General features: G+C 39.9%; 2 protein-coding genes across 6 annotated transcripts; one reads left to right on the top strand and one right to left on the bottom strand.

Moving 5' to 3' along the window:
- The first annotated feature begins 19,068 nt into the window (after positions 1-19,068).
- LOC307136054 (D-beta-hydroxybutyrate dehydrogenase, mitochondrial) lies at positions 19,069-58,591 on the top strand. The gene is made up of 5 exons (XM_079832798.1): positions 19,069-19,187; positions 45,133-45,563; positions 48,004-48,156; positions 55,278-55,411; positions 58,058-58,591. Exons 2-5 carry the CDS (start codon positions 45,176-45,178, stop codon positions 58,418-58,420), a joined length of 1,038 nt encoding a protein of 345 aa, XP_079688924.1. The 5' UTR covers positions 19,069-19,187; positions 45,133-45,175; the 3' UTR covers positions 58,421-58,591.
- Positions 58,592-60,380: 1,789 nt separating this feature from the next.
- Positions 60,381-66,365, bottom strand: ccr6b (chemokine (C-C motif) receptor 6b). Of its 5 annotated transcripts, XM_079832514.1 has the most exons (5): positions 66,273-66,365; positions 62,332-63,533; positions 61,465-61,700; positions 61,135-61,252; positions 60,398-61,072 (listed from the first exon to the last, which is right to left on the bottom strand). In XM_079832514.1, exon 2 carries the CDS (start codon positions 63,516-63,518, stop codon positions 62,454-62,456), a length of 1,065 nt encoding a protein of 354 aa, XP_079688640.1. In that variant the 5' UTR covers positions 63,519-63,533; positions 66,273-66,365; the 3' UTR covers positions 60,398-61,072; positions 61,135-61,252; positions 61,465-61,700; positions 62,332-62,453. The 5 variants fall into 5 exon arrangements, with proteins under 5 accessions (XP_079688642.1, XP_079688639.1, XP_079688641.1 ...); XM_079832516.1 differs by having other exon boundaries at positions 60,381-61,072; positions 61,135-61,770; positions 62,622-63,533; XM_079832513.1 differs by having other exon boundaries at positions 60,397-61,072; positions 61,135-61,700.
- Between the last annotated feature and the right edge of the window lie 5,724 nt (positions 66,366-72,089).

The following is a 72,089-nucleotide window of genomic DNA, read 5'->3' as shown; positions in this document are numbered from 1 at the left end:
TTGTTAATAACTGAATGACTATTCAAATAGGTGAGCATTATGCTATTGTATGTTGACACAAAAATACTTCTGAGGTAACATCAACTGAATTACATGATGACACACTCTGAAACACATCCACAATGACAATAACTATTATTACTTACGGAGTTATTAACGCACAGAAATACCACACAAGGAAAAACAGACTTTTGAGGAATAAACAAGCCAGGAAAACTCCGTATAACTCTGTTACTGGAGCTGCTGAGATGAAAACTCTCTGTGCATGCACCAGACAAGTCTGAACAAGTTGACGCGCACAGTGTTAAAACCGGTTAAAACGCGAAAGGCGAAGCTTGAATTTACGGGTATGTCCCTCTTTGGCTAATGTACTTTCAAGATGGAGGGGCAACATGGCGACCACCGTTAGATCCCATTACCTTATGTATTTTCAATGGCATATTATAAACTTACGAGAATACTTTATTACTTGAAAGAAGTAAATATACATTAATGAGCACATATATTTTTGAAAGAACTAAGTGTTTTTAGCTAAGAATAGACTAAAAAAGTTACACAGTGTAGCTTTAACTAAGCACAAGAAAGAAAATTAGTTCAACATATATTTTTTTGCTCTTCCAACATTTTATTAATTGGCGTTTTTAGAGTGTATATATATATATATATATATATATATATATATATATATATATATATATATATATATATATATATATATATACACATATATATACATGTATATGTGTATATATAAATATATATATATATATATATATATATATATATATATATATATATATATATATATATATATATATATATATGTATATGTATATGTATATATATCCTTACGCTCATCAAGCCTGCATTTATTTAATCAAAAATACAGAAAAAACAGTAGCCTAATATTGTGAAATATTATTACATTGTGTTCTTTTTAACTTTTTATTAATCAAAGAATCTTTAAAAGAGTATCACAGTTTCCATCATTGACATTAAATCCTCATATTAGAATGATTTCTGAATGATCATGTGACACTGAAGAGTGGATGATGCTGAAAATCCAGCTGTGATCACAGGAATAAATTATATTTTAAATTATTTTAAAATAGAAAACGTCTCGGTTACGTATGGTAACCCTCGTTCCCTGAAGGAGGGAACGGAGACGTACGTCGGTAATAACCGACGAATTGGGATCACTTCAGAGAGCCCCTATCAGCTTCGAGAACTTAAGAACAGGCCAATGAACAATTGGCGTGCGAGATTTGCATCTCGCGCTCCGCCCCGCGCCGCGCCGCGGGTATAAACAGGAAGCGAGAGCACCGCACTGACGTTTTTCACTGAGGAGCCGAACCAGTGACTCGGCCAAGCAGTGATGGAAGGAACTGTGGCGACGGGACGTACGTCTCCGTTCCCTCCTTCAGGGAACTAGGGTTACCATACGTAACCGAGACGTTCCCTTTCAGTCGGTCACTACGACGTACGTCGGTAATAACCGACGAATTGGGATCCCTATGGAAAACGCCACAGTTACTACCACTTCCAGCGCCCAGCGAGAGCCCCTCAGACCCCGTTCTGAAGCGGGCGGGAAGATTCACGCTAGAAGAGTCATACTGCTGTTCCGCAAGACCCATTCAGCAGACTTGATTGGATAACGCTGGGAAAGCGTGCCCGAAGGACGCTGCGGGAGCCACATCATGCCCGGCGGGAGTTACCATGTGGAGAACACGTATGGGCTGGCCGTGGGCAGCACAACATACAGAAGTCCCAGAGGTGGCCCCGGCCTATACAGGCGGGGGACGACACCGAACTGAGACGGCAGAGAACTCTGCCAAGGGAAAGACACGAGCTCGCCGTAGGGAGCTGTACCGTGGAAATACACGTATGGGACCGCCGTAGGGGTCACGACATACGGAACCCAGCCTGACACAAGTTCCACCAATGCATACGAGTGCCAGACCTGGCGTCGGACGCTCCGCAACATCCGACTGCCGAGGGGTGCGGAGGACTCAACAGGGTTCGCCTAACTGGGGAACTCGACTGGAGAAAATAAGCGCACGTATCCGTTCCAGGGGAAGGGAATGGCGCAGCAAGCCGACACTAGAACGGGCACTTCAGTGAAGCTGACTATGGGAAGCGAGCACACGAGAAGCCACCGGCTCTACACGCAGGCTATAAAATCTAGCGAACGTGTTGGGTGTCGCCCAGCCCGCAGCTCTACAAATGTCTGTCAGCGAGGCGCCACGAGCCAGCGCCCAGGAAGAAGCAACACCCCTGGTGGAGTGCGCTCTAACCCCGAGCGGGCAGGGCACGTCTTGGGATTCATACGCCAAGACGATGGCATCCACTATCCAGTGGGCCATCCTCTGCTTGGAGACAGCCTTTCCCTTCTGCTGTCCTCCGTAACAGACGAAGAGCTGCTCTGAGGTCCTGAAGCTTTGCGTTCTGTCCACGTAAGTCCGGAGAGCACGGACGGGACAGAGCAAAGCTAGGGCTGGGTCTGCCTCCTCCGAAGGCAGCGCTTGCAGGCTCACCACTTGGTCCCGGAAGGGAGTAGTGGGAACCTTGGGCACATATCCAGGCCGGGGTCTCAGGATCACCTGAGAATCACCCGGCCCGAATTCCAGGCACGATTCGTCGACCGAAAATGCCTGCAGGTCCCCTACCCTCTTAACTGAGGCCAATGCAATCAGGAGTATTGTCTTTAGAGACAAGATCTTAAGCTCTACTGACTGTAAAGGCTCGAAGGGCGCCCTCTGAAGTGCGGTCAGCACCAGAGTCAAGTCCCAAGAGGGTATAGAAGAAGGGCGAGGAGGATTTAGTCTCCTCGCTCCCCTTAGGAACCTGACGATCAGATCATGCTTGCCTAAGGACTCACCATTAATGAGGTCATGGCTTGCGGCGATGGCGGCAACATATACCTTGAGGGTGGAGGGAGACAGCCTTCGCTCCAACCCGTCTTGAAGAAAAGATAGCACAGATCCGATCGAACACTTCCGGGGGTCTTCTCGGCGAGAAGAGCACCAGTCGACGAACAGGTTCCACTTCAACGCATATAGCCGTCTCGTAGAGGGGGCTCTGGCGGAAGCGATGGTGTCGACTACCGCTTGCGGTAGGTCACCTAGAACCTCCGCGTCCCGTCCAGGGACCAGACATGGAGTTTCCAGAGGTCTGGACGCGGGTGCCATAGGGTGCCCCGTCTCTGAGACAGAAGGTCCTGCCTCAGAGGAATGGGCCAAGGAGGTGCTGTCGCGAGGAGCACTAGTTCCGGGAACCACGTCCTGTTGGGCCAGTACGGAGCTACCAAGAGGAGTTGCTCCTCGTCCTCCCTGACCTTGCACAGAGTCTGTGCAAGAAGGCTCACTGGGGGAAACGCATATTTGCGCAGAGCCCGGGGCCAGCTGTGTGCCAGTACATCCGTGCCGAGGGTCCCCTCGGACAGGGAATAGAACAACTGGCAGTGGGTCGTGTCGTGGGCGGCAAACAGATCGATCTGTGCGGCCCCAAAGCGACTCCAAATCAGCTGGACCACCTGGGGGTGGAGTCTCCACTCTCCGGGGAGCACTGGCAACCGCGACAGCTCGTCGGCCGCACGGTTGAGCAGGCCCGGAATGTGAATAGCACGAAGGGACCTCAGATGCTTCTGACTCCACAGGAGGAGATGGCGGGCGAGTTGGGACAAACGGCGGGAGCGTAGACCACCTTGTTTGTTGATGTACGCAACGGCCGTCGTGCTGTCCGTCCGGACCAGAACGTGCTTGTCTTTGAGCGACCCTTTGAGGCGGCTGAGAGCAAGACGAACTGCCAGCAACTCTAGGCAATTGATATGCCATTGCAGTTGGGGCCCCGTCCACAGACCCGAAACTGCAAGCCCGTTGTACGTGGCACCCCAACCCGTGGGTGAGGCATCCGTGGAGACAACATGATGCCTGGACACTTGTTCTAGAGGCACTCCTGCCCGTAGAAATGAAGGGTCCGACCACGGGGTGAGGGTTTGGCGGCATCTCTGCGTCACTTGGACACGGAGGGACCCGCTGTGCCACGCCCATCTCGGGACTCGGTCGTGTAGCCAGTGCTGAAGCGGTCTCATATGGAGCAGCCCTAGCGGCGTTACTGCGGCTGCTGCTGCCATATGCCCCAGGAGCCTCTGAAAATGTTTCAGTGGAACCGCTGTACTGCGTTTGAGCGTACTCAAGCAGCTCAGCACCGACTGGACGCGCTCCTCTGTGAGGCGCGCAGTCATGGCGACCGAGTCGATCTCCATCCCGAGAAAAGAGATCCTCTGTACGGGACAGAGTTTGCTCTTCTCCCAGTTGACCCGAAGACCCAACTGGCTGAGGTGCCGGAGCACCATGTCCCTGTGTTCGCACAACTGCTCCTGCGACTGGGCAAGAATCAGCCAGTCGTCGAGATAGTTGAGGATGCGAACACCACGCTCTCTCATGGGAGCAATGGCCGCCTCCGCGACTTTCGTGAAGACACGGGGCGACAGGGACAGCCCGAAGGGCAGGACTTTGTACTGGTATGCCCGTCCGTCGAAAGCAAAGCGTAGAAACGGTCTGTGACGAGGGAGAATCGAGACATGAAAGTACGCGTCCTTCAGGTCGATCGCTGCAAACCAATCCTGGGGACGGATGCATCTGAAGATGCGTTTCTGGGTTAACATTCGGAACGGCATCCTGTGGAGGGAGCGGTTCAGGTAACGCAGGTCCAGGATCGGTCGTAACCCGCCACCTTTCTTGGGTACAATGAAGTACGGGCTGTAAAACCCGGACTTCATATCGGCTGGAGGGACCGGCTCTATCGCGTCCTTCGCCAATAGGACAGCGATCTCCGCCTGAAGCACGGGGGCGCCCTCCTTCGGTATAGAAGTGAAGTGGACACCCCTGAACTTCGGGGGACGCCGGGCGAACTGAATCGCATAGCCGAGTCTGATGGTGCGGATGATCCAGCGAGACGGGCTGGGGAGCGCTAGCCAGGCCCCCAGAGACCGAGCAAGCGGGATCATCGGCACCACGGACGTACCCGGAGCGGGGCAGCGCAGCGGAACGCAGGGGCCCCAGGACGACATGGGAGTGGTCCGTGCAGGGTTCTGGGTCTGACACACGACCTGCATCCGCTGAGGGGACGGGCGAGCGTGGGGAGGCACTTTGTGTGCGTCCGCACAACCGACGCCCCCTGTTGGCGAGGAGAGAGGTGTCTGAGGGGTACGAGGCATGGTAGCGTCGCATACCGCCAGACGCGCTCTCTTGGCACCCAGAGATGTTAGAAACTGCTCTTTTATTGAGAATTTGGGTGCCACAGAAAAATGGGGTTCCTCCGGCCCTCCACCGGGGGAAGGAGTGGTGCTGCAGCCATCTCCTGAAGAGCAGTTTCCTCCATCTCTGGGCGGCCCGTCTCAGGGTCTCTTCCGACGGCGCTTGCCACCTGGCTTGGCAGCGGCCTGAGCGGGCTGGACGTTCTTCCCGCGACCGGCTCCACGCCCACGGCCGGTGGAAGGCTGCTGCTGGGCTGGGGCGGGAGCGGGGGCGGCCGCAGGAGGACGTCCTCGGCGACGGGCAGGCGGAGGTGCTGCAGCCGGCAGCTGGGTGGAGGCAGCAGCGGGCCGCCGGTGCAGGATGTGTTTGATGGCCTCCGTCTGCTTCTGGGCGGCCGAGAATTGCTGGGCGAAATTCTCGACCGCGTCGCCGAACAACCCGGCCGACGATATGGGGGAGTCCAGGAACCGGTTCTTGTCAGTCTCCCTCATGTCGGCCAGGTTGAGCCAGAGATGCCGTTCCTGGACCACTAAGGTGGACATCGCCTGACCCACGGAACGGGCGGTAACTTTCGTCGCCCGGAGGGCGAGGTCCGTCGCCGCCCGGAGCTCCCGGAGGAGCTCTGGGTCAGACCTACCCTCGTGCATGTCCATGAGTGCCTGGGCTTGGTGCACCTGAAGCAACGCCATGGCATGCAAGGCAGACGCGGCCTGTCCGCAGGACCTGTAGGCCTTCGCAGTTAGACTGGACGAAAACCTACAGGCTTTGGACGGGAGACGAGGATCACCACGCCACTCGGAGGCGGTCGCCGGACGCAGCTGCATCGCGACGGCGCGTTCGACCGGCGGGATCCTCTCGTAACCCTTGGCCTGTCCACCGTCAAGGGTAGTGAGGAGGGAGGAGCCTCCAGGTCTGTTTCTGGCACTGAAGGGTGTCGTCCACGACCTGGAAAGCTCCTCATGCACCTCCGGGAAGAATGGTACTGGGGCGGGACGCTGAGAACCAGCGCGACCCCCCCCCAGAAACCAATCATCCAACCTAGAAGGTTTGGGACGTGGTGGAGGGTTCCACACAAGCCCGACCTTTTCGGCGGCCCGGGAAAGCATAGCCGTCAACTCAGGGTCCGACTCAGCCGTTGCCAGTCTCCCAGAGGGAGGCAGTACAGCTGAATCCTCATCCTCCAAGGACTGGAACTCCCCCTCCGATGCTGCGATAGACATCTGCTCGTCCGCGGGCGCTCCGAAAGAGATGACTGGGCGCCCGTGGGCGGGACCAGCGATCTCTTCCGGTGGCGCCACCGGCAGCGGTGCTTGAGAGGGTTCAGGGACCTGCGTAGGGACACTAGGCGGATTTGGCCTGAACGTAATCCTCAGATCACCCCGGCCATCCGTCGAAGTAGGTCTATCCTGGTTAGGGATAGCTCTAGATCGAGGTATGGGGAGGGGGACTCCGCCTTCCCGGAGGTAGGTGAGTCTCGACCTAAGCACATTCTCTTGAATCGCTGAATGAATCAGGAAACAGTCTGCTTACTTCAAACGCCGTTCGGCTCCGAAGTGAATGACGTCAGTGCGGTGCTCTCGCTTCCTGTTTCGCTTCCCAATTCGTCGGTTATTACCGACGTACGTCGTAGTGACCGACTGAAAGGGAACCATTATTTTAATATATTTTGCAATATTGCTGTTTTTTATCAAATAAATGCAGGCTTGATGAACATAAGAAATGGTAATATAATAAAGTCCTTTCATGTAACCATTTCGCCACACTTCACATAATAGGTCTGTAGGTGCCGGTGGCACTTGGGTTTTGTTAACTTTGATAGTTTCATGAAATAGTAAACGGTGTATCAATATAGGCTACATAAACACAAGTGAATTTAACACTACTTACCATTAATGCGACTTTTGCTGCTGTGGTTTTGTGCAGGGACTTGTTTGTTGTCTGTTAAAATCCATTTTGTCAGTGATGCAATTTATAAAATGAGCCAAACCGCAGGAAATTGTTCCACAAACGTTAGTTCGTCTGTCCATGTAATTTTCAACCGATTTATGAATAAGAACAGAAAATTACCGCTTCACATGATCATCGCCCAATGGAATTTGAACTTGCTTTGCCAGATCACGATTGGTTGGTTTATAGCCTATACATGACAAACGGGCATTGGTGAATTGTGTAATACTTTAAAATATATAGCTAATATATAGCTTTGTAATTAAATCAACACATTAGCTCTGATTATGGATGAAAAAAAAAATATTGGTTTACTTTTTTCCTGTGAGGCCACACACTCTCTGAAAGGACCATATTTGTCTCGAGAGCCGTTTCCGAACAGTGGAAAATCATCAGTCAATCAAAACGCACGCAACCCATAGCAACGCGTTATGACAACGCCTCAACAGAAATCGTCCGACTTTTGAGCCGTTCGTTACTATTGTATGCATTGTCATGTTATAATAATCACATTTATTTAGTTTTATTGACCACAATATTATCATTGATATTTGCGCTCTCTCTTTCCCTCAAAATGCTCAAATGGCTTCACAATCACATCAGCTCATCGCATGTGCACTAAAATCGAGCTGCACAGTTGAAACAGGATTTGCCACTGTTGACAGGATTTGCCACTTTGCACAATTGAGGCAGTCGCATCGTCACTAAAGTTTATCATTTGCATTTATTTTTAAGTCTTGCCAGTGTTCAAACCGCTCGTAAACCCCGTTGTGACTCGCGAGTGAACGTTTGTGCAACTGTAACCGTATCCGTGTTCGCTCTTAAAGTGACAGCTGTCGAATAAACTGCTGCTGTCTCTGAGTTTCTCTTTGTCTTGTGTTGTTTGATGAACCTTTATGACACTCACTGCTCTTGAATGACTTTTGCAACCTTAAGTGTAAGGATTAATCTAATTTAATTTATTCAGGGAAGACCAATATTAATTTACATTTGATTTCTTATTAAATGTCTTTAGTATTTATTACCTCAATACTAATGTTAGACCTACCTGAAAAAATGTTTTTAAAAACAAAAATGCACTGCATGATCAAATATTTAGGTGAGATAATTATATACATTTATTTGGGAAAGATGGCCTACAGTAGCCTTAAGTTATCTCATTTTCTAAAATAAACACTTGGTGGTTCTTCTAGATCTTGACTCAGTTAATTTAGAGTAAGTTTCATTTCTACAAATGGTGCAAACTCTGCAAGATTATAGATAAAAGATTGCCATTCCCCTGCCATTCTGTGATCGGCGATCGGCAGATCATGATCTTGGTGATCGGTAATCGGCCCCAAAAATGCTGATCGGAGCATCTCTACTTTTGACCGTGTCAACACGCACTCAACAAGTGTCAACAAGTAAATGCTCAATATTATACAATTATTATAATTTATCTATATGGGTTATTGTTTGTTTTTTAAAGTTAGGCTATATATAATTTCTAAAAGTATATATAGGCTAATTTACACAGCACATATTTATAACTGAAAACACACACACACACACACACACACACACATACACACATAACTTTACTCACTTTCACATAATAATGTTTTTGTAATTTTGTGTTTAGTTTGTTGTATAGTTTGTTTATACTGTTCTGTCTCTGTTTTGTTTCCAGGAACATCTGATGAGTGCTATAATAAAATGACTTCATTATATTTAAAATATGTTTTGATATTCATTTTATTTATATCATTAATATTTTATTTACCCATAAACGTGTCTTTAGGAAGCCATAAGTTATAGAGACAAGAATAACTTTTGCCATTTAAATGCCACATTCATACTGAGGACCTATACAGCCAATGATCATGTGTGAAAACACTTATACATAAATTGATCACTTAGAAATCAAAACTCAGGTTTGAGAAAGAAAGAATATGCATACAACAAAATATATTGTTTCATAGCAGCTTCAGTAACAAGTTCAAAACAAATTCTGCTGTAGATTGTATCGTTTAAATATAAAGAAATCTCCAGCGTTCGTTTCAACCAGTGACGTTTAGACCTCATAATATTTGCACGCATACTATTGCACTATTTACATCCGCAAAAGACATACCCAACTGTGTTTATGTAACTACTCACTAAAGATTGACATTTTTGACATAATTTTGTGTGTATTTGACTGAGGGAAAACAACTTAATTTGGAATGCGCAAGCTCTTTAGGCTAGTGTGTGTGCGTGTGTGTGTGTGTGTGTGTTTGTTGTTGGCTTGAGCGCAAAGAAAACTCTCTCTCAAAAAGCTTTCATCCCATATGTATTACGAAATGCTATAAAATTGCTTGCATGTATAAATTGGCGAGATTTAAAAAGTCGTGGGCAGTGATTTCCATCAGCTGTCCCGCAACGGAAGCGAAAGTGTTGAATCTGAGCGCGCAGATTGCTTTTATAGTGCAGGTGCGATGTCTTTTGAAGCCAGAAGCAATTTGCTAATTTTGAGAGAATAGAGACGCGCAGTAATGCTGAAATTACTTACAAAAAAGTTTCCAAATGACTGATTGATGTGATAATCTTTGTTGATTAATTTAATAATAAACATTTGCGGTAATTTCCCGCTTCATAAACCCAAAACTAGCTAGATCGTCTTGTCTTGTCATTAATGTAGTGCATATTTACATATACGAGTAATCATTTGAATCATTTTGTATGTTTTATACACCGCGAAAATAGCCTGCATTTGACCGAAATTATAGAATCGGCAGAAAGCAGATAGCATCGTAAATGTTTATATGGTTGTCAGTACATGTGCCACTATATATAATGCTGGTTTTAATAAGATTTTCCCAATAAATATGCAAGAAAAAACCTGGTGTCCTCCATGATTCCTGTTCATTCCGACAACAAAGCACTTGAATGCAACAAGCTTGAAATCACTCTGAGACTGCTGGCCTGGCGCTGTTGTTCTCAGACTGCTGTGACGTATGGCTCTGCGGTTGGTTATTATTAGTGAATTTGGACGCTGGATGTCGCTTTTGCACAGTTTGTGCTTACCGTTTAATAATCTTTGAAACTTAGCAAACCAGCAGCTTCAGTGTGAACATTTATCTTGAACTCTATCATGGAAACTATGTTCAACCCTTAAAGGTCCCGTTTTTCTTGTTTTTTTGAAGCTTTGATTGTGTTAACAGTGTGCAATATAACGTGTGTTCATGTTTCATGTGTAAAAAAACACAGTATTTTTCACACAATTTACTTATCACATACCGCTGTTTTCACTGTCCTCAAAACGGCCTGAGAATTTCCTCATTCTATGAAGTCCCTCCTTCAGAAACACGTAAAGAGTTCTGATTGTGCCAGTTTGAAAAATGGGATCACGAAGAACAGGACCTTTAAATGTAGAGTAGGCAATTTTGGAGAGGCTAGCAATAGCAAGCTAGCTCTGAAAGCAAGAGATCCCTCCCTCCCTTCAGAACATCGCCAAAGCCATGCCTCCTTAAAAAAATACTTTAAAGCACTTAGCCAGAGCAGAATCTGTATAACATCACGAGGCTGGAGTTAAATGACTTATGTCTCAAAGCACATAACATTACAATAATAATGAACATAACTTGCAGAGCTCTTATTTGTACCTCCTGACTGCTGCAGATTAATTTCGGCGTTGGTAGTGTTTACAAAGAAATGCATAAATCCGAGTCTGACGACGTAAACAGCTCTGGGCAGAATGTCACAGGTTGCCGTCTCGTAATTATGATTACGACATGGCGTGAACTCAGCATAAGCTCATTGTTTTGGTTCAGGAGGAACTGTAAATGGTGGCTGCTGTTTGTTTGTGGTACTCAGGTACTGTCGGTCTACAACTCTGCATAGCCTCATGGAACGCACTGATGACGTGTGATGTCTGCAGCAGGAAGGTTGCGCAGAGGTATGGAAATACATATGTTGAAATGCTGCTTTTTGCAGATGATGTTGTCGTGTTGGCCTCCTCAGACCAGGACCTTCAACGTGTACTGGGGCGGTTTGCAGACGAGTGTGAATCGGCTGGGATGAGAATCAGCACCTCCAAGTCCGAGGCCATGGTTCTCAGTCGGAAAAGGGTGGCTTGCCCACTTCAGGTTGGTGGAGAGTTCATGTCTCAAGTGGAGGAGTTCAGGTATCTTGGGGTCTTGTTCACGAGTGAGGGAAGGATGGAACGGGAGATTGACAGACGGATCGGTGCAGCTTCTGCAGTAATGCGGTCGCTGTACCGGTCTGTCGTGGTGAAGAAGGAGCTGAGCTGTAAGGTGAAGCTCCCGATTTACCGGTAAATCTACGTTCCTACTCTCACCTATAGTCATGAGCTGTGGGTCATGACCGAAAGGACAAGATCCCGGATACAGGCGGCCGAAATGAGCTTTCTCCGTAGGGTGGCTGGGCACTCCCTTAGAGATAGGGTGAGAAGCTCGGTCACCCGGGAGGAGCTCAGAGTAGAGCCGTTGCTCCTCCACATCGAGAGGGGTCAGCTGAGGTGGCTCGGGCATCTATATCGGATGGCTCCTGGACGCCTTCCCAGGGAGGTGTTCCGGGCACGTCCCACCGGGAGGAGGCCCTGGGGAAGACCTAGGACACGCTGAAGGGATTACTTCTCCCGGCTGGCCTGGGAACGCCTCGGGTTCCCCCGGAAGAGGTGGAGGAAGTGGCTAGGGAGAGGGAAGTCTGGGTGTCTCTGCTTAGACTGTTGCCCCCGTGACCCGGCTCCGGATAAGCGGAAGATGATGGATGGATGTTGACAGGCGTCCACTATGGTTTCAGACACCACTACAAATGGCTGTCACTTCAAATAGTGCCCTATTTAAGGGTATGGGGCGATTTCAGACACAGCCCTTGTACGTGTATCACGAACGTGCCAGATTCCCTTGGCTACTCCCCTTTGTTCACAATACCCGGAATACTCATTATCCACACCTGTTACCGTATTGCCATAATACAGGACACTATGGGCCAGATTTACTAACAGCTTGCGCCAATGCAACCCTCTTTTGGCATTAAAAAAACTTCTTAAAAAAAATCTTATTGCATATGCATTTGTAGGAGTTTCCCTTTCAGACGCAGTATTTATGGGAGGAGAGTCAAGTCAACTTTATTTATATAGCGCTTTTAACAATGTAGATTGTTTCAAAGCAGCTTTACAGTGTTAAACAGGAAAATAATGCAGCATAATTTTATTCAGCTGTATAGCCATTCTGGAAAAATTTCAAGTATCATACAGTGACAGTGTGGGCTTTAGATCAATAATTTGATCAGTAATTTAGTTTAAATGGTTAATTTAGTTTATTATTTAGATGTATTTCGATGTTTAGTTGAAAAATTTAGTGTCCCCAACTGAGCACGCCAAGCCAGAGGCAACAGTGGCAAGGAAACCAAAACCCCATTAGGTGACCTAATGGAGAAAAATAAACCTTGGGAGAAACCAGGCTCAGTCGGGGTGCCAGTTCTCCTCTGGTCAATTAACAAACAGCGTATTATTATTATTATTCAGGCAGTTTTACAGCTCGGAGGTCATAATAGATCAGAATATTCGAGGGACCGGGGGCAACATGCTGGAGACGGGTTTATTGAGGATGATGTTGATTAAATAATTATTAAAGTGCAATATTCGAATGATCGGAGGCAACACGCAGGAGACGGGTTTATTGAGATGCCGTGTCGATGAGGCAGTTTCAGGGGGAGTCTAATCACGGTCTCCCAGACACTTCGGGGTCCTGTGTTGGTCTTCTCTGGGCGCAGGTCCACCATCTGATCTGGATACGGCCCGGATCCGGCTGACTGCAGTAAACCTCGGGATAAAACAGAGAGACTAACATTAGCGTAGATGCCATTCTTCTGATGATGTAACGAGTACATCAGGTGTTATGGGAAGTGTTCCCGGTTCCGGCTGACCTAGTTAATGCAGCCTAACAATCATTTCATTGAAAAAGTGTTTTATGTGTATGCCACAGTAAAGAGATGTGTTTTTAGTCTAGATTTAAACTGACAGAGTGTGTCTGCTTTCCGAACAATGTTAGGAAGACTGTTCCAGAGTTTAGGTGCTAAATAGGAAAACGATCGACCGCCTGCAGTTGATTTGGATATTCTCGGTATGATCAACTGGCCAGAATTTTGAGACCGCAGTAGACGTGATGGAGTATAATATGTTAAGAGCTCGCTCAAGTATTGGGGAGCTAAACCATTTAGTGCTTTGTAAGTAATAAGTAAGATTTTAAAATTTATGCGATATTTAATAGGCAGCCAGTGCAGTGTTGACAGAACTGGGCTAATATGGTCATACTTCCTGGTTCTAGTAAGAACTCGAGCTGCTGCGTTTTGGACCAGCTGGAGTTTATTTATTAAGCGAGCAGGGCAACCACCCAGTAGAGCATTACAATAATCTAACCTTGAGGTCATGAACGCATGAACTAACTGTTCAGCATTTTGCATTGAGAGCATGTGCCGTAATTTAGATATATTTTTAAGATGGTAGAAAGCAGTTTTACAGATGCTAGAAACGTGGCTTTCAAACGAAAGATTGGTATCAAAGAGCACACCCAGGTTCCTCACTGACGACGAGGACTTGACAGAACAGCCATCAAGTGTTAGACAGTATTCTAGGTTACTACTTGTGGAGCTTTTTTGTCCAATAATTAAAAATTCAGTTTTTTCTGAATTGAGTTGCAGGAAATTACCAGTCATCCAATGTTTTATATCAGCTATGCATTCCGTTAATCTTGTGAATTGGTAAGTTTCTTTAGGGCGTGAAGAAATATAGAGCTGAGTATCGTCAGCATAACAATGAAAACTAACGCCATGCTTCCTAATGATATCTCCCAGTGGTAGCATGTACAGGGTGAAGAGTAGCGGTCCTAGCACTGAGCCTTGCGGTACTCCATACTGAACTTGCGATCGGTGTGACATATCTTCATTTACTACTACAAACTGATAACGGTCGCATAGGTATGATTTAAACCATGATAATGCAATTCCACTAATACCTACATAATTTTCGAGTCTATTCAAAAGAATGTTGTGGTCGATAGTATCAAATGCAGCGCTAAGATCGAGTAACACTAATAGAGAGATACAGCCACGATCGGATGATAAGAGCAAATCATTTGTAACTCTGACGAGAGCAGTCTCAGTGCTATGATACGGTCTAAATCCTGACTGGAAATCCTCACAGATACCATTTCTTTCTAAAAAGGAACATAATTGTGAAGACACTGCCTTTTCAAGTATTTTTGACAGAAAGGGTAGATTTGAGATTGGTCTATAATTGACTAAATCTGTAGGATCAAGTTGCGGTTTTTTAATAAGTGGTTTAATAATTGCCAACTTAAAAGTTTTCGGTACATATCCTAATGACAAAGATGAATTAATGATATTAAGAAGAGGATCTATGACCTCTGGTAGCATCTCTTTTAATAGCCTAGTTGGTATAGGGTCGAGCAGACATGTTGTCGATTTTGATGATTTAACGAGTTTAGCCAATTCTTCTTCTCCTATAGCAGTGAATGAGTGTAATTTTTCCTCAGTGACACTACAATGCTCTGTCTGATGTGATGCTGTATTAGACGGCTGCATGGTTAAAAAAATTTTCCTAATATTATCAATCTTACATGTGAAGAAGTTCATAAAGTCATTACTGCTGTGCTGTTTACAATCATCAGAAGTTGAAGCTTTATTTTTGGTTAATTTAGCCACTGTATCGAATAAATACCTTGGGTTGTGTTTGTTTTCTTCCAAGAGAGTTGAGAAATAAGCAGATCTAGCAGTTTTTACAGCCTTTCTGTATGTGATCATGTGCTCTTTCCACGAATTACGAAATACCTCTAATTTTGTTTTCTTCCAGCTGCGCTCCATTTTTCTGGCTGCTGTTTTAAGGGCCCGGGTGTGCTCGTTGTACCACGGCGTTGGACTATTTTCTTTAATCTTCTTTAAGCGCAGAGGAGCAACTGTGTCTAAAGTACTGCAAAAGAGAGAGTCAATAGTTTCTGTTGCAACATCGAGTTCTTCTATACTATCTGGGATACTGAGCAGATGATACTGATGAGGGAGATTATTTAAAAAGCAATCTTTAGTAGCGGCAGTGATTGTCCTGCCATTTTTAAAGCGAGGGGGCGGCTTTGCAACCTTAGCTAAATTAAGTATACATGATACTAAGTAATGATCTGAGATGTCATCGCTCTGCTGCAGAATTTCAACGGTATCAACATTTATTCCATGTGACAATATTAGGTCTAAAGTATGATTATGGCGATGAGTGGCTCCTGACACGTGTTGCCTAACTCCAATAGAGTTTAGTGTGTCTTTAAATGCTAATCCCAATACGTCTTTTCCGTTGTCAACATGGATATTAAAATCACCAACAATTAGTACTTTATCTACGGCCAGTACTAACTCTGATAGAAAATCAGCAAATTCTTTGATAAAGTCTGTATTATGCCCAGGTGGCCTGTATACAGTAGCTAACACAAATGTTGAACGGGTTTTATCATGTACACTACATAGCGTTACATAAAGCACCAAAACTTCGAAGGAATTATATTTGAAACTAGACTTCTGAGTAATACTGAAGATATTATTATAAATTACAGCAACCCCTCCCCCTTTACCTTTCAGATGCGGCTCATGTTTATAACAATAATCTTGGGGGGTGGACTCATTTAAGGTAATGTAGTCGTCAGGTTTTAGCCAGGTTTCTGTCAAACAGAGCACATCTAGATTATTATCTGTAATAATATCATTAACAATAAGCGCTTTTGGGGAAAGGGATCTAATATTCAGCAACCCAAGCTTTATCAATTGTTCATCTGTATTATATGTTTTGTTTATTTGTTGGACGTCAATTAAATTTTTACTGTTGAATGGTTTTGATGTTTTTTTGTATTTACTAATTCGGGGAACAGACACAGTCTCTATATGAGAGTATTTAAATGAATCACGCAAGCCCATCCTCTGTGTTTGTCCCTTCCTCCAGTGTGACAGAAAACCAGACCAATTATGAATTCAACCAGAGCCACACCATCTTCATCTCCAGATCCCATCACCCTGCTTCCACACTCCAACCCATCGGCACTGTACGCTTGTCCCACAGTCAATCCAATGCCCTACTCTGGCTCAGCGAAGGATTCCTCCAGCAGTGTTCGCTGATACGCAACCGCAGTGGTTCCAAACAGATTGAGCTAAGATAACATACATTATTTATGGGATAAGGGATATGAAATCAACCAGGTCCTGTCACTAATTTGTTGATTCTTTCACCACCCACTTCAAAGAAGTTTTTGCAAGTAAATGAAGCATCAATCAACAAACAACGCAGGGCCGTGCAGAGAGTTCTTCAGAGGCAGGGGCTCAAATGTAAAAAAGGGGAAATATGTAAATATATATATATATATTTGGGGTGTAACGGTACACAAAACTGACGGTTCGGTACGTACCTTGGTTTTGAAGTCACGGTTCGGTACGGATTCGGTACAGCAGTTTTACAAAATTGCTTTTTATTAATTTTTATTCAACAGTGGTTTAATGAAAAACAATTGTGTCTGTCCTTAAATTAATTCAGTTATAACTAAAATTTTCTTAAAGATAATGCTGTAAACTATATAGGGAGCCCTTACATATTGCTATTAAAGATTAACAACAGAGCCCAAACTATTAGCATAAATTAATTTGCTATTTATTTTTAGATATAATAATCAACACTCATAAGCTTCACATAAGGCAGTTTTTGCATTAATATCTAAATCTAATTATTATTATTTTTTCTCCAATTCGTTGTTGAAATATAATAATTTAGTGGCTGTAATTTTCATGACAGGTTTATTTAAACATACATTAAATAAACAAGACATCACTAACAGGCTAAGTGGTATATAATGAATATATATAGGCTAATATAACCAATATATAGGCTAATATAGTGCATGTATTCAGTGAAAGAGTTAATCTCTCAAGTGAACTCACAGCTGTGGACACTGAATGACTTCTGAGGTAAATGTGATTCTACATGACATTGTTTGTTTACAAGCTGTTTTATTGTCTTTCCGCGGTTTAAACACCGATGGAGCGATTACACAACATATGATACGTTTCAGTAAGTTGTAATGTATCCTCAACATACCTTTAGATATTAATTTCTTTAGGAAGAGATGATCGCGTTCACTCGCGCTGCCGCTTGAAGTTGAACAGATACGTCAATCTGTCACGTCACATAATAGAGCGTTAAAACGGCATTTATCGTTTGAATTTCATGATAAAATGGACTGAATATTTAATATGTTCGTGTGGGAACTCGGATTGAAGTGTGTTCCGCGCTTTAAACAAGCCAACTGTTAACTGTTATAGATTGCATTCATAACCGTTCGGTACACGCGCGCACCGTACCGAAAGCCCGAAACTTTAGTTCGTCTATCCATGTAATTTTCAACCGATTTATGAATAAGAACAGAAAATTACCGCTCCACTTCACATGCCCAATGGAATTTGAACTTGCTTTGCCAGATCACGATTGGTTGGTGTATATACATGACAAACGGGCATTGGTGAATTGTGTAATACTTTCAAATATATAATATATAGATTTGTAATTCAACACATTAGCTCTGATTATGGATGAAAAAAAATATTGGTTTACTTTTTTTCCCGTAAGGCCACACACTCTCTGAAAGGACCATTTTTGGCTCGAAAGCCGCTTCCGAACAGAGGAAAATCAGCAATCGATCAAAACGCACGCAACCCATAGCAACGCGTTATGGCAACGCCTCAACAGAAATTGTCTGACTTTTGAGCCGTTCGTTACTATTGTATACATTGTCATCAATGTCATGTTATAATTATCACATTTATTTAGTTTTATTGACCATGATATTATCATTGATATTTGTCTGAGAGGGGCACTTTTGATTCATTGTGAAAAAGGGCAGGGGCTCGAGCACCCAAAGCCCCCCCCCTCTGCACGTGCCTGAAACAACGACAAGGTAAATCATCCATTTAGTTTTCAATTCCGCATGTTAGCAGCAGCATTCTCCGTATGTGTCCCTTCCTCCAGTGTGACAGTGGCATTAAAGCTCATTCTGATTCTGAAGATGAACTTTTACTGGACTGACGCAACTAGATTTACTTGATTATCTACACATAATTATGAGGGGGGAAAATCAAGAAGTCTAGAAGTCAGTGTCCATAAACAAAGATTTCAGCAGGGCCATGGGACAGCCAAGCAAGTCACAGTGATTGTGATCCTTTATGGATAGCTTTCTCCACATATTACCTAAATGTTTAAGTGATCTGTCTTCTTCTACTGGCAGTTCTTAGAATATGTCCATTAACAGTAAGTTATATATCATGTGACTATAAGACAGCTTTCCCATGACAGTCAGCTCATAGCACACGCTGTCAGTGAATCAGCTTCCATTTACACCCTAGTATGTTGTGCTATTACTAATTCTACATATAATTTATAGATTTGTTAAATAACATATTAAATAGAAAAGACTGAAACATATTCCACCAATAATGCTTGATTCAGAGCAGTCACTGAATTTGAATTTATAGATTAATTATTCTATACAATTGTATAAATTAACTGTAAAATCATTTTTGTGTTATTATTGAGTGGCTACTTTGCATTTCAATGTTAAGTTTTCTCATAGCACACAGCTACAGTTGCTCTTGTATTGATTCATTGTCATTGAGACATGAAATCAGGTTTTCAGTTTCGTACTCCTTTGTCAGATACTTATGATGTAGATCTTTATCCTTTCCATCCAAATTATTGCGTGGCATTTCTGACTGCAATCACGAGTGTCATGATGTCACTGTATTTGGTTAGGTTGGGTTAGATAAATGTTTTCCCACCAGCATACAGCTGAAGAAACCTCTTTTGAGACTGACGCCAACCTCTTCAGCCCATGAAAAAATAAAGGGCAAATAAAGGTACTTTTTCTTCATATTCCAGGATATTCATCACAAGAAGCTAAAGTAAGTTTGGGGAGGGATGCATTGCATTGTGGACAAAAATACTATTAACATTTTAGGTTAAAAATTGTGGGGAAAGTGTATATTTTAGATGTCAATGCTGGATACTAACTCTGTTGATTTTTAAATGAATAAATAATCTGTTTTGTCTCTCAATTAATATGTGGTGATTAAAAACAGCTTGTATAATAATTATAATTCTATTTATAAAACTGTAAAAGTGCTTTTTAAAGTAATGCTGCAGGACATGCTGTCACACTAAACAACATTTCAAGCTCTTTTAACATGGTGTTTCTAGAATACAGACTCCCATATACTGAATCAACACAAATAGGTTAAGCTTTAACTTATTTTATGCTTACCACCAATCTTAAAAATCTTTCTGTTATATGAAAATATAGGTCTGTGCAGTCTTTTTTTTCTTTTTCTGATCCTGGTTCTATTCTAGGTAAAATTCACTCTGTGTTCACCCGCTATCTGATTAGAATGATTTTCTTCCTAACTTAACCGATCCCACTAAATTAAAAATAAAATACCGGGAAACCAGAGGGTGTCGCCCAATGGAAAAACCTCCCAAAAGGCACATGCTCCACTCTAATAGCTGCTATGTAAACTTGGAGAGTAGATGCCCACACCGAAAAACGACTCTGTTGAAACTCCAACACTAAACTCACAGGGCATTGAATTGGGTCCAAGTCATGTTGCCTACAGGAAATTAAAAGCTTCCACTTAAGGTCATCCAACTGCCTCGTAGAAGGGGCTTTAGAGCTCAACATGGTGTCTGCAATCTCAGCCTAGAGGCTGGAACACATCAAAGTGCTCCATTCAGAGTCCACACCACAAATCCGGACGAGGGTGCCAAATCATGCCTTGAGCCTGAGACAGCAGGTCCAACCAGAGGGGAATTTCCCACGGAATGCCCTCTAAAAGAATGATCAAATCCGACAAGCATACCTGTGAGGGCTACTAACAATGGTCGTTCCCCCCTGTCTGTTCGCACTCTGAGCATAACTGTGGAATGAAAATCGATCGGCGGAAAGACATACAGACTGGTCCCGGGCCATTCCTGGGTCAGCATGTCCACTCCCAAAGGCAAAGGGGTGACAGGGAAAACCAGAGCGGACAAGGAGTGGTCTCACTCATGGCAAACAATTCCACCTCCGCCCAGTCAAACGTCTGCCATATCCAGCAATTGAAATCCTCTAAGAAGAGGTACTAACCGCTTGAGCGCTAGGAACACTGCCAGTATCTACAAACAATTTATGTTCCAGCCACAGTGAGCATCTGTCTAAACTCTAAAAGCCAGACGGCCTGGATACACCTCCCCGTGATTGTCTGTCATGATCGTCTGTCGTGATCGTCTTGGAGTGACAACGCACCCCTCAGAATACGGATGCCCTGGAGCCGCTATGGGGCCAGAGCCACATCCATACACTTTGAAAAAGTTTGAGGTGCCAGTGGCTGAATGGAAGAACCCGACATTGCTCCGATTTGCCACAAAATTGAACATGACAAACTTCCTGTGCCTCTTCATGATCTGAATGTGAAAATAAGCATCCTTCAGATCAATAGTCACAAAGCAATCTCCGGCTCAGAAGACAAAATAGACTTCAACATCGGCATCTTGAATTTGCTCACTCTGAGTGAGATTCAGACAACACAAATAATTCAAATAATCTTAAATAATCTTCGTTAACCGGTCTTCGCCTGGACAAAACCCGGTTTGGAAGGCAACAGGGGCCAGAACTGAAGTCAGCGTCAACTGAAGTCAAGATGGGTCGCAAGACACTCTTCCAAAATGGTCATCCAGTTTTGACTTGGCCTGATTTTGTGCCGGTTCGCTCTCCCATTCCAATCCCAGTTTATCCACAACGGCGTTACCACATCCAACAACTTGTGGGAAAGTGTGTTTCTCCTGTTCGCAAGGAGGAGTCCTCTCAGTCTAATCAAGGTAACGGTCACCACAACGGAAGGCCCGCCTCTCCATTCATTCGATTGGACAATAGAAAAAAAACTGCAATGCTGTCAGGTGTTTTTCTGCTCAGAGCTTATTTTTTTCCAACTTCAGAGCCCTCCTATAATAAAGCGAGCCATCCGGGGTGCATAAACAGTGCGCAAAGCGCTCACTGCCAACAGAAAACTATTCTAAAAAGGCGCCTCTTACTGCAAAAACGCGTTCTGTCTGATCGGGGCCTTAGAATGAAAGCGAGCCTTGATCACAACACTTTCAAACGCAAATTCTTTATAGAGAATTTATAAAACACAGAACCATAGAGACTGAAAATAGATATAAGAAATATAAGAATAAGTTAACCAATATTATGAGAACTTGTAAGAAAGAATATTATGCAAAACTATTAGATAACAACAAAAATAATGTTAAAGGTATGTGGAACATCTTAAATAAAATGATTACAAATAATACCAGACAGGCTAATTATCCACATTACTTTACGGATAATGATGAAAATATCAATAATATGGAGGATGTGGTGAATGAGTTTAACCAATTTTTGTAAATGTGGGTCCAAACTTAGCAGAGCAAATTCCAGTTCCACAAACATTAGAAAGTAGATATAATAATCTAGTTGAAAGAAATCCCAGCTCAATATTTTTGACAGCAGTTGATGAAAAAGAAATAAAAGATATTGTTAAAGAATGCAAAAGCAAACCATCCACTGATCATGATGGAATAGACATAAAAATCATACAAAAAGTAATAGAGGAGATTGCCAAACCATTAACGAACATTTGCAATTTATCCTTTTTAACAGGCAAATTTCCAACAAAAATGAAAATAGCAAAAGTTACTCCTATATACAAAAATGGAAACTGACACTAATTCACAAATTACAGGCCTGTCTCTCTATTACCACAATTTTCAAAGATTCTAGAAAAACTATTTAACAACAGATTAGAGAAATTCATCGATAAAAATAAACTACTCTCAGAGAGTCAATATGGATTTAGGGAAAAAAACTCAACAGCACTAGCATTAACAGAACTCATTGAAGAGATCACAAATGCCACAGATAAAAATAAATGTGCAGTTGGAGTATTCATTGATCTAAAAAAAGGCATTTGACACAATAAATCATGACATATTAATCAATAAATTGGAAAGAATCGGGATCAGGGGGGTAGTTTTAAATTGGGTAAGCAGTTATCTGAGAGACAGGCAACAATTTGTGAAGATAGGAGAGTATTCATCTGAATGTCTGGGCATGGCTTTTGGTGTCCCACAGGGGTCAGTGCTGGGACCAAAGTTATTTCTTATTATATATTAATGATATTTGCAAAGTATCGGAAGTATTGAAGTTTGTATTATTTGCAGATGACACAAACATATTTGGTTCAGGAGACAACTTACAGCTACTTTCGGAATTAATCCCTTCAGAATTTAAGAATATAAAACAATCGTTGGATATTAACAGATTATCGATACATTTGAGTAAAACTACATTCATGGTATTTGGAAACTGTAATTCAAAGCAACAAGCACAAATACAGATAGAGGGGGCTAACTTAGAAAGAGTAAATGAAAATAAATGTCTTGGAGTGATCATAGATGAAAAGATCTGCTGGAAGCCTCACATAAAATACATCAAAACCAAACTGTCCAGAAGCATTGCAGTTTTAGCTAGGGCTAAGCATATGCTGGATCTTAAATCTCTTCGCATCTTGTACTGCTCATTATTTTGACCTTATTTGAACTATTGTGTAGAGGTTTGGGGAAGCACATTCACTACAGCTGTTAGTCATAATGCAAAAAAGAGCTATGAGAATCATTCATAATGTTGGATTTTGTGAACACACAAATTCATTATTTTGGCAGTCGAGATTATTAAAATACTACAATCAAATTGAATATCAAATTGCAGTATTCATGTTCAAAGTAAGAAATAGGTTATTGCCTGGGAATATACAAAAGATGTTCTTTGAGAGGGAGGGAGGGTACAACTTAAGGGGAAGGGAAAACTTTAAGACTAATAGATTCAGAACAACAAGGAAAAGATTATGTTTATCAATCTGCGGAGTTAAATTGTGGAATAAACTAGATGAAAACTTAAAGAGATTCCCTAACATATTCCTCTTTAAAAAAAAATTATACAGAAAAGATTTTTAAGAAGTATCAAGAAGTACTGTAGGAAAATAGGAGAGCTCCTCTGTTATGATTTGAAATACTTGTTAGTGGTCATATTGAAGTATGCATGTATGTATGTATATGTGTAGGTATGTGTGTTATGTGGATATAGGGGTATAAATATGTATGTGTGTATGTATGTATATATATTGATGTGTATATGTGTATGTATATACAACCCCAAATCAGAAAAAGTTGGGACAGTATGGAAAACGCAAAAAAAAAGAAAAAAGAAGTGATTTCTAAATTTACTTTGACTTGTATTTCATTGCAGACAATATGAACACAAAATATTTCATGTTTTGTCTGGTCAACTTCATGTCATTTGTAAATATGCATCCTTTCCTGTCATTCAGACCTGCAACACATTTAAAAAAAAGTTGGGACAGTAAAGCATTTACCACTTTGTAATGTTGCCATTCCTTTTCACAACACTTAAAAGACGTTTAGGGACTGAAGACACCAAGTGATGAAGTGTTTCAGGTGTAATTTTGTCCCATTCTTCCTGCAAACAAGTCTTAAGGTGGGCAACAGTACGGGGTCTTCGTTGTCGCATATTGCGCTTCAAAATGCGCCACACATTCTCTATTGGAGACAGGTCGGGACTGCAGGCAGGCCAGTCAAGTACCCGTAGCCTCTTCCTCCGCAGCCAGGACTTTGTAATGTGTGCAGAATGTGGTTTTGCATGGTCTTGTTGAAATATGCATGGACGTCCCTGGAAAAGATGTCTTTTTGAAGGCAGCATATTATGCTCCAAAATCTCTATGTACTTTTCAGCATTAATTGTGCCTTCACAGAAGTGCAAGTTATCTTTGCCAAAGGCACTGACACAACCCCATACCATGACAAACCCTGGCCTTTGGACTTGTTGCTGGTAACAGTCTGGATGATCCTTTTCTTGTTTGCTCCAGAGCACACGGCGTCCATTCCTCCCGAAAAATACCTGAAATACTGATTTATCTGACCACAGTACACGTTTCCACTGTGTGATGGTCCATCCCAGATGCCTCCAAGCCCAGAGAAGTCGACGGCGCTTCTGGACACTGTTAACATAGGGCTTCCTTTTGGCAGAGTACAGTTTTAACTGGCATTTGTGGATGCAACTACGTATTGTGGTACTTGACAAAGGTTTGCCAAAGTAGTCCTGAGCCCATGTGGTGATATCGCTTATAGATGAATGACGATTCTTGATGCAGTGCCGCCTGAGGGATCGGAGATCACGGTGGTTCAGCTTAGGCTTGCACCCTTGTCCTTTACGCACTGAAATTCCTCCAGATTTCTTGAATCTTTTAATTATTTTATGCACTGTTGAATGTGAAATATCCAAATCTCTTCCTATCTTTCTTTGTGGAACATTGTTTTTAAACATTTCAATAATTTTCTCACGTATTTGTTGGCAAACTGGCGATCCTCGGCCCATCTCTGCACCTAAAGGATTAGACCTTTCTTGGATGCTGCTTTTGTACCAAATCATAATTACAATCACCTGTTGACATCACCTGTTTCAAATCACATCATTATTTAACCATTTTACCTCATTACTAGCCCTAAATTGCTCCTGTCCCAACTTTTTTTGAAATGTGTTGCAGGTCTGAATGACAGGAAAGGATGCATATTTACAAATGACATGAAGTTGACCAGACAAAACATGAAATATTTTGTGTTCATATTGTCTGCAATGAAATACAAGTCAAAGTAAATTTAGAAATCACTTCTTTTTTTTTATTTGCATTTTCCATACTGTCCCAACTTTTTCTGATTTGGGGTTGTATATGTAGATGTGTATATGTATATGTATATGCGTAGGTGTAGGCATATGTATGTTATTTAAAGGAAAGCAAGAATTAAAGGGGTAGGAGTACATAAGTTTTACTTCTTTCTACTCCTTTTCGCACATGATATAGAAGCATGTTTATACAGGAAAGTAAGATACTTTGCTGCTTTCCTTTCCTTTTTTTCTTTTAAAATGTTTGAACATTATTGGATTTTATTTTTTCTTCTCTCACGTTCGAAATAAAGATATCAATCAATCAATAAATCAATCAAACCATCCCAATGGCGACAGTCAAGACGGCTGTTAAGCGCAGCTTGAGCATGCTAAAGGCCTAGGCATTGCACGTACCCGTCATGTGTGTCTCCTTCTGTGATGAATCTGCCCCATGGCTCAACACATTTTCGGAAACTCCTCGTGCCGGCTTCAGAGGTGTGGTAATTGTTCTACCTGAGAAGCTGAGAACATGAGAAAAGCTTTCCGATGAACAACAGATCAATTGATCAACTGAAGGGAGATGGCGCGAGCACTCTTATGAGACATACATGACATATTCATTAGAATAGCGCCACTGGCTAATAAATTGGCATGATGGTACAGGGTCTTCAGACAATCGTCACACCGGTGGTGTTCCCACAATGTCAGCTACACAGCATTAAGAGAACCTATGACAAGGAACTTTTGGCTTTCTAGCTATACTGCAAAATTTAGTTGTTTTTTAAACATCCATGGAAGAACAGAAGTTTGCTGACTAACGACGGTTTCTGGAGCCTACATCTCTCCTCCAAAATTTGACCACAAAGGCTGACTGTTCTCTCTGAAGGTGCACTCGTGGCCGGGATGCAAAGAAGTCAGGTTGTTCAGGGCAGGGAACTGGGAACTGTCTGAACTCCACCACTGCAGAAAATTCTAGAAGTTCAGTGCAGATACGCTGTTGTCAACGGATGTAGGGAGCAGCCGGGCTATTGTCGGGCACTTTTTCATACAAATACTTGAAATAGTTTGGTCTCTAACTAGAAGAAATATGTTGGTTGTATTCTGTCCGTTGAGACCTTTCAATGACACCTATTTTGTGTTGGTTGAAAGGCAAGAAATCGTATTCAAACCACAAATGGAGGTGGTTTGAAGTGCGAGTCCAATCAGACTTTTACAGATGCGTCTCAGTCTGAATGCTCTCGCTGCTCAAATCGGATTTCAAACTGTCACTCTTAACGAAACACACACTAACTTCGAAACTGGTGACGAAAATGCCAGAAAAATTCATTGTGTGTTCAAATGGCATGTCCAAAAATTTCAGCATTTTCCTGTGCATTGGAGGAGTTCTGCAACTCGACAGGGACCTTATTTGGAGAGAGAGATGATGCAGCTCCATTTTTCCTGCATCCATTTTGAGAGCCTTGTCACAAACGTGCAGATAGTTTGTACCTAACCAAATGAGTTACTGTGTGCCAGAGATGACAGGACTTTTTGAGAGAATATGCCGAATTAGACTTTTAAAAGTATTGGGTTTCAACTTACTCAAATATCTAAGGATACAAATGTGAAAATATATATATATTTTTAAAGTGGTTCAAATGTTGACATATCTAACAAAGATTTATGCGGTTATAGTTTATACTCTTTATGTAGAACCATGGTTAACATATTATTTGGACCCTGTTTGGTTTTCAGACAGTTTAATATAACTTTCAAAACGCTGGTCGCTCATCAACAGCAGCTGTCACAGTTGGGGCGACAAGAACAGTCCTCCATGGGCTAGACCGTCCCATTTAACAACACTCAGTCCAACCTACCCGGCCTTTGAAGGATGCAGCCTTTGAATCGGGACACAGCCATTGTTAACATTGAAATCAAAAAGCGAGAGCAACTACCTATTATTTATTTACTCATTCATATTGTGTATGTTACCAGGGGCCTGTCCCATGATTGTAGTTTAACAAAACTCAGGGTTACAGGATTAGTTTCGAGTTGACAAAACCAAACCAATCTATTCAGGCTTTGTTGGTCCCATGATGCTGATCATCAGCTTTCTCTGTCAACTAGTGAACAGCAAATCACATATCAGGTTAGCCAGCTAAACCAGCTTCATGGTATAGGCCCCAGCACTCTCCATCTGCTTCGGCTAATCATGATATTAAAAAATCTAGACATATAATGACACCACTTGAACTTGGACATACACTCACCTAAAGGATTATTAGGAACACCATACTAATACTGTGTTTGACCCCCTTTCGCCTTCAGAACTGCCTTAATTCTACGTGGCATTGATTCAACAAGGTGCTGAAAGCATTCTTTAGAAATGTTGGCCCATATTGATAGGATAGCATCTTGCAGTTGATGGAGATTTGTGGGCAGCACATCCAGGGCACAAAACTCCCGTTCCACCACACCCCAAAGATGCTCTATTGCAGGGGTCTCAAACTCGCGGCCCGCAGAATGATATTTTGTGGCCCCCTTCTTGACATCAAAGTTTAGTGTTAGTGCGGCCCGCGCGTTGCTCTGAAAAGCACCTTTTTGCTGAATCGTTGCGTGTGCAGCGCTTGCTGCCTCCTTTGTGTGTGTGTGTGTGTGTGTGTGTGTGTGTGTGTGTGTGTGTGTGTGTGTGTGTGTGTGTGTGTGTGTGTGTGTGTGTGTGTGTGTGTGTGTGTGTGAGAGAGAGAGTTGGCTCGCCCCTCCATCGTGCAATATAATTGGTTGACACCGCGTGATTGACAGGAACAGACGAACGAAGCTGATCAGACAGTCGAAACGAATGTGGTCTAATAGTGCTCGTCAATGTCAAAATGACTGAGATGGCCAATCAAATCAAAGTAGGCGGGGTTTACGTTCTCTTTTGGCTCATGCACACTGCACAGTCTTCACACACAGACGAGCGCGTCAATCTATCGCTTAATGCCGTTGCGGAGAGAGACTGTATTCTTTCCAGTGAAACAAAATGCACACAAACGTGTCCATGCTCTTAATATACAATCATTGATGAACATCTTTGAAAAACGATATGAGGGCGGATTAGAACCCGGAAACTTTGACACAGTTGACAAAAATTCTACCCCCAGACCACTAAAGAATTCATAAGTAAATTGCGGATCTATTTATTCACTCATGCGAAGAATATCGGAACTAATAATATATTTGATGCAAATTAATGCAAATATTGTTTAGAAATGGTCCCAAAAAGATTATTTCCCAACTAGAATTAGACCTAGAATTTCGCTCACTGTTCTGTTTGACCTGTTACGGCCTTGCTGTGAATTAGTCTATTATTTAAAATAAAATGTAAATCATTCATTATTTCATATTACATGATTTAATTTCTATAGGCTATATTTAGTTCATGTTCAGAAGAAACATTCATGTGGAAGAACTGTTCATAATAAAGATTGAGAAGATTGGATCAGTTTTGCTACTTTTTTTGAAATACTTGAAACACTTTTTATGTGTAATACTTGATGCAGCCCAGCCTGACCCAGAGTCTACCTCCAGCGGCCCCCAGGTAAAATGAGTTTGAGACCCCTGCTCTATTGGGTTGAGATCTGGTGACTATGGGGGCCATTTTAGTACAGTGAACTCATTGTCATGTTCAAGAAACCAATTTGAAATTATTTGAGCTTTGTGACATGGTGCATTATCCTGCTGGAAGTAGCCATCAGAGGATGGGTACATGGGGGTCATAAAGGGATGGACATGGTCAGAAACAATGCTCAGGTAGGCAGTGGTATTTAAACGATGCCCAATTGGCACTAAGGGGCCTAAAGTGTGCCAAGAAAACATCCCCCACACCATTACACCACCACCACCAGCCTGCACAGTGGTAACAAGGCATGATGGATCCATTTTCTCATTCTGTTTACGCCAAATTCTGACTCTACCATCTGAATGAACAGAAATCGAGACTCATCAGACCAGGCAACATTTTTCCAGTCTTCAACTGTCCAATTTTGGTGAGCTTGTGCAAATTGTAGCCTCTTTTTCCTATTTGTAGTGGAGATGAGTGGTACCCGGTGGGGTCTTCTGCTTTTGTAGCGCATCCGCCTCAAGGTTGTGCGTGTTGTGGCTTCACAAATGCTTTGCTGAATACCTCGGTTGTAACGAGTGGTTATTTCAGTCAAAGTTGCTCTTCTATCAGCTTGAATCAGTCGGCCCATTCTCCTCTGACCTCTAGCATCAACAAGGCGTTTTCGCCCACAGGACTGCCGCATACTGGATGTTTTTCCCTTTTCACACCATTCTTTGTAAACCCTAGAAATGGTTGTGTGTGAAAATCCCAGTAACTGAGCAGATTGTGAAATACTCAGACCGGCCCGTCTGGCACCAACAACCATGCCACGCTCAGAATCGCTTAAATCACCTTTCTTTCCCATTCTGACATTCAGTTTGGAGTTCAGGAGATTGTCTTGACCAGGACCACACCCCTAAATGCATTGAAGCAACTGCCATGTGATTGGTTGATTAGATAATTGCATTAATGAGAAATTGAACAGGTGTTCCTAATAATCCTTTAGGTGAGTGTATACTGAGACCACTTTTTTAATGCCAAAAAAGGATTTGCACTGACACAAGCTGTTAGTAAATCCAGCCCTAAATCGGCAGAGTATCAGCTAAACTAGGTTTAAAACCAAACTTTATTATGAAAAAGTTTACGAATTAGGCCTATATGTTCGTAATTCATCTGAGAATAATGTGAGCGTTTAACACAAAAGCGTGCAGCAGTAGATTCTACAAGGCAGGACTGAGATGTAGGGGAAAAGAGCCAAGATCCCCTTCATAACTATAACGTGGCGTGATATTTGTTTTGGCAGCCTAAAACAGGCTGTGACTTGTGTCTGAGTGTTAGCAGTCCTGAATAATCCCAATTTATTTCCTAATAACCAATTTTCATGCTTACACATGAAAACACTCTCTTTGTAGGCTATAATCAGAAGACAGTATACACATTTCTATTACAGACAAACATGGTTATTGTTTACCTTCAATTATTGAGCTCGATGACACACCTTCATGTTTGCATAATGTTCATTAAAAAAATTGAAAAGTAGCCCTTCTGACTTAGTAGGCTACTGTAGACAAATTAGCCCGGCAGCTTTGTAAGTTTTAATTGTGAATTTAAAAGAACATTAAATTGGTGCTTATGCTATTGTTAAAACAAAATAAGAGTTCAAATCAAACGAGAACCCCTTACAGACGACATGAATGAAAGAGTGAATTATTAAGTGTATTCGACTTGAAGCGGCTCATCAGTGTATGACATCAAAGTACCGCAAGAGCGATCCAAAACAGTGTTTCCCACACATAGACTAATTAGTAGCGTGCGCCACTGAATCAACACCGGCCGCCACATATTGCGCGTCATTATTCATTAACTTTTTTAAATCTCACGCCAAACTGCCAAACCTGCTTTTGATATTAAAAAAGTCTAAGCTTTTAAAATTGAATACGAAATTCAAACAATAAATAGTGTTTTGGCGCTAATGTGGCATAACAGTTAAAGCCAGAGGCGTTGAAAAACAGATTTGCAACATGCTCTCATCTCACGGCGGCGCACGCGTTCACGTGGTTCACGGAGCTTCTAAACAAACCAGCGCTATGTCAATGCATTTGAATGGCTTAAGCAGATACACAACAGTTGTGCAATTTTTTTATTACGTCAACCATATTTACAGGATCATTTTATTATGGAGAGTGATGGAGGTGCAACATTGTTAACATTTACATTCATGTTTTTCTTGTATTTAGCCCTCAGGTATTCCTTACAAATTGGTCACATGCATACTCATTGGTGGTCAAATGTGATCATACACCTGAACTATTTTTCAATTAAATAAATGTTCTATATTTTAGTTTAACAATATTTATTGGATTTTTTGAGGATATCTTTTGGTACTAAATAGGCCTACTATTGGTCCATTAATGACCACTTAAAATATTTTTTATTATTTATATTACAATTAGTGTAGTAATTAAGGTTAAATTCCAATGCTAAGAGGCAAATTAGAGTCATTTTGTGGCTGGAAAAATAATCATTTTAACATGGTTTACCTACTAGGTGCTTGTATGGCTTTTTAATAAATATACATGTATCTAGTCAGATCATAACTTCTTACTTATTTTTAGGTTTTGCATTTGAATAAATACGTAGACATGATCAAACACTAGATTTCTTTAAATTTTTAAATTTTAAAAAGTTAATAACTTACAACCTAATATTTTTAATGATACTTATATAAGCTCACACAAGTGAATATTAATGAATGCAAGCAAATATAATTTAACCCAAGAAAAGTTTAAAATAGTGCAAAAAAGACAAACTATATATACAAACGAATGGATTCTGTATCAAGATCGAAATCGATATTTGTGCCAAATTGGGCAAAAGCATTCAGAACCGTCTGCTCTCTAATCGCTCCCGCTGTATTTTTAAAGCCAGGCTCAGACTACAGTTTCAGGCCAATTTATGCCCGATTTACCCCTCCAGACATTCTGAGAGAGAAAAAATTATTATAATAATTGCGTCCAGGGCAGATATTAAAGGAGTGGTTGATTTTGATTTCACTTTTTTAACTTGGTGTGTAATGTTGCTGTTTGAGCATAAACAACATCTGCAAAGTTACGATGCTCAAAGATATTTACTTTTAAAGAAAATCACTTTTTAAGGACTACAACAAAACGGCTTATAAACGTAATTAAACTAAACTATACCTGTTCTATCTTCATGCAGCAGATATTCTCTGGCTCTGACGGATCTTACAACAGTTCCCACAGCAGCGATTTATAGATTATCATGACAAAAGGGATGTCAAGGTACCAAAATTCCAGTAGTCGGTACCGATACCATCAAAATTTTACGGTACTCGGTACCAATTTCGGTACCACAGCTAAATGTTTTTTTATTTATTTTTTTATTTTATTTAATTATTTCAACAACAAAAAAAATTTGTTTATTATTTATGATGATAATCATTGCAAGTAAATAATACATAAACATTTAAAGGCTGTATGCTGTTTAAAAGTAAACATTGTAAAAAAGATATATCAAAAAAAATAATCAACCATCTAGGCATAATTATTATTATTAAATAGAGACGTAGCTAAATCTTCTATATGCTACAGCAGTATAGCGTGAAGTATAGCCTGAAGAGCTTTGAGTGTCTGTATTCATGATATGACAGTTTTCTCAAATGAAACGGTAAATTCTCATGAATTGACGGTTTATGCGTTTGTGTCCTCATATAGTGACATACGGCAGAGACTACAAAGACAGCGAGCGAGTGTCACACGTGTGCTCCCGCCCGCGCCTCTGCGCCCCGTCATTCACACAGAGACGCAGAACATACAGGAGTAATATTTAAATAGTATTTTGTAGTTTAATATCCACAGACACTAGTATTGGGCTACAGTCTGGAGTCCTGCGCTTAGATAAACACAGAAGCCACTGAACGCAGCTGCGGGTACAGAATATACTCAGAGTCGGTACTACCAGTACTACAGAAATGCTGGTATCGTCACATTTTTATAATTTCAGTACCGACTTGGTGCCGACGTACCGGTACTTGTGACATCCCTACCTGACAGAATATGCTAATCAGAAGTGGACAGTAACTAAGTACATTTACTTGAGTACTGTACTTAAGTACACTTTTTGAGTATCTGTACTTTCCTTGAGTAGTATTTATTCTGGAAACGTATGACTTTTACTTCACTACATTTGAAAGACAGATATCTTACTTTTTACTCCATTACTTTTCTATCAAGGCCCTCGCAGTAGAAAGTCATAGCCGCTTTGAAAGTCAGTGGATGATTTGTTTTCTTCTTTGAAAAAAATTAATTTTTATAGATTTACCCACCAAGTTGCCATAGCCTTGTGGATAGAGCGCTAACGCATAGGTAATGTTCGACAATGATGTTAGTTAGCATGCAAAAGCATAGTTGGGCTAATAATAATGTTAACTGAAGTCCTTTCAGATATATGTTTTTACATAATCCTGTCAAATAAACACAATGTAGAAACCTTTCTTTTCTAGTATGATTTTGACTTTGATAAGAGCTTTGTAACTTTTAAGCAAGCATTTAAATGAGATATGCTAGCATGTCAGATGGAGCATGACTGGCTTAAACCACCATGATGGAACAGCGTGCATTCATACAACAATGCAACAATAATAAAATAATGTGTTTACTTTTACTTTTGATACTTAAGTACTTTTAAAAGCAAGTACTTCTGTACTTTTACTTAAGTAAAAATCTATCTTTACAACTTTTACTTGTAATGGAGAAATATTTAACCAATAGTATTTTTACTTTTACTCAAGTAATGGAGTTGTGTACTTTGTCCACCTGTGATGCTAATCAATGACTTAAAGATAGTTAACTCATAAATTCATCAACTAACCCTTCAGAAACGTCCTGTCTCATTCTACATGTTGTCTCTTCTTCTTGAGTCTCTCCATCATTGTCCGACTCCGGTTTGAACATAAAAGGCTGAACAGTTTCAATGCCTGTCTGCGAGATAATCAGAGCTGCTAACACAAGCTCTTTAAGCAGCTCATTTGCATTTAAAGGGACACACGAAAATGACGTGTTTTTTCTCACCCTAAAAAGGTGACAATTGCAACGTGCTATAAAAAATTCTGCGGGGTATTTTGAGCTAAAACTTCACATACACACTCTGGGGACATTAGAGACTTATGTTATTTTCTTGTAAAAAGGGGCAATATAGGACCCCTTTAAGCAGACAGTCTACTAATACTCTAATGTAGTTGCAAAGTTACTTGAGACAAAATGTAATAATCATTCAATTTAATAATCAATCAAAAAAGGAATTTATACCAGTCTGATATTACGTTGCTGCCACATTGGACCAGCGGTTTGGAAAACGTATGGAGGGATGATTCCGCTGCGGCGCCATCTGGCGAGACTTGGGAATTCATTCAACACAAACATCACAGTGCATTATGGGAATTCTCTAGCTGTTGAGCATACATCAGTTGAACACTCGTTATTGTGGTGCATTATGGGATTGAATCAGTGGACTCGAAAACGTCCACTAGGGGTGGGCCATATCCAGCTAGACTCGAATAACCAGTAGAAATTTGTCAACGAGTAGAGCTTTTGGACTGTCGTCTCTGCGCAGCACAGCAACGTCACATGAGTGTCACTGTGATAGTCACAAAAACGTATCATTTGTAAGCATGTGCCGGTATCAAATGTTGGTTTCATGTTGCGATTAATTGCTGAAGCTTTTATCACGGTATACGGTATTATCACGATATTGAAATAGTTGCAAAAAAAGTGGTGTCATATAACTGTTACATGTATGCCCTGTCTGCCGTGTTCCTTGTGTTCAATCACCTGTGTCCTGTTAATCACCTCTTTAGCCCTGTGTATAGTTCTCAGTTTTCCCTCAGTGTTTGTCGGTTCTCGTTTATGTTGTACGTGTCCGTTGTGTTCCTGAGTTTAAAATTAAAAGTTCCTGTTTCCTGTTCTCCTGGCTTTCCTCGTCTCTGTGAGCTCATTGACTGCACGTAGATTGTAACAGAAGAACCGATCTAAACAGTTTTTTGCTGTGTTTTTTTCCCTTTGTTTTGTTTGAGTTTTCCCCGTATTTCCCATGGCCCTTCCCGAAGTTCAGCTTCTCTGCCTGGAGCAGACCGCCCGCTGGAAGCACACACTCGGGACTTTCTACAGCTTGCGTGCCTTACCCGTTTCCCGGACCGCTCGCTCTGTGTTGTCTACCAGCGGGCGGTACAACGGAAGATTTCGCCGCATTCGTGGAGTGGGTACTGGTAAATAACCACTCGCCATTTACCATCGGCCCCGCTGAGGAGGACAGCGTTACCAGTCCCACTCCACCACTGCCAGAGACCAGCCAACCACCACCAGCGAGTGATGTAGCGGAGATGTTGCACAAGCCTCCCGCAGACTGTGGGGACCGGCCAACCATGAATGACGAGCCCGTACTGAGGACATGGACGGAGTGTGTCATCGCCACGGAGCCCGGACCACCAACAAGGTCTGACCAGGTGCGTGAGCCGGCAACGCCGTACATCGCTGAGGGAGTTATTGTGGAGTTCGAGGGCTGGGAGGAAAGCCCCGCCCACAACACTGCCGCAGTGGATGAGTTGCAGGATGTCACTGGCAGCTACATGGAAGAGCTAAGGAATGTTTTTGAGGTGGACCTAATAGACCTTTTTGGAGAGGTTTTTCCAGCGCCCTCTGTCTCTCCAGCGCCCCCTGTATCTCCAGTCTCAAGAATTCCCGCCCAGCCTCCCTCTCCCACCTATTCTGACGGTCCATTCCTCAGTGCTCCCTTCACTGCTGTCCTTCCGCCCCTCTGCTTCATCCACACGCTGGGTGGACACGGCGAGTGTCTTCAGGCCACCAGCTCTGTCCCGCACTGAGGTTACTCTGTCTCGGCCTCCAGCCTCTGTGCCCCCTGCTCCGCCTCGGCCCGTCGACTCTTCGGCACCCACTTGGCTCCTCCCTCCCTCCCTCGGCTCCACCGGAAACCAGCGGTCATACGGCTTCTCCGGGCTCCATTGTCTCTCCGGCTCCGCCTTGGTCAGTCGTCGACCTGCCTTCTCCTGCGGCTTCGTCTGGCTCCGCCTTCCCTTCAGCTCTGCCTTTGTCCTCGGTCCCTCCAGTTCAGCCGCTGTCCTCTGGTTCCCCGGTTCCACCTCAGGTGCTCGTCGCTGCGGTGCCACCTCGGTCTCCAGGACCATCTGCTTCGCGGGGGCTCATAGGCTACATCTGAGGCTCCTTCTCCGTTGGTTGTCCCCAGGGTGTCGTCTACCTCCCAGTCGTCTCCTCCATGGCTCCTCCCACCATCGACTCCGCCCTGGGGCCTCGTCCTGGCTGGTCTCTGGTGCACCATCTGGCTCCTGCTCCAGGCTCCGCACTGGCTCCTCCCTCCTTCCACGTCCCCATGGACTTGTTCTTTCTGTTGGACTGTTTTTCTTTGTTTTGTTTTCTCCAGTTTGTTTCCACGCCCTCCTTAAAAGCCCCCTCCCACCCTCCTCTGTTAGACTGTTTACGGCGCGAGGACGCACCTTCCGGGAGGGGGAGCTAATGTTACATGTATGCCCTGTCTGCCGTATTCCTTGTGTTTTTAGTTCAGTCCCTGTGACCTAGTTTCTCCCCAGTCTGTATAATTAGTTATTTCTATCACCTGTGTCCTGTTAATCACCTCGTTAGCCCTGTGTATAGTTCTCAGTTTTCCCTCAGTGTTTGTCGGTTCTCGTTTATGTTGTACGTGTCCGTTGTGTTCCTGAGTTCCCTTTCAGTCGGTCACGTTCGATGTACGTCTCCGTTTCCTCCTTCAGGGAACGAGGGTTACCATATGTAACCGAGACGTTTAATATTGAAAGTTCCTGTTTCCTGTTCTCCTGACTTTCCTCGTCTCTGTGAGCTCATTGACTGCACGTAGATTGTATCAATAACAGGTTTAATAACTTTTTTTATAACAAAAAGAACCGAACATTTAAATACAAGCAATACACAAAAATGTATAGAGTAAACAAATATTTAAAACTTGATTAAAGTGCAAAAGAATTATAAAGAACAATAGGTAACACTTTACAATAAGTTATCACTAGTTAATGCATTAACATTAACAAAGAGCGAATAGCTACATTTTTTACAGAAGTTGTTATTCTCTGATAACGTTAAACGTTTAAAAAAAGCAACTGTTAGTGTTAGCTCAGGTCCATTTAATAAAACAGTTACAACTTTTGATTATAATGTGTTATTAAATTATTAAATTTACATTTAACTAAGATTAATAAATACTTAAGAAGTATTTGTCATTGTCAGTTTGTTAATGAATGAACTAATGTTAAATAATGGAACCTTATTGTAAAGTGTGTGACTGAACAATAAAGAATCAGAACATATTCAAACAATATCCAGGGTTAAAATATGAAATGTTTAAGTTTGAAAATAGCCGTAAGTCTTTAAGTATTAAGTATTTGGTTATAGACTTGGTTGGTTCCTTTTTTCCTTAGTATTTGTTTTCTAACTTATGGTATTAATCATGGTGATAAGAATGATCAAATTTCAATTAACCTTGATTTTTTTTTTTTTTTTACTGACTATAATGTGATAAATATCGTTATCATGAAATAAAATGATTCATGTTGTGATATAAGATTACACCACTACAAATGGCTGTCCCTTCAAATAGTGCCCCATTCAAGTGTAGATATATCGGACACAGCCCTAGCTGGAAAACTGTTCAAATGAATCGATTTTAAACGAGCCGACTCCCGAACTCTGGCTCTCTAGCGCGCGCTAGTGTTTGTAATTATTTAATTAGCACTCGGGAGGAGAGAAGAGCAAACGAGGCATTCAGCTGAAAGTAATATTTGAAGGCTGCTTTCAGAGGCCTACACTGAAGCAATCACATTCTCATTTAGTTTAAGCCTGTTATAGCAAAGCTAACAAGGAGGGGGTGAGTAAGTGACCTGAAGAGCAATATAAAAGTACATGTTCTCAGAATTTTTGTGGCCAGATTCAGGGGGAAAAAAGCATAAAATAATTTAACTCAGCTTTGGGCACTTTTAGTCCGCATGGATTTGTTAACTACTTAAGGGTGTTTTCACACTTGGTCCTTTTCAGGGGTCTGAGGGCGATTCACGTGATTTTTGGCCCATGTGTGAACACTCAACGATCTCAGACCCCTTTGAAGCGAACCGAACCGGGGTGGTCTGGGTACGGTTCGCTAAAAACACACAATCTGAACACAAAACGCTCTAGGCTTACAAATCGGCTGTTGTTTATCAGGGCTGCTGCTTCTTGCAAATATCTACAAATTATTTGTTCACATTGTACACTTGTTACAATTTCTGTGTGAGAGACGCGGCAGCGCGCCTTGCCAGTTTAAAATGGTGTTACGAGCGCACACACGCACAGCCGTCACTGCGCGTGTACTAAACGGAATCTTTAGCGTCTTATTGCATTTATTTTAAAGTGTCAAAACCACAAATGTTTCACATAAACAGGTGGTTTTGTCTTAAGTGAATGTAAACATCTGCATTACTAGCCTAATATAAGAATCATGGGAGTACGTCAGTGAAGTGAAGAATATGCAGTTTTATTTTTTTCATGCGATTGTTCCATTTCTTACATGCTATTTTTAGGCATTCCTATACTTTACCTGGAAAATTTAAAGCTGTTTATTTAATTAGCATATTTATTTTATTTGCCTTGTTTATTTGTTGTATGCTGATGTTATCATTGACGTCTGCAATGAAATGAACATGATTCAAGGAAAACAAATCAAAATAAATGTTATTTACAAAGGTGGATATGTGATCTAGCTAGTGCAAGAATATGTAGTATTGCAACAACGACAAAAAAAGCCAATATTTTTGTGTAAAAAGAAACTCAATTCAACAGCATTTGTAGCAAAGTCATTAAACAAATTATAATAATCTTTACAAACAAATATCTTGGTTACTGAGGTACAAACAATGTAAGTGAATGGGATAAAATGTTGAAGGCCATGGGGTCAGCCATCAGACACTGAGCTGGACTAGATCCACAAAGCAACAGGGGTCTGAGACCACATCCCTTCTAAAGTGGACCAAGACATGATCTGAGTCCTCTTTCAGGGACCGTGTGAACGTGGAGAGAACTGGGTCCTTTTTCACTTGGTTCACCTCTTGGTCCACTTAAAGGAGTCTGAGTTCGGTTCTTTTAAAGAGGACCCAAGTGTGAAAATCACACTGCAGAAATAAACACGACAACTGCCAGTCAGTGCAGCTAATAAGTGTTTTCTGTCTCTGTGTGTATGGCAAGCTTAAAGACGTGTTAACGTGTGTGTGGAGAACATTCGTCTTAACGCCATACTTAACGTGCCTTGGCTAATTTCAAACTAGTGCACATATACACTGTTATACAGGCTACAGCTGCTTATATGATGGGCTTGTCTTATTTGACACAGCAACAGTGTAGGCTAGTATGTTTGATCATTTAAGCTGTTATTAAATTAGATTAAGTAATGTTCAGCAGCAGATAAAATCACATTAGAAGTTATTTAACATATCTTTATTTAGGTTTGTGATAAAAAATAAATAAAAATAATAATCTCACAACAGTAAAAAGCTTTGAATTATTTTACAATATCAATTACGAGTGAACTTGCATGGGGATAGGATATATACAATAGACCCTTTTCACAGACTGCGATGAGGCGTTTTAACGGTCATCGATATCGTTAATCCTGCAACGTTTTTTGTATTTTCATTTAAAAAAAAGTACATTTATAACACTTTGTATTGTATTACTTTTGCATCAAATTACAAAAACTAGTTACCGCTGCTGTGAGGGTGTTTCTAATACAGCGTCTGTGGGAGTGACGGTAAAAATGAACATCTTTCTCTCTTTTCACTGCTGTTATCAAACTCGCTCTGTTTTTTCCCTCTTTTTGAAAGTTGTGAAATCACTATTGTGGCTTTTTTTCTTCTTTTTTCTATTTGGGCAAATGGGCACACAAAAAATGTAATGTATTCTCTCATTCACAGCTATAATATTTAACCCAACTATGACGACTTCTGCTCTGAGAAACCCGGAAATGTGAAAAGGGTCTATAATGAAAAAAAGCACTAGAGTGGATACATTGCTCAATTTTATTCTGAATTTCTATGTAATAAAAATCGTTCTGTGAACTTCTAGAAAACTCATATAGCCTAAGCCGAGTTGTAAATGCTGAAATGAAAGGAAGACAAATATCCTGAATATCGTCACCTTCCTAAAATTGCCCCCAAGTCATTTGACATTTTAGTTAGGTTAAGATATAAAAGTAAAACCGCCAGTAGATGGCAGCAAGGCACTATTAACATTGCTTAATGGTTAATGTTAAACCTATTCTTTAAAAAACAAATATATATTTAATACACAACTCATTTTAGACAATTGAAATTGTTCTGCTGTGTTGCTGTTTGGAACTGTGTTTTCATTGACTATGTGTGAAATGCCAGTCATTAACATATTGTTTATTTAATTATATTCTAATGATTTCTAAACACTACTTATTACAGGAACATAAAAGCAAACAATTAATAATAATTTGTTTTTTAATAATTAGGTATTTCTCCCCAATTATTGTCTCAACTGGTTGTTGTTTTTAATTGTAGCCTATTTAAAAATTTGTCAGTTAAAATTTAGTTACCCAGAATTTAAACATAATGTGAATTTAAAGCAGCTGTATTATAAATAGAAAAAAGGTTTAGCGAATCAAAATGTTTACCACTGTAGCTGATGGAAATGCCAATTATCATTAATTTTTTAAAATAAATGTTTTACATTTTATCCGTTTAATCGGAATCAGAAAGAGCTTTATTGAGATGTGTGCTTGCACACACAAGGATTTTTTATTGGTGCTGAAGCTTCCAGTGCACATGTACAATACAAACACAACAATAACATAGTAATACAAATTCTAAGAATAAAAATATGAAAATAGTATAAAAAAAAGTATAAGGTCACAGTTACATTTAGTCAGAATAGACATTTATAGATTATGAACATATTTACAGTATTTGAAAGGTATGAATAAATATAAATATCTCCTGAGTTTAGAAGATATTGCACTAAACAGTGGGAGTATTGCACTTACAGGCATATGGGGGGATTGGACGTTGTAGTCTCCTGTCCCAAACCAGACAGTGATGGAGGTGCTTAAAACAGACTCAATGACAGCCGAGTAGAACTGAATCAGCAGCTCCTGTGGCAGGTTGAACTTCCTCAGCTGATGAAAGAAGTACAGTCTCTGCTGAGCCTTTTACACAATGGAGTTAGAATTTATGCGCTATGTCGATACTTCAAATGTCGAAAAAAAACTAGTTTGGAATCACTTTTTGTCGAAAAAGGTCTTTAACGCAAATAAATGTGGCATCACATGACCAAATTAGCCTATTAAAGACAGTGTCTGTGCGTGACATTGTTGCAGTTAAAGCACCGTTTCTCTGTAGTTCAAAGGCACACTAAATCTATTATATTCATATTATTACATTTTTATATTCAATTGTTTTATTACTATTGGTAAGAATAAGACATGTTGCCCCTCAAACATCATTCATCCTTATTTTTGTAATTTTGTAAATTAAAAACTTCAGAATAATCAGAAAAACGATAACTAACTGCACCTGTTTCTAAATATTGCTTAAGTATTGATCTAAACAGTTTATATACTGAACAAAAATATAAACGCAACACTTTTATTTTTGGTCACACACTTTACAATAAGGTTCCATTATTTAACATTAGTTCATTCATTAACAAACTGTCACATTTGGCCTATTTTTCTCCAATATCGTTCACAAATCTGTCTAAATATGTGTTAGTGAGCACTTCGCCTTTGCCGAGATAACCCATCCACCTCACAGGTGTGGCATATCAAGATGCTGATTAGACAGCATGATTATTGCACAGGTGTGCCTTAGGCTGGCCATAATAAAAGGCCACTCTAAAATGTGAACAATATTTGAGAGAAATAGGCCTTTTGTGTACATAGAAGAAGTCTTAGATCTCTGAGTTCAGCTCATGAAAAATGGGGGCAAAACTAAAGTGTTGCGTTTATAATTTTGTTCAGTGTAAGTAAAACAAAACATGACAATTGTTAATAAAATATTTTATGTATGGTGCCTACAATTTAATAATATACGGAAGTTTTGTTTCAAAATGGATGAGGAAAATATAGCGCCTTTAAAATCTCGGCGACTCATCAAAAATAAAAATGCAGCGTCTGAAAAACGAAGGAAGGCTGTTGGAGTTTCTAATACTGACACAAAGACCAGTAAAATATACAACATATCACTTCTGTATCTGAATAAATAAAATAAATGCCATAAAATCACAATTTCATGGGAAGGATCTGGCTACTTGACAAATGAAAATCACAAACGTGACACTTGGTAATAATTTTATAAATATAATTTATTAATATGTAAAATAATTTTATCTAAAACAAATAAAAATAAAGTCAGTTGAATCCAAAAAGCTCGAAACGAATTGTAAAATTGTTAAAGGGTTAGTTCACCCAAAAATGAAAATTAGCCCATGATTTATATTAGTTATATTAAAAATGCCCTGGCTCTTCCAAACTTTATAATGGCAGTGAATTGTTGCCTCGTTTTTGAGGTCCATAAAAGTGCATCTATCCATCATATAACTGCTCCACGCGGCTCCGGGGGGTTAATAAAGGCCTTCTGAAGCGATGCTTTTGCATAAGAAAAATATCCATATTTAAAACTTTATAAAGTAAAATATCTAGCTTCCGCCAGAATGGGGAAAAAAGCGTAACTGGTGTGCAATGTCGTTAGACGTAGTGTAAGCATTTTCAACTGCGAGAGGCACTACACTTTTTCCGTAAGTTGAATACGGAAGGCGATCTGGTGGAAGCTAAATATTTTACTTTATAATGTTTTAAATATGGATATTTTTCTTACACAAACAGATCACTTCGCTTCAGAAAGCCTTTATTAACTTTCATCAACATAACCAACGTGACAACCTGCTTGCACAGAGAGCGTGCTGGGGACTATTTTCAGCCGCTGTGTAATATCATTGCGCCGCTGCACCCATGTTACGGCACAAAGTTCCTCAATTATTATGCAGGAATGAGAGAATAGTTCCTAGCCATATCGGTCTAGAAAATCACAACTTTTCATTTTCCGTCGGTCTTCATCACAACATGTAAATAGGAAAATGTTGCCATTGTTTTGTCACTTATTGAGTAGTAGGCTAGCTGGAGCCATTTACCTCCAGTCTTTGTGCTAAGCTAGGCTAGCGGTGGGTGCGTCAGACAGAGTTATGGCACGCACCGAGATGAGAATGGTATGTATGGACTTATCTAACTCTGGGGGATACGGTGAATAAGCTAAAGTCCCAAAAAGTCGGTGTGTTCCTTTAAAGTCCTCATGAAATCAAAATCGATCTTATTTACTTTGTTAGTCCACATTACAGGTCTTGGGGTGAACAACTAATCCGTGCAAGTTAATACGCATAATAAAAATTTTTGCCGTGGTTATCTTTAATCAAAATCTGAAAATCATTTGAATGGCGTTCCCTTTCCGATGACGACTGTGTGACGGCTTGGGTTTGAATATCCTTAACCACTCCCCTCCAACCGTTAGTCCGTTAGGAGCGCTGAAGTAAAACCCTGCCCTCTATTCAATATTACGTTTCGCTTGGAAATGCGTCACAGCACTGAAATAAAATCTTCCGGTTCACTGGGACTTTAAAGATTGTTTCTGTATGACTGAACATTTTACTGTACCAATCTTTTTTATGGATACTAAAATGTTGCATACAGGACAAATGAGCTGCCCTGTGTCCAAACCCATGGGCTTCATCACATAAAGGCAGTTACAGTCATGTCAGACCAGCTGTCTGATTCATATTTCCTAATATAGTAATAGGCCTCTTACTCTGAGGTCTCAGTCTTATTGAAATTTCAGTCTTATTACTCTCTGCATTTTACAAATATTTGGGACACGAAAGATACAATATAATTTGAGAAAGTGAAATTATGTATGGAAATGACTTGAAGGCAGTTTTTTTTAGCGATACAACAATTTATGAAACAATGCGTTTTTTTTAGGGAGGAGTCATTACACACACCATTTTATCGGTAAAAGGCCCATTGGATGGAAACAGTCTGGACACAGCAAATTGCCAAACGAACCATTTGGAGCCCCATAGTGTGAATAAACGGCGCCGTTTCCTCTGAAACACAAACTCACACACGTGACGCTTGCAGTGTTTTCAGCATCTGCATCTCAATATATGAGAACATGAACACGTGAACATCCTGTCCAGAGCTGCTCTGACAGTCACTTCACAAGCTTTTCACCATTACATTTGAGAAAAACGACAGTCAAATACACACTGAAACTATAAGATATTCACGACAAAATATATATAAATATATCACTATCGTATTTTAAAATGTAAGTTCTCAAAATAATAATATTTATTATTTCTAAGAAACACGACCAAGATATTTTTTCATCCATGTTTTAAATGTATACAGTTCTGTTGTGCAGCATCTTATTGGACAAAAAAAAAATTAAATTCAATGTTTTGTTGTAAATTAATTATGCTTTAGTGTGTTTGCATTATAAAAGCTTGATTAAATTGTCAACGTTTATATAAATTTATAATAAATCATAAAACAGAATAAAAAGCATTTTATGTGGCCCTAACTTAAAAGGGAGCTATGTGGCATTTAATTCTGAACAAACCACCTTTAAGATATTTAGGACACAAATCTCTTTACTGTTTTTCTGTACTTAAAGGAATAAAAAGGTAATTAAGGTTAAAAAAAATTACATAATTAAATTATTCTTGTGAATAAACCATGGATTATGTTTATCAAACCTCACATTGGAACCTTTGTATCTGTTTATCTGCTGGTTATCTTTGATCACTCCCTGTAATTTACAGTAAATGAACCGATCACAGCTCTTAATCAGTGGATCAATCTGTCTTTTTTTTTGCATGACCTGTTTATGGTAAAGTGCAATCTTTTTCATCTTTTTCATGTGTGTGTGTGTGGGCATGTTTTTCTATCCCGGTGGGGACTTCAACTTGAATGCGCACAGACTCATAGGAACTAAATTGAGGTCCCCCATGAGTACAAAAGCTTATAAATCATTCAGAATGAGTTCTTTTAAAAATGTAAAAATGCATAAAGTTTTGCGTGATGGGTAGGTTTAGGGGTAGGGTTAGTGTAAGGGGATAGAATATACAGTTTGTACAGTATAAAAACCATTACATATATGGAGAGTCCCCACAACATCTGCATGTCAACAGATACCTCAAGGATATATCTAAGTAAAATAAAAAAGAACACATGTAACGTTTCTGAATCTTTATTATATCTTCTTATGCAACTGCTAATAATTGTGAGGTTAATAAATAAAGGGATACCGGTAATTCACCCAAAAATGTTCACCCTTTTATCCATCTGGATATCCGCGCTTATTTGGCTTGTAATTTTTACCTGTTATTTTCCTTGTTTTGTCAATTCCTAGGTTTCTCAATCAGAGTTTTGTCTCTGTGAGCTCCTAATTCATAATGGAGCCAGTTTTACTCAGCGTGCCCATCCTGCTCATTCCTTACAACTGGTTGGGTGATCTTCATCTATGCATATATCTTGCTCTGGTCATCTGCTTCATGCTCTTGGCTTACGCAGTACACCAGGCGGGAAATGACTTGTCGGATGGAGTTGGCCGGGCAGTGTTAATAACAGGTTGCGATAGTGGATTTGGACATCACCTTGCAAAGAAACTGGACAGCATGGGCTTCACGGTGTTTGCTGGATGTTTACACCCTGAAGGTCCCGGAGCTCAGAGTCTGGTTGAAGAAGGCTCTGACCGTATGAAGGTATTCCAGCTGGATGTGACCAAAGAGGAACATGTAAGCTTGGCCAAAGTTTTTGTGGAAGCAAACTTGCCAGAGAAAGGTAACTTTAACACTTCAAATCGTTTTATTAAAGATTATTTAAAGAAGACCTATTATGCTTTTTTTACATGTTCAGCTTTCTTTAGTATGTAAAGGCCCTTTTAAATACACGATAAAGCCAAGCGAATCGCAGACGAACAGAGCTTTCACACTGAATGCGAAACAATCGATTGCCTTGAGCTAATTCACGCTGCACGATACTACTCAGAAACCATCATGGAGTGCGTGTAATAACTTCAGACTGCTTTTTAAATAATGGGCAGACGTACATTATTTGTAGTGTTTTATAATAAACTGGAAGCTACACCTGCATAGCATTTCTCATGTAAGCATTTCTCAATCTTTATTGATATTAAAATACCCCGAGCCCCATGAAAAACACACACAGAACATATATCGTAGTAATCATATTTATTTGGCTTCATGTTTCATCTGTAGAAATGTTTCTCTCAGTTGTTTATGAGTGGAACTCTGAACGAGGACACAACGTTGTCATTCGGAAGGGCAGGAGTTATGATCACATAAAAGATTGACAGAGCCTATGACCTCTCTGACTCATAACCGACACGCACAATGCTGTTTCAAGCTCTTTAGATTGCATAATTCAGTGGAAATGAATATAAAATGATCATCTGTATAAAGAACATGTAGGAATAAATCTGTTCTGACACCAATAACACTCAACATCCATTCTCTTCTCTCTTCCGGAATACTTTTCTTGGGCATTTACGCAGGTTTCCAAAACAGCGCCACCACTCTCACACTTTTTGGCAACAGCAGCGGCTCGGATAAGCTCAAATCTAATTGGAGGGCTCATTTCATCGCACCCAGTGTGAAAAAAATTGCGCCCAGTGTGAATGGCTCCATAGGGATCTATTGTTTCGATTCAAGAGCGTCATCGCGACGTACATTCACATTGCATAATCACGCTCTCAGTGTGAATGGCCATTAATGTTGCTGTTTGAGCATTAAGCCCCTCCTGACAGGAGTTCTTCTCTATATCAGTGTCACTGTTTCTGAACTCCCTGAAACGCCTCCATTGTAGGCCTGAAATTGCTTCGGTAATCAACACATCACAATTAAGGCTGCCACTAACGACTATTTTTATATCGATTAATCTATCGACTAATTTATCGATTAATCTATCGACTAATTTATCACAATAATTTTCAACAATTTTACTTAAAAACATTTAATTTAACTTGCAAAGTTGGCTTTCAGTAGTGTACTATAAAACAAGTGTAAATGTAAACAAGCCCTTGACAAAATGTAAAACTAAAAGAGTAAAAAGGTAAAAATTTGTAAACCAACATTAAAAAAAGAGAATATCAGCAAATACTTTTTATATAGAATAGTGTTGTCACAATACCAAAATTTGGACTTCGATACGATACCAGACTAAAATACCTCAATACCGATCGAAACCATGGGAAAAAAATTGTAAAAGTAATTGAATAATATGACTGAACTTACTATTCATTGTTTTTGGGTTAAAAAAACCCCTAAAAACTCACTTGTCCGGCATGTTCCTACCCTGCTTCACACAGAATATTAGGTCCGGCCCTTTAAGAGCTCGTTCAACTCTGTATGCGTTCACTAAAGACATTTCCGACTCTTGCCAGGATGTGCATTTTTACATGTTTTTTACCATTCATACCCAATAATCCGCGAAACTGGCGTCACGATCTGTCTGAGTGAAAGGCTTGTGCGCGGCTGCGCGCGCTTCAGGTCAGAGTCCGGCCGTGCCGCACTTCTGTTGCTTTCTTTTTCCTGAGCTGCGCGTATATATTTGACTGTTCTGCTTCCATTGTTTAGTGAACAGTAGAAGCAGAGCTCACACACGTCCTCACTCCTGCTGTCACACATTAAGAAATACTGCTCTTATTAGAGTGCTGTCATTTTGAAAGTACTGGCACTAATACAATTTCATATCGTACCCAACTTATCCAGTCGATTAAAAATATTGACGTCGACTAATTATCTGCGTCGACGCAGTCGATTGTATCGACCAATCGTGACAGGCCTAATCACAATATTCCTCATTTAAAAAATTAATACGCAGAATAAAGGGCCGGGGCCTGTTGAGTTAGTAGTGTGTTGAAACTGGTGGTTATGGTAAGGGGCGGGACATTTCCCAAACACTCTCGAAGAGCTTGACCAACCACAACACACTGCTCCAGCCGACCAATCAGAGCACAGTGTGCTTTTCAGAAGGAGGGGCTTCATAGAGACAGGAACTAAACAGAGCGTTACTGACAGACTGGGCATAGAGGAGCTGCAACAATGGAGAATATGTGGAAGAATGTGTTTTTTGAACATCCAAGCATATATTAGTAACTTTGTAAAAGGCTTTGTAAAAGGGTGTAATATAGCCTCTTTAAAATTCAAACAAAAAACCCTTTAAATGCCCCTTTTCTCTCTATATTGTTGTACATTTTCAGGTCTCCATGCTGTTGTAAATAATGCTGGCATCAGTGACTGGGGAGAGACGGAGTGGAGTACAGCTGAGGACTTCCAGAAGATGGCTGATGTTAACCTGTTTGGTGCCATCAGAGTCACCATCCCATTCTTGCCCCTTGTTAGAGCATCCAAAGGTCATTGACGCCTTCTATTCTTGAATATAATCTACTAAAGTCATTTTTAATTGATGTATTCCTTCACTCTTAAGAACAAATTATACAGAAGCTGTCATTAGGGTGGCATCCTTTCAAAAGGTAATGTTTACTAGTGGTCGCCAATATGGATTTTTTGATAGACTTTTAGAGACCAGGGTGGCTGATGTAAAGCTAATATGATATTACACCATTTAATTTAAAAAGCAGGCATAAAAATTACTAGAATGAAATATTTATTTATTTTACATATTTACTAAACTAGAAATAATTAATAGCAAAATTTAATCAACATGAAAAATTATTTGTGCTTTTAAGTAGGGATGCACCGAATTCAGGATTCGGATTTGGCCGAATATTGGGCTTTTTGTCGGGGTTCGGTTTGCACTACACGCAGTTGACGTAATGATGCCGCCGTTGATTACGGGAAGGTGTTCACTAGGGTGGACCGTTCGACTGCAGTCGGCTGTGAGAAAGTGAAAATGGAACTCATGAGCAGAAAAAGTGTTGTTTAGCATCACTTTCAGTCAAAAGAAGGCGATTCAAGTCGAGCTACATGTTCAATTTGCAATGCCGATTTGTCTCGTGGTGGCAAGGACCCTAAACAATACACAACATCACCGCTGTTAAAACATTTGTATGAAACATCCGAAAGAATACGAGTTGTGCATGAGGGAATCTACAGACATTAGCCAAAATGCAGCAACTTCAGGACGGTCATCCTAATGTTGCCTATTCTATTTTGGATGATAGAGAGATCTTTGCCTATGCCCATTTTACAGTTAAAATAAAATAAAATGAGTGACACTGCTGTGGACGTTGTTTACTTCTTTAATGTGTTTACTGTGATAATGGACTGAGGATGGGAGTAGGATTCGGTATTCGGTTTCGGATTCGGCAGAATCTTAACCAGTGGATTCGGTATTCGGCTGAACCCCAAAAATCTGGATTCGGTGCATCCCTAGCTTTAAGTCTGCAAAATAAACAGATTTATGATTTAGTCATTTCTTGATTTTGTCATTATAGTAGTGTAGTCTTTTTCGCAAAAAAAGAAACTGTTAAAAACATGAATAAAAATGAAGTAAACAATGCAATTCAATTAATTTGACCATTCAATCAATTCCCTACGGACAAAATCAAGCTCCGCCCTACATTTGTTCTTGTTCCAGAAGCTACTTCACTCGGACACTATATTGCCAAACGTTTTGGGACGCCTGTCTTTACATGCACATTAATCTTTAATGACATCCCATTCCAAGATTTTGGAGTGTGTTTATGGGAATTGTTGACGCATTTGTGAGGTCAGGCACTGATGTTGGACGAGAAGGCCTGGCTCTCAGTCTCCGCTCTAATTCATCTCAAAGGTGTTCTATCGGGTTGAGGTCAGGACTCTGTGCAGGCCAGTCAAGTTCCTCCACACCAAACTCACTCATCCATGTCTTTATGGAGCGACGCTTTGTGCACTGGTGCGCAGTCATGTTAGAACAGGAAGGGGCCGTCCCCAAACTGTTCCCACAAAGTTGGAAGCATGAAATTGTCCAAAATGTCTTGGTATGCTGAACCATGAAGGGTTACTTCAGCGATTAGCATTAAGCTTTGTATCAGTAGAAACCCGGTAGTATATTGGAATAAACGTGCTTCCCTCCCTCATGTCCTGAGACGAGAGATTTCAGGGTTTTTTTTGTCTGTAAAAAACCTCAGATGATGCAAAAATCGTAATTTAGCATCATCAAAGGCTTTTTTTTGCTAGAGACTACAGCCAGTAGTAGGAGTTAGTTTGCATGTTTTCAACCCGCCAGTAGGGGGTGGGATCAGACACATTCAGCTTTTAATTGTAGTGTCTGTTCTCTAACTGAACTAAATTATTTTATTACTATAAAAATGAACACGACGGTGGGGTGGAGCCGCGGTGGGCAAGTGATATAACCGATAGGCGTGGCTTGAGAGTGGCCTCGTAGGGCAGCGAAGCAAGTGCATTCTGGTAGTTGATGTCTTTCATCAATATGAGCCAAAAATACATTTTCTGGCTTTTCTCAATCTGGAAGGCTTCTAAAATAAGTTCACATTTCTACTACATAAATGACCCAATTTAAATAAATATTCATCTTTCCAGCGGTGAAGTACCCCTTTAAAGAGTTCCTTTCACTGGAACTAAAGAGCGAAGCCCAACTCCTGGAAAAACAACCCCACACCATAATTCCCCCTCCACCAAACTTTACACTTGGCACAATGACGTCTGGCAAGTACCGTTCTCCTGGCAACCGCCAAACCCAGAGTCGTCCATCAGATTGCCAGACAGAGAAGCGTGATTTGTCACTCCAGAGAACACGTCTCCGCTCCTCTAGAGTCCAGTGGCGGCGTGCTTTTCCCCACTGCATCCCACGCTTTGCATTGCACTTGGTGATGTAAGGCTTGGATGAGCTGCTCGGCCATGGAAACCCATTCTATGAAGCTCTCTACACACTGTTCTGTAGCACCTCTGAAGCAATGTTGGGTGTAACTAGTTACAAAGTAATTAGTTACTGTAATTTAATTATGTAGCGTTTTAGGGTTACATATATATTTAAATTAAAAATTAACTCAATAGGGAATTGTGGGTATTAATATTTAGGGATTTATGATTAATCACAATGGGTTATAATCTAATCACAAATCTCCAAAATCACCCAAAAGGGGAATACCTAACCTTGGTATTTATGCAATATATAATATATATATGGTTAACAACAATTTATTGCAATTAACCACAGATATATCTATATTAAATAATCACAGAATAACCTAGGGAGTTGATTCAAAATTCCTCTCCGTTCCGTTTAAAGAACGAGCGGTAATTCTTTATCCACTCACCAGGTCTATTCTTCCTACCCAATTTTCGGGAAGTTTATCCCTCTGGCCACAAAGGACAAACTTTCCGAGTTATGGTATTAATTAAAGCATTCAACGATGCTTATGAGAGCTCGTAGCTTAGATCTGACATTAAAGGGACTCGTGTTCTGTGAGCAAAACAATGACAATCAAAACGTGAATATCATGGTTTTAATAAAGATTAATACTACGATTACATATGACTAAATAAAGAATACATGTATTTACAGAATAGTGGAAAGTAAAGAGGAGGATGAGGAGAAGGGAAAGGAAGAAGGGTATGATCGTGTCCGATCCGACACCTTCCCAGACATAACCACTAGAGCCAGCAAGAACCATATCACCTTAAACAGGGGTACAATCTTAAAACGCATCTAAATTTCGATAGAATTGATACTTGCATGGTTTCTTGGTGTTGTGTAAAGCAAGATGCGTGCGTTGGCGTTTCTCAGAGTGTTCGTGCGCTGAAGCGCTCTCTCCGTTTGGTTCTTCCGGAGCTTCGTTGGTCCGCGGGAGTTTTAAAGGTGTTTGGGAAGGTAGCGTCTTAGAAGGGAAAGTTCATCTCGTCCAAGCTAAGTTCCTCGGTCTGGTGGAGCGCGCCGCTGGCTGTGTCGCGGAGCGCGTCGATCTTCAAAGGAAACAACAGCTTGGCTGGACCGCGCCGGCTTGCAGGTCGAAGCCCGCGAGCCGCGCTGATGAGATGGGAGGAAAAGGAAATTTGTCTCGTCGGGGTCCTTGCAAGTCGACTGAGCACAGATATGCTAGTGTTACTGTCTTTTGAAGTCCATTAACCTACGCCCCTCTTCCTTGAGACGACCAATCGTTGGTGTGAATTTCAGGCGGGAGAGTGTTTCTTTGTTCAGACTTTATTACTCCATGGAATGTTCTTGCTGGAAGCCAGAACTAGTAAAGTTTCACTCAAACAGGACTAAACATACTAGCGGTACATCTCATAATCATATACTTTGTACCATTGACTAAGACAAAGAAAAAGGAACATTTAGACATCAAACATGCCTTGGTTTAAAGACTTTTGAGCGTTTAAGATAGCTCTTACATCACGCAAACATAAGAAATATGGGGAGCATGCATATACTTAAGAAATCATCATATATGTAATTTCTGGGATAGTTTAATTAAAGGCTCAAAGAGAGGAATTCTTGTGTGTGTGTGTGTCATCCCCCGGCCGTTCTCCGAATGAAGGGTGGGGTAGGGGTCCTGGCTGATTAGAATCTGATTGAAGCTCAAAAAGGGCCATCATAGTGTCTTCTGGTCACACTCTAGCTGGTCATTAAACAGTCGGAGGTGCAGTTTAACTCAGACTTTTTGGAGCCATTGGAGCAGGGATTTAATTTATATGCAGAGCTGTTTGGAGGAACGCATCTCTGTTTCTCCAAGCGGCTTCTCCACTTTGATCCCATTGAGAGAGACACTCCAGACGCTACAATTACTTTTCCCTTGAAAAAGTAAAGTAAGGGATTACTCTTATATTTTCTATAATTTAATTAGTTACTTCTGATGTAATTGAACTAAATACTGTGTTTAGACTGTAACTATTACATATAATACACTAGTGTAATTAACATCAAAATTTAAAGTCTAACTTTAAAATGCATGTTTTTATGTATCCTTTGCATCCTGTAGCATTTGTAATACTTTGGTCAGTTAATAAGAATAATTTATGTAGTTTTATATTATTTATTTGAATGAATTAAAAGAGCCATCTATCCTTGAATCAGTCAAGGTTGATATAGGATTTAGAAAGTAATAAGTAATTAATTACTTTTTGGAGAGAGTAATTTGTATAGTAATCTAATTACACTATTGAAGATGTAATTAGTAACTAGTAATTAATTACTTTTTTAGAGTAACTTACCCAATACTGATCTGAAGGCCACACAAAGTTTGGAGGTCTGGAGCTATTGAAAGTTGGCGACTTCTGTGCACTGTGACCCTCAGCATGCGCTGACCCCGCTCTGTGATTTTACGTGGCCTACCTTTCCTGGCTGAGTTGCTGTTGTTCCCAATTGCTTCCACTTTGTAATAATACCACTAACAGTTGAGCGTGGAATATTTAGTAGTGAGGAAATTTCATGAATAGACTTATTGCACAGGAGGCAACCGATCATGGTACCACGCTTGAGTTCACTGAGCTCCTGAGAACGACCCATTCTTTCACAAATGTTTGTAGAAGTGTCTGCTTGCCTGGTGCTTGATTTTATTCACCTGTGGCCATGAAGTGATTGGAACACCTTAATTCAATGATTTGGAGGGGTGTCCCAATACTTTTGGCAATATAGTGTATGTCACGATCATAGACCGTAAATAAAGATGACCTTCACTCTCTTCCACTGATGAAAACTAGAGCCGCGATATCAAAACCCCACCCATACTCCCAAAGCACAGTTTTTTGTGCAAATTCTACAGGAAAGAAAACGCAACAGCATAAATGTTTTTTTAAAAATCTTACCAACATTATTGCAAATTTATTTCAGGTGAGGTTCAAAGGTAATACAAAGTTTTTCATTAAAATGGATTCAAACCTACAAAACTATATTTTAACAGTATGAAAATGTTGAAAATAATATATTAAAAACGAAAATAATAATGAATAATTTTGATCATAAAATTACAAGAAAAAAATAAATCATATCCATCATGGGAAAAATACGGGGCACGGATTAGCCAGCCCAGGCTTGACTCTAGGCTATAAAAAATGTAAATAAAATGCATTATAGCTTACTCACCAAAATAGGCTATGATTATTTGTACACAAAACATGCCAATGTGTGCAGCTGACCCCTGCTCTCAAATAAATCAAGGAGATCCGCGAGACTTCAGAATCAGTTATGGCAGTTAGTTCATTTTTAGCCGGGACCGATCAAATTGCTTTCCATGACTGTGCGTTAAGCTGGAGAAGGCTGTATGCGGGAATTTTGAAAATGGCTTTGTAAGTATGTTAATTAATACATTAATTTATTCTCCTCTGTCAGCCATTGGGGTTTTAAAAAAAAGCTATTAAAACTACAGATGTTTTATCCTGTGCAGTTTGCTAGTTATTTTGACTAGGCCACTAGTTATAGTACGCTCTCTGACCATCCAATCAAAGGACATGAAAATGCCAATGTTATTTTACGCCTGCTAGATGGCCCCGGGAACGCCATCTCGAAATCTGATTGGCTGTTTAAATCGGAGTGATTATTTATCTGATTGGTTAAAGCGCACAGTTTCATTGCCATTCATTTTAACCAAGAGGCGCCCGCAATATGGCAGATTTCTTTGACCCTGGCAACACATGATGCCTGAAATATGATTGGATAAAAGCGCTAACACAAATAAACACTACTGGAAGCAGCGCAACCAAGAGAAAAGCTATGAAATTTAGAAAATAAACTACTGGGAATAATTTAACACACATTTATGGAAAAAATATATAAAAATTTGAAGTCCGAGATTCTGATAGTGATTAGGCCAGCAGAGAAAGCCTTGCCCCACAGTGTTGGTGTGAAATAAACAGTTATGGAAATGTAGAAATTAAAGCTGAAGATCCAATCATCTTCCGAAAATCACAAAAAATGTCAGTCGTGCCTCTGTGACTACTTTGCTCAGAGAAGCTGTCAATCATGACCTCACACCCCCCGTTTTTATAGCATCAAATAACTAACTAAAACCAAACTTATTTAAAAAAACAAACACTTGAACTTACATGAATGTGATGATAACTGCCTAAAATGACAAACATATTTGACAATTTTTTTACATGTAAATTGATTGTTTAGTTCGTATCACGTCCCATTACATTACATGGAGAGGGCGATGTTTATGAGCTATACTGGGACCAGCCTCCTGGGGGCGATCAAGACGCTTTGGCTTCACTTTTCCGGACTTGTTCGGCACGCTGGGTCACGATAAGGAAGAAAAGATGTCAGTCCAAGTTGCTTTAAGTAAAAAAAAAAAAAAAGAGATTAGCTTAAGCCTTGTCAGTGAAACCGTGGGTAAAAGTGCAAAATATCAGCCGACCACTAATTTTTACCATTTAGGTAATCTAATTATAACACTTTAGGTCATATGTACCTAAAGGTTAAGCTACTAATATGCACCCTTTGGTGGTAAATAAGTCAATAATTCAAAGTCAAAGAGGCTTGAAATGGTACTGCCCCACTGACAGCTTTTTCTGACAGTGTTACGTTTATAGATAACTTTCTAATTCCTTTAATTTCATTATTTGTTCTTAGGTCGTATGTTATATGTGTCTAGTATCTTGTCTTTCTTCAATTGTCTGAACATGGGAGCATACAGTGTATCCAAGCGGGGGCTGGAAGCATTCGCAGACTGCTTGAGAGTAGAGATGGCCAGTTTTGGAGTTAAGGTAAGAACTGATCCTTTCTTAGAAACACCCGTTTACTGACCTAAGTGTTTGTATTATTATTTTTTTTTTTATGTATTATTGTACAAAAATTGAAAATCAGGTGTTGAGAAGGTTCAACAACAACAACAAAAAATTTCAAGCGCAACATGCACTCTTCAAACAAACATTTAAAGGGTTAGTTCACCCAAAAATGAAAATTAGCCCATGATTTACTCACCCTCAAATCATCCTAGGAGTATATGTCACAATTGGAGTTATATTAAAAAAATGTCCTGGCTCTTCCTAGCTTTATAATGGCAGTGATTGGCAGCCAAAAATCTGAAGCTCAGAAAGGGGAACAATCATGGGCTTCGGAAGCAAAAAAAATTTGGGTTGGTCCTTCCCTTGAAAAATGTTACTGGAGTAGATGCCATTTACATTGAGTGCAAATAGCCAGTCTTGTTTACTAAACGCCTGGTTGGGCCAGACAAAATTACAGAAGACACCAAATTATTTACAGTGGCATTAGTGTAGGGGTAAGGCACAAGGCAGAAAGTTTTGACTTGAGGTTCGAATTCCGCCGAACTTGCACTACTCAATTTTCCCATTACATATCAGATCGGAAAGGCATTTAGGCACGCTTGGTCATGATAAGGAAGAAAAGACGATAACTTCCGTTTCGTGGCATCTGTGCTCAGGTGCTGCCGTTCTTAGCACTGTCATAATAAAAGCCACTTCCAAGACTTATCGGATTGATGCCAATACTTTAAAGGGGCACCTATTATGCAAAATTCACTTTTACATGGTGTTTGAACACAAATGTATGTTGGCAGTGTGTGTACACAACCACCCTATAATGGTAAAAATCCACCCACTCCTTTTTTTAAATCCCCATATATCATAAGCAGTGTCTCAGAACAAGCCGTTTGCAGATTCTTGGAAATGTGACGTCACATTTCACAGGCCCCGAACAAGGTTTAAAACATGTGCAGATGATATTTCATGATGATGAAGAACTGCAATGTCACATGAGCGTGTCTGCGATAGAGATGACCATCAAAAGAAACAGATGTATCATGTTTCAGTTTTCAATCGTGTGTTCCCGAACTGTGAAGGCTCCGCCCTCTGGGACCAGAAGCAGCAGCTCATTTGCATTTAAAGGAGAAACACAGAAAACTGCCAATTTTTGGGTTTGAGAAAAATTAGCTTTTTCAAAATGTTATATTAAATGGTCCGTCAGAAATTTTGATCTGAAACTTTACAGACACACTCTGGGGACACCTAAGACTTATATTACATCTTGTAAAAAGGGGCATAATAGGTGCCCTTTAAGGCCCGGTTTAACCGACAGGGCTTAGACTAAACCAGGATTAGGCATTTAGTTCAATTAAAGCGTTTAAGTAGCTTTTATAAACATCACATATCAGGTCGGAAAGGTATTTATTTCAAATAAAATTCAAAGAAAAGTCTAACGTGTGTTTAATAATAAAGTGTTATTCAGTTAGGGGTAGGTCAACAGACATGCGCTGAATTAGAGACGGTAAAAATGAGTGGGTCCAATATCATTGATCTTAAAAAGGTTACAATGGTTCTGACGCCCATGGGAACAATCCATCATAAACATACTCCACACGGCTCCGGGGGGTTAATAAAGGCCTTCTGATGCGAAGCGATGTGTTTGTGTAAGAAAAATATCCATATTTGACACGTTATGGAATGAAAATATCTGGCTTCCGGCGGACCGCCTTCTGTATTTAGTTTACGAAGAAAGTGTAATGCCTGTCACAGTTCAAAACACTCACGTCCTATGTCGTTGTTTAAGTTGATTACGAAAGACGGTCTGGCGAGAGCTAGATAGATTTTTCTTACACAAACGCATCACTTCGCTTCAGAAGGCCTTTTTTAACCCCCCGGGGCCGTGTGGAGTAGCTGATTGGACCGGTTAAAATTTGATCTGAGAAAACCTAAGAATATACCGCAGTCCCAGATGGAGTACTGAAGGAAAATGAAAATTGAGCGGAAGTACGTAGGAGGGCGGAACCAGGCTACTTGTGGAGCACTTTTATAATTGATGGATGCACTTTTTTTTGGGCTTCAAATTTTGGGCTGCCATTCACTGCTACTATAAAGCTAGGAAGAGCCAGGACATTTATTAATATAACTCTGATTGTATTCGTCTGAAAGAAGAATGTCATCTACACCTAGGATGACTTGAGGGTGAGGTAATCATGGGGTCATTTTCAGTTTTGGGTGAGCTATCCCCTTAATTATATTTCTTTAAAACAATGTAGTTTTGGCCAACTTCATCAGACATCAAGTGTTTGTCAGGCAAACCATAAAAGATCAACTGAAGATACAGTAGTGGCCAAAAGTGATGTCCGGCCTTGGAAAATCAACATATTCACCCTTTATTCAAATATTATTCAAAATTTGTAAAAAAAAAAAAAAAAAAAAAAAAGTATATTTTCTAGTTGTGCTTGGAATCAATTGTTTTATTTGTGATAACACGATGAAACATTCCAGTTTGTGCTGACATAATTTTTGTCCCGGCTGTCATACTCGTGATGGAGAGTCGACTCTGAATAGTCGGGGTCGACTCCAGCACAGGAATAGACTTTCTGTTACAAATAGGACATTGAACATGGTTCATTATTTTTATTTTTATAGGTCAGCATTATTCAACCAGGAAATTTTGGTGCGGCCACAAACATTCTGCACAAGAAAACGCCGCAAGACATATGGGATGAATTTGACGATGCACAGAAACTAACGTTCAACCAGAAATATGTTGGGATGGCATGTGAATATTTTCACTCGCTGTGCTCTTCAGGATTTAAGGATTGCACAATGGTTGTCAATGCCATGCTACACGCTCTCACGGCTGCCAAACCTAAAACCCGATACCTGCTTGTGTCCTGGACAGATATGCTGTTTTTCTACATATGCCCTATTCTCCCCACGTATGTCACTGATTCTGTATTTCATATGAGTTCCATGTACCACAAGCGCAAAGTAATGCTGTACTCATAATTTGAGTTTATTCATAATCAGAATAGGAGAGCTCTCATTTACTTAGACAAATCGATTCCTAATGTTTGCTGGTGTAACACTAACATGTCACAAAGTTTTCCTGGACAGATGTTCACAAAAAAAATGTGTATTCTTCTTTTCCCTTCTGAAATAATAAAGTCTTTATCGCAGAAAATCTTGCTGAGCTGAGGACTTCAATTCATCCTCCTTTAATTAGAAGGAAACTTTTATTTATAATTTTACAACTACAAAAAAAACCCCCACAGGATCATTGAAACTAGTAAATGGGTGACCAATTAACACTAACGTTTACAGGACTGGCTGGGGTGAGTATAAGATTTTGGTAACACTTTATTTTACATGTGTCCCTGTTATACATGTACTTACTATATAATTGGGGTTATTTGCTTTTATTTCTGCGTCATTTACTGTTATTACTATAGTAAGTACATGTTGTTAATTAATATTACTTTTAGTAATAGTACTTTATTTGTATAATTACACAACCAGGGCACCTTAAAATAAAGTCTAACTTTAGACTCTTTTTAAAAATAAAAATTAATACTTAAATTCAGCAATGATGTTAATATTGATCAAAAGTTATAAAGACATTTAATTGATAAAAAATATATATTTTTTTTTAATTCATCAAATAATCCTGAAAAAAAAATATCTCAGTTTGTGCTGTCAATTTGATTAATCAAAGTTTGTGTTTACATGATTATGTATTATTATTAGGGCTGTCAAAAGATTAATCGCGATTAATCGCATCCAAAATAAAAGTTTGTGTTTACATAATATGTGTGTGTACTCTGTTAATTATTATTTATATATAAATACACACACATTCATGTATATATTTAAGAAATATTTGCATGTATATACTGTATATACATTTATATAATCTATAATATATAAATATAAATGTTTTATATATAAAAAAAAATCTTCTTAAATATATACATGCTTGTGTGTGTATTTATATAGAAATAATAACACACACATATATTATGTAAACACAAACTTTTATTTTGGATGCGATTCATCTTTTGACAGCCCTAATTATTATATATGTGTACTGTGTATAATTATTATGTGTATTTATGTATAAATACACAAAAATAAATATTTGCATGTATATACTGTATCATCATATGAGTGATTTCTGAAGGATCATGTAACACTGAAGACTGGAGTAATGATGCTGAAAATTTAGCTTTGATCACAGGAATAAATTACACTTTACTATATATTCACAATATTACTGTTTTTACAGTATTTTTGGTCAAATGAATGCAGCCTCTGTGAGCAGAAGAGACTTCAACCTAGAAACGTAATGTTTATAAAACTGGTCGGTAAACATGTAATGTAAATTTAGGGGCTTTTCGATGCGGTGTATGTAAATTCAGTGTGCTGTTTACTGCTGTAATATCAGGAAATGAGCTAAGCATCATTTAAATAGATAAATAAACTGATAAGAGTATTTGTTTTGTAGTGATGGTGACCAGTAGGGTTTCACCCTATGATATTTCTTGCTTTGATGGATATGTTCCTCGAGGTCAAGCCATGTTGTTTCATTAATGTGGTTTTCTGTATACAAGTGTATTGCTCTCTGACCCATTTTGTTAGATTTAGATAATCATCCCACTACTTTCAGTAAACCTATGCATGTGCATTTATATTCAGAGGAAGAAGAAGTGTGTCATTGGCTCCTATCCAAACTTGGTGAAGATAGGCTTAGATAGAGGGCCTGCTGTCTGACCACAGGGCCAAAAGTCCCAGTCTAAAACACGCGAGAGGAAACTAGCTCTCAAGATCTACAGTGATCCAAAATGCAACATTGTTTAATCAGTTTCACAAACTTGCCCTGCAGATCTCATTGAGCACAGTCAGTTTCATGATTATATACAGTGGAACTTTATTGTTCACTCAACATCTCAAGGCAATAATAGTCAGAAATAATAGTCGTCTTTTTTAACATTTTATTAAAACCTTTATACAAAATGTATTTAAAAAATGCACATTTTATACATAAGGCTGTCATGGCTCATACAGTATAGTGAGAATATAGAGCTCAAACTCAAGGAGGAAAAAAACGTACATTTTATTCAGAGGCCCAAACTGAGCAAAAATCTGCAATGGTGCAGATGCTGATATTTATAAGAAGCATTTCTGATAATGTAAAACAATGAGATCTTTATAACAGTATAACATATACTTGCATAATATGCATATAAATATCAGTCTGCCAATAATATCAAATATCTGTACTCTGTAGTTTTAAAACATAATGCAATGCAATACAGTGATGATTGAGAGATGAACGAATAAATCTTCCTCAAAAGCCTGATGATCATATTTATATGGCCTTTTTATCTTCACACATGTCTACCACATTGTTGACAAGGCTAGTAAGCATTTGCCTTGCAAATCAGACATGGGCTGTAGTAGTCAGCCCACAGTAAAGTTACTGTAAAAACATTTGAATAAGTCAAAGAGGAAAACATCAAAAGATTTTGCTTGCATACAAAATATTTAGCATATTTTTCATATCACTAATTTCAAAAGAAAGTTGGTTAACACTTTACAATAAAGTTAGTTAACATTGACACAATGCTTCTTAATCTTAGTTAATGTTACTTGCAACATTTACTAATGCATTATTTTAAAATCAACAACTGTATGCTAATATTATTTAATGGACCTGAGCTGACATAAGCAATGAACTGTTGTATTTGTGTTAACTAATATTAACATAGATTATTATACATCATCTTGGATTTAACAGCAAATGTGTTGCTCATTGTTAGGTAATGTTAGGGTGCTTTCACACTAGCACTTTTGGTGCGCACCCGGGTTCGATTGACATCAGAGTTCGGTTCGTTTGGATGATGTGAATGCTGTCTTCCCGAACTCGGGTGCGCACCCAAAACCGTACCCGAGTTCACTTGAAAAAGTGGTCTGGGGTTCGGTTCATGTGCAATCGAACTCTGGTTCGGTCCAGGCAATCGAACCAAGTGTGAAAGCACCCTTATTGGTTGCACTTTATTTTACAGTACGTGCACTTGCATGTTCTTACAATACTATGTACTTATTATAGTAGTTATAATAACTGGGTAATAATGATGTACTAACCATGAGCCTAACGCTAACCTAACTTTAACCCATGTAGTTACCTTGTATTGCCCACTACTTTCTTAGGTAAGTGCATGTACATGGTAGCACTTTATTTTACAGCCCTGTTCCCCATGTTAGTTAATGTATTAAAGGAACACACCGACTTTTTGGGACTTTAGCTTATTTACCGTATCCCCCAGAGTTATACAAGTCCATACATACCATTCTCATCTCTGTGTGTGCCATAACTCTGTCTGACGCACCCATCGCTAGTCTAGCTTAGCACAAAGACTTGAGGTAAACGGCTCCAGCTAGCCTACTGCTCAATAAGTGACAAAATAACACCAACATTTTCCTATTTACATGTTGTGATGTGTATAGTTACATTGTGTACTAAGACAGGCGGAAAATGAAAAGTTGTGATGTTCTAGACCGATATGGCTAGGGACTATACTCTCATTCCTGCGTAATAATCAAGGAACTTTGCTGCCGTATCATGGGTGCAGCCGCTACTTTTCATTTTAATTTTCGTTTCTTAGTACCCGATGTAACTATATACATCACAACATGGAAAATGTTGGCGTTATTTTGTCACTTATTGATCAGTAGGCTAGCTGGAGCCATTTACCTCCAGTCTTTGTGCTATGCTAGGCTAGCAGTGGGTGCATCAAACAGAGTTATGGCACGCACGGAGATGAGAATGGGATGGACTTGCCTAACTCTGGGGGATACAGTAAATAAGCTAAAGTCCCAAAATGTCGGCGTGTTCCTTTAACTAATGTAACTAATGGGACCTTATTGTAGAGTGTTACCAAAATATTTAACATATTTTTCATAACAGTACTAGGTAAACCACACAAAATCATTCAGTGCTTTCTTGAGAACAACCACAAAGCAATCACTCGAAAATGTTATGTCACATTGTAAAAGACGAGTGGTTGTCATGATTGTGTCCAACAACGGTTTTAATTGCAGATGTGTACAACTCAGAGGTCTGCTGAGAGGAGCGTCCCGAGTAAATGTACTTTTTCCCTAGGCACCGCAAGTCCTGTAGGATCTGAAAGAAGTGGCTCCTGAATTTAACCCCAATGAAAGCGTACAGAAAGGGATTCAAGCAGCAGTGAAGGTAGGCTATGCTCCTGCTGATGGACAGCGTCTTCAGAGTCAGCTGTTCTTCCTCGCAGGTTCTCTCATTGAACAGTTTACTGGTGTAGATGAGGAGCACCACATTGTAAGGCAGATGGCAAAGGACAAAAACAAAGACCACGGCCAGAACCACTCGGACTGCCTTGTGCTTCTGGAAGTTTTTTGCCTTGAGCAGCGTCGCCATGGTGCAGGAGTAGCAGAATATCATAACTATCAACGGCACCAAGAACCCGATAAACATTTGCATGCTGGGAATCAGGATCTTCATTAAAATGGCGGTTTCGGGTTTCTTAAAGATGTTGATGCATTCATTATTTTCCTCCTGGTAATACATGAACGTAGGCAAAGACAACATAAATGCAAGCAGCCATATGGCAGAGCAGATGAAGCGACTGTATGTCCGAGCTTGCGATCGAATCCGGACCGATCGTGCGGCTTGGACAATGGAGATGTAGCGGTCGCCGCTGATGCAGGCTAGCAGGAGCGTGCTGCTGTACACGTTGATGCTGTAGGCGGCACTCAACAACTTACAAGCCCATCCGCCCATGCTCCAACTGTACTTTTCATTGTATATGATCAGCGGAAGGGCGATGACAAAGAGGAGATCCGCTAATGCCACGTTTACCAGGAAGATATCAGTCATGGATTTTGCTTTCCTGTAGAAGGCGTAGGTTAAGAGGACCAACACGTTGCCCACCAGGCCGAGTGAACAAATCAGAGCGTAGATGGACGTTTGGATGGTCACTTCATGCTTGTGGTACTCTGTGAGGTTACAAGGCTCTGCTTCGTCATCATAATCATATTCTTCAGTTTCATTGTACTCATAGCTGTTCATAACTGTAAGATTGACCTTAAGAGGAAAGAGACAGATGGAGAGAAATTAAAAAAAGCGATTTTTGCACTCACAAGTACTTATTTGCATATCAGACAGACGCTCATGCCTTAACTGTATTGAATGGGCACTTGCAGTGTACTTTAAATCTTTACTGTATACAATATTATTGATCTGACTGAAGCTGTTGTGTGAGAACATCCTTTTTTGCAGAAAGTCTGGGTTACTAATGTAACGTCAACGACAATTTGGAATCTTGCCTGAGAGCCCAATCACCTTTGTGTGGTAACAAGACAAGCCAATGGACACTGGCAAGTGAGATTTGCCTCGCGAACCACTCCCTGTGCCACTGGTATATAAGGAAGTGTGCAGCACTCACTCATTAAGATTGACCAGATGGGAAAGCCCCCACTGTAACCCTCAAATTACCTTGAGTATCAATCAAAGTAGCTCTCTGCTGGGCAGAGGAACCAAAACAAAAGATGAATGCAGAGCAGAATCTTCATAAGAGACACAGAAAGGCTCGCCTCTGAAGTGAAAGCTTAATGAGTGAGTTCAGCAAGCTTCCTTATTTACCTCAACATAGTAATAAAGGAAAAATGGGTGTGGTTCGTGATGCAAATCTCACTTGCCAGTGGCACTCAAAGGTGATTGGGGTCTCAGGCGAGATTCGTCAGTTCTGTGGGAGTTGCTTTATAGATGAAATTAACCAATTTAATAATTGATGATCTTTACAACATAACTGAATTAACACTGAACTGACTTCAGTTGGACAACAACTGAAATGCTTGATGTTCCTGTGTAAAGCTGCTTTGAAAAAATCTGTATTGTATAAAGAGCTATATAAATACTCGACAAGGTGCACTTTGCAATAATGTCAATTTAAAAGTTGCATTTTGAAATACATTTTCAAGCTTACGTATTAATAATCTTTCGTTGTGGTACATTGCTGTTTACTAACATGCGTAATATAGAAATGACACGATTAAAGTCTATTTTAGTTTACCATAAATGCTTGTCAGACACTCGGCAGTACACTTTAACCATATTTAAAAGACAATAGATGTACTGTAGTTATGAAATTACATATAAAGATGAACTTAAGTGGTCAAAAAACACTCAAAATTTAAACTAACTGTGTTTAATATAAATATAAACTACAATACATTTTCATTTAATTGCAATTAACATGCAGTTCACACTTAAGTATACACTGTAAAAAATGAATCACCGGTCTTGTAATTTTCATGAAAAAAGTATAATTTATTAATACAATTGTGGTTAAGTGTTGTATAGAAAATATTGAGAACATTTTACTAATAAAACCAAGAGTTTTATTAAAATCCCATCTTTTTTAAAGGAAACTTAAGCAATTTTGAGGCTTGAAGAGGAACCGATTAAGGAAAAAAGGCTACCTATTTATTTTAAGAGAATTAGTTCAATTATACAGTTTTATTTAGAGACACCATTGTTAGTTCCCTGCATGCTTTGCATATGGCTGGAAATGGAGAGTTCATCTTGAAATTAAGTGTTATTTTATGTGTTTTTGAGTGAAGGGAGCCATCTGTTAATGTTTAGTTATGTTTGACATTTGAAAGAGTTTCTGTCATGTTGATGTTTTGATCGTTACCATTATGCAAAAGAGTAGATCTTATGGTTAAGTTGTGATGTGAATAACTGCATGGGCAAATAATATGAATATGTTGTTTTGTTCAATGAGCAATAACTTTGTTAATGCTAGCGCAGTAACAAGTTCGTGCTTGTGCTGTGCTAGCAGCAAACAGTCTATTAATTGTATAACATAACTCAAATTTGAATATAATCTTTTCCATTCACTCTAAAATACACACTTTTGAGAGTCAACTTAAAAAAAAAAAAGCACATATCACTAAAAATATTAAATTCATTGTCACAGTCTAAATAATTTATTCAGGTAGATTCCATCAAAGAAATTAGGCCTTAAAACTACTCAAAAATATCATGTGTAACATAGTTGCCATCATTTTTTAAGTAAATAGCACATACATTTTTTTACAGTGTATTCTTTCCGATAAGTATACTAGAAGTGTGTTAAAGTGTACGTTTTCACAAGGGATTACAAGTTTTGCCTAATTGTATGTGAGAGGGAAGTTATGCAAATATTCTGCATCATGGTTGCTTCTGTATAGATATCAGATAAGATAATGATACCACAGTCATATTTACCAAAAATGAAAGGCGTTTGTGTCCTGGTTTAAAATGTCTCGTTTCATGAGCCTTTTTTGCCCACTTCCAGAGACACATAACTGCAGGTATATTTCTGCACATTCTGAACGCATCTACTTCTTTTTTTTAAGTAAAACATTACTTACTTACTCCATTTTGTTCATTAAAACATAGTAATAAAGGAAAAACTAAGTGTTTGTTTGGTTAAGAAACCCATGCACCGGCACAATTTATCCCAAAGTATTTAAGCATAAGGCATAGACAGGAATTGCGGTTTAAAAGGCAACAAATATTCACTAATATTATCGATTTAACCGCAGACACTAACAGATGAGAATTACACTAACTTTGCAACATCGACAACGTTATTAAACTGAAACAAATTATTAAAATGAAACAACATTGAACTGACTTGAGCTGAATTGTGCACTATTGTCTTCTGTAGAGCTGAAATTAAATAGCATAATAGCATCCTAATAGCATATCTTTGTATAATCTACTGTGAACAAATGCACTTCCATCAAATTAATATCCGTGTGTAAAATACTGTACCTCAAATCGGCCTCTTCTTTAAAGTTTTTCTGAACTGATTTGAGAAGAGAGGAATATTTCACCAGTTCACTTGTGATGCACCTGCTTCAGTGTGAGTTCCTCTGGCCGTTCCTTTATGTTTGTATAGGCCGGCCCATTTATGAGATCATGTGGCAGGTATTGTCACAAACACAGACTGCATTGATACAATGTATCAGTTGTTTCCAGGTTCTGCTGTTTCCAAGCTTCTTTTTTTAATGTTTTCTTCCACCTACACCAATGAGAAAGTTCATTTGGCTTTTTATCACCCACATGGAAAGCTTTGATCTCTCAACTATAGCCTATATGCAAGTCTGTCTAAATAAACCTTTAATCTCTATAAGTAGATGAGACCAGTGTTATTTTCATATCATTGAGATACTGTAGTTTTGTATTAATATTTTGAATGTTTTTTTTTTTGTATCATTTTAATTTTGTTAAAGTTTTAGTAATTTTGTTGTGTCTTTGTATTTTTGTATATATGTATATATTGTATATATATATATATTGTATATATATAGTTGTATATATATTATATATATAGTTTTATTCATTTTTATTAACGTTTTAGTTATTTTAGTACATCAAATTAAACTAAACGAAAATGAGAAATGTTGCCCTGGAAACTATCTGAAATAAGTTTTTATTTTATTTCATTTCAAGCAACACTTTTTTATGGTTTTAGTATCAGTTAGCTTTATTAACCCTGGACAAGACAAGGATCAGCTGACCTCAACAAACACCTTTTAAAAACGGAGAAGTATACAGATCAATATGGGCTGCATCCGAAATCGCATACTCCCTAATAACCTAATATTCAGGTGTGGGACAGCTTTCAAATCTAATAACATGAAAACTCTGGACATTTTACATACTTTATTTATAATTTATGCAGACATCCCAACCTGCAAAAAAAAAATTCAGGGAGGTATCCCGAACACCCCCCACAAAAAAATGTAAGAAACGATAACAAGGATATTACATTTAACCACAGAACATGACTTTACTAACTTGTACCGAAATACAGTTGAATATAACAGAACAATGAATGAATAAAATAACTATTTACCTATTTACATACACGCCAAATGTAAACTGTACAGCGTGCAAGATTGTCATAATGTTTAATGCTTATAAGACATGTGTACACTTTCGCGTAGTTATGGCGCTCCAGTTTCTAGATACACAGAATTCGGTTCGGGAGAAGAGATAAAAGCCCGCCCATTGGTTGATTGGTTGACTTACCGAAACAGGCCAATCAGGATGCTATCTGTCATGCGCTTCATGAGGCACACACGCACACTAGCACACACGTAAGGTCTCTCGCTCCCCCTTCCTCTCTCTCTCTTTGCCGTGCGTGCATGCCAGTTTGAAGTACAGTCTCTGGCTGCGTCCGAAAACCTAGGCAACTGACTCGTGATTATTGTACACTCTTTCAACTTGAACACAGCAATTCACAGATACTCAAATGTCTCACTTTTACCCAGAGTATAATTTCCCTTTACGGACCTCAGCCTCGCTGCCTTATCAGACAATGGCATGAAGTTTGTGCATGAAGGCACCTCACGAAACTAATTTCGGACAGAGTTCTTAGGCAGTGTAACCGTTTAATGATCTACAGCAAAATAGTTCTCACCGAAGCTCTCTCTAAACAAATATTGAATTACTACATTAGTAAATTCTCGCTAGAAATTACATCAGAAGTAGAAAATGTTGGTTAAAAACTTACATTTACACACAAACTGACCAGCAAACGCAACTTTCGGATGCCTGACGCCATCTTTTTTCCCCAGCTCAACTGTCACAGAATGGAAAGCACAGTATTGTGGGATATTAAAGGCAGCGAAGGACACAAATATGCTGCCTTCAAATCGATAAGATGAAGGTATCACAGGAGACAGGAAGTGAAGCTAACATTAGATTCGGACGTGCCTTGGTGCCTTCCTGCCTTGAAATGTGTCCTCCAAAGGCAGCATTTTCCAGGTTTCGGACGCAGCCCATATCTCGCATGCGCGCTCTTGCTTGCTCGTTCTAGATTCCGGGAGATTTTAACAAAACATTATGTGACAAAAGAAGTAGGCAAAGGCTGTGTTCGAAACCGCCCCCATACCCTCATGCACTATTCCCTACATTACTCCACTAATATAGTCCACTTGAAGGAGTGAATGAAAACAAGTGAGTGAATTTGGACACTGAGTGCGCAAACGGGGAGCTCCAGTAGTAAGATTAAACATTTATCTTGAACTCTGTCATGGAAACTAGCATGAAAAGGTATTTATACCTGTATGATATTACGCTGTAGCCACATTGGACCAGCGGTTTGGAAAACATGGATGGATGATTCAGCTGCAGCGCCATCTTCTGGCGGGACGTGGAAATTCATTCTGCGCGACCGTCACAGTGCATTATGGGTATTCTCTAGTCACTCAGTGTATATCGGTTGTACACTCATTATTGCTGTGCATTGTGGGAGGGAATAAGTGCACTCGATAACGACACTGGTTTCGGACACCACTACAAATGGCTGTCCCCTCAAATAGTGGCCTATTTAAGGGTCAGTATTGTGCAAGTTACTTCCAAACTGTAATACATTATAGATTACTTGTTACTGTTATTTAAAAGTAATTTGTTACCTTACAATATTACTGTCTCAGAATTGTAATGCGTTACATTACTCCTGTATTACTTTTGAGTTACTTTCACCAAAATAACTCCAGAAGTAGAACTTAACATTCTAAAATGACAAAATGTAGGAAAAAACAGAGCATTGTACATCCAGTAGAAGTTTATATGATGTAGCATAATGACTGTGCTATCTAGGCTACTAAAAATATAGCATATAATTGGCAAAGTGAAGGCTCAAGACAATGCCAGAAAGGATGACAGAATCACAAATGATCCAAGTCTGTTAAAAGTATGGTAGAGGTCAAGTGATTATCTGGCAATATCTGGGAATAGCTTGGGTCTATTCATATTAGAACTGTATGTAAACTCTAATGCCATGACAAGATGCACATTTGTTCTTTTCTTATTGTTGTCATTATTTTATTCTCTTTAAGTTCGAGAGGTTCACAACACAAAACCGCCATGCACAAAGTGCAAGAGATGTTTTTTAAAGGGTTAGTTCACCCAAAAATGAAAATTCTGTCATTAATTACTTACCCTCATGTCGTTGGACACCCGTAAGACCTCCGTTCATCTTCAGAACAGAAAAGAAGATATTTTAGTTGAAATCTGATGGCTCTGAAAGGCCTCCGTTGGCACAATGGCACGGTTCACTCTCAAGACCCTTAAAAGGTACTAAAGACGTCGTTACAAAGTCCATCTCACTACAGTGGTTCTAAAATAACTTTATGAATCGGCGACAATAGTTTTTGTGCGCAAAAAAACCCTAAATAACGACTTATATAGTGATGACGATTTCAAAACAAGGCATCATGAAGCTTCGAAGCGTTATGAATCAGTGAGTCGAATCATGATTCGGATCGCCTGTCAAACCGCCAAACTGCTGAAATTTGGCGATCCAAACTGCTGAATCGACTCGCTGATTCATAACGCTTCGAAGCCTCATGATGCCGTGTTTTGAAATCGTCATCATAACTATATAAGTCGTTATTTAGGGTTTTTTTGCGCACAAAAACTATTCTCGTCACTCCATAAAGTTATTGTAGAACCACTGTAGTGAGATGGACTTTGTAACGACGTCTTTAGTACCTTTTAAGGGTCTTGAGAGTGAACCGTGCATTGTGCCAATGAAGGCCTTTCAGAGCCATCAGATTTCAACTAAAATATCTTCATTTGTGTTCCGAAGATGAACGGAGATCTTACGGGTGTCCAACGACATGAGGGTAAGTAATTAATGACAGAATTTTAATTTTTGGGTGAACTAACCCTTTAATTGCTAGTGCTATTTCGCGACATCGATAGTTCTTTCGGTTTTAGACAAAGGTTGCATTTGACTATTACGTTCTTCTTGTCCTTATCTCTGACAAACTAATGCGCATACATCCATCTCGCGAACGTACAGTCGTCTTCTGCCATCTTCATCCATTAAGCCTTGTTTATTTTCGTTTGCGGAGGTGTTTATACTCAACGTGCTCATCGTTGTGATATTCTTTGAAAAGCCCTCTTTAGCCGCTTTTCTACTGGCCAGCGCGAGCTGTCATTTAGTCTTTATTTACAAACTTGGACACCACACACGGCTATTGACTGCCCACAAACAGGTTATAACTTACTTGCAATTTAATTTTGCGTTTGTTTTTTTAACAATTTAATTTTGGGCTAAAAGTGTGTTGTAACACGAGCGTATCAAGTAAAATATTACTGAAAATTGATTAGTAATGCCTTATACTACTGCGTTACAGCAAAAAGTAATATGTTACTGTAATGCATTATTTTTGTAACGCATTACTACCAACACTGTCTATAATGTATTACAGTTTGGAAGATGGGCACGCTGGTAATTTCGGACACAGCCAAAAAGTACCAGGATGACCTACTATTTCCGGCGAAATTCTGAAGTGTGCATATGGACACTTTACTATCCCATGAGGCCACGGGAGACGATTTATGAATGGCAGTGAAGAGACATAACTGATGCTGGTATGTCACATGATAATGACAGCATTGCGAATGTAGTACTTCCAGATTACATTTATACTACACACACACACACACACACACACACACACACACACACACACACACACACACACACACACATGCTATATAGAACATCTTTTTTATTTCAAAATAAGTACCTACTCAGGAGAGTATGTGATTTTGATGATCCGGGCCTGTGTTCCCCTGGTCTTGTGTGGACTTTGTTATTTCCTGTTCTTTGCCATGTTTTATAGTCCTTTGTAGTTCTTCTTGTTGATTAGTCTTAGACAGTTCCCAGGTGAGTCTTGTCCTTGGATGGAATGTTTGAGCTCATTCTGTTCCTGGTTCTCTGTGTTTTTGATTCATTTTTGTTTATTCTGTTCATAAAATTCACTGCATTTGGATCCAGTTTTTGAGTTCCCTCTATGTTACAGAAGACTTAACCACAACTGGATCCAGCAGAGGAAATTTTGCTCCTCTGACAGGGAACCGGCACCGTAGAGGACTAGCCTACTGTCATGTATAGTTTAGGTTTTGTTCCATGTTCATGTTTCATGTCCTTTTTGTATTCATTTTGTATTAGTCATGGTCATGTTTCCTTGCCCTCATGTTATCCTGCCATGTGCTCCCCTTTGTTATGTGATTCCCTGGTCATGTTGTCATTGGTTCATTGATTGTTCACAGGTGTGTCAAGTGTAGCAACTGAACCGATCAAACACACAAGGGGCTGCGTCCGAAAACATAGGCAGTGACTCGTTGCCTCGCTGCCTTATCAGACAATGGCTTGTAAGGCAGTGTTTGTGCATGAAGGCACCTCACGAAACTAATTTCGGACAGAGTTCTTAGGCAGTGTAAACGTTTAATGATCTACTGCAAAATAGAGAGAGCTTCGGTGAGAACTCAACAAATATTTAATTACTACATTAGTAAGTAGAAAAAAAAACGTACATTTAACCACAAACTGACCAGCAAATATGGAAGCAGAATAGTCTCGTTAATAACTCACGGAAAAAACAAGATGCACACGTGTAGCCAATTTCACATGCATGATACCAAATTCACGTGCACAAAAAACAATTCACGTGCGAAAAATAAAATTATACATTCATAAAATACATTTCACAAATGCAAAACACAATAGATTAAAAAAACACGTAGATTTACTACTGTGCACAAAAACTGTAGAATGTTTACAAT

Source organism: Gobio gobio (genome assembly GCF_949357685.1).
Source record: "Gobio gobio genome assembly, chromosome: 13".
Classification (NCBI taxonomy): Eukaryota; Metazoa; Chordata; class Actinopteri; order Cypriniformes; family Gobionidae; genus Gobio; species Gobio gobio.
The sequence above is the reverse complement of the archived record's forward strand: the minus strand, read 5'-3'. Positions and strand labels throughout refer to the sequence as shown.

What these genes read in the sequence shown, in the direction of transcription:
- LOC307136054 (XM_079832798.1), top strand. Translation starts at nt 45,176, where the DNA reads ATGGAGCCAGTTTTACTCAGCGTGCCCATCCTGCTCATTCCTTACAAC. An exon ending in CCTTGTTAGAGCATCCAAAG is followed by an intron (nt 48,157 to 55,277) that starts GTCATTGACGCC and finishes ATTTGTTCTTAG; the next exon opens with GTCGTATGTTATATGTGTCT. An exon ending in TGGCCAGTTTTGGAGTTAAG is followed by an intron (nt 55,412 to 58,057) that starts GTAAGAACTGAT and finishes TTATTTTTATAG; the next exon opens with GTCAGCATTATTCAACCAGG.
- ccr6b (XM_079832513.1), bottom strand. Translation starts at nt 63,518, where the DNA reads ATGAACAGCTATGAGTACAATGAAACTGAAGAATATGATTATGATGAC.